At 35.9% G+C, this 72,089-nt stretch overlaps 6 protein-coding genes across 7 annotated transcripts in view; 4 read left to right on the top strand and 2 right to left on the bottom strand.

The window, feature by feature from the left end:
• Positions 1-448, top strand: part of LOC129245122 (endocuticle structural protein SgAbd-6-like) — a 6,020-nt gene extending 5,572 nt beyond the window's left edge. The window contains exon 2 of the mRNA XM_054883121.1: positions 1-448. This exon is cut by the window's left edge and continues 231 nt beyond it. Within this exon, the coding sequence (XP_054739096.1) occupies positions 1-162 (162 nt within the window). The 3' untranslated portion in view covers positions 163-448.
• A 9,198-nt stretch (positions 449-9,646) lies between these two features.
• LOC129245370 (neurofilament medium polypeptide-like) lies at positions 9,647-11,046 on the top strand. The gene is made up of 2 exons (XM_054883486.1): positions 9,647-9,794; positions 9,970-11,046. The coding sequence occupies exons 1-2, from the start codon at positions 9,783-9,785 to the stop codon at positions 10,762-10,764; spliced, it is 807 nt and encodes a 268-aa protein (XP_054739461.1). The 5' UTR covers positions 9,647-9,782; the 3' UTR covers positions 10,765-11,046.
• A 24,638-nt stretch (positions 11,047-35,684) lies between these two features.
• LOC129244567 (endocuticle structural glycoprotein SgAbd-2) lies at positions 35,685-45,160 on the top strand. 2 transcript variants are annotated; one of them, XM_054882268.1, is made up of 4 exons: positions 35,685-35,793; positions 39,288-39,460; positions 39,712-39,787; positions 44,062-45,160. In XM_054882268.1, the coding sequence occupies exons 2-4, from the start codon at positions 39,291-39,293 to the stop codon at positions 44,212-44,214; spliced, it is 399 nt and encodes a 132-aa protein (XP_054738243.1). In that variant the 5' UTR covers positions 35,685-35,793; positions 39,288-39,290; the 3' UTR covers positions 44,215-45,160. The 2 variants fall into 2 exon arrangements, with proteins under 2 accessions (XP_054738243.1, XP_054738242.1); XM_054882267.1 differs by having other exon boundaries at positions 35,734-35,860.
• On the bottom strand, positions 45,015-46,555 carry LOC129244566 (uncharacterized). Its single transcript, XM_054882265.1, has 2 exons — positions 46,442-46,555; positions 45,015-46,344 (listed from the first exon to the last, which is right to left on the bottom strand). The coding sequence occupies exons 1-2, from the start codon at positions 46,478-46,480 to the stop codon at positions 45,322-45,324; spliced, it is 1,062 nt and encodes a 353-aa protein (XP_054738240.1). The 5' UTR covers positions 46,481-46,555; the 3' UTR covers positions 45,015-45,321.
• Positions 46,556-48,183: 1,628 nt separating this feature from the next.
• Positions 48,184-48,837, bottom strand: LOC129244216 (shematrin-like protein 2). The gene has a single exon (XM_054881830.1). The coding sequence runs from the start codon at positions 48,835-48,837 to the stop codon at positions 48,184-48,186; it is 654 nt and encodes a 217-aa protein (XP_054737805.1).
• A 19,920-nt stretch (positions 48,838-68,757) lies between these two features.
• On the top strand, positions 68,758-69,364 carry LOC129245817 (uncharacterized). The gene has a single exon (XM_054884216.1). It carries the CDS (start codon positions 68,820-68,822, stop codon positions 69,162-69,164), a length of 345 nt encoding a protein of 114 aa, XP_054740191.1. The 5' UTR covers positions 68,758-68,819; the 3' UTR covers positions 69,165-69,364.
• The last annotated feature ends 2,725 nt before the right edge of the window (positions 69,365-72,089 follow it).

Here is a 72,089-nt window from a genome sequence, read left to right as displayed (position 1 = left end):
ATCAACTCCGAAGGTGAGGAGGTGGAGGTATTCTACACTGCTGGCAAAAATGGTTTTGTGCCCTATGGTTCCATTATCAACCCAGAAATTTCAGCCGTTGCTGAAGCTGCCAAGGACTTGCCCAAGGAGGAAGTGGAGGAGCCAAAAAAGAAATCGCTCTAAAAATAAAAAACTGGAACACTATTGAATCGAAAATAAAAAACATGTAAAGGGAGAAAGAAAGAACGGGTGATGGTTCTAGTACTTAGTCATTTAAGTGATAATGCGAACGGCAAATTATTTGAAAAATTCACACTTTTTGTGCAAGAACTAAAATAAGTTTATGCTATGTGTATCAATAAGTATTAATATTAATGAGAATGAGTGTAATTTCTAAGCATAAGTACTTAATGTTATAATGTAACCCCAAATTTTTCACGCTGCGACACCCGAAGAAAACGTAAAATAGAAAGAACTAAAACAAAAAAACATTTATTGACTTCTTATTGGTAGCAAAAGAAGGAGCGAATAATGAATAAAATTTAAAAGAAGACTATGCAAAGTGTCGACTCAAGAACAACAAACTGATTTAAAATTGCATAACTATTTTAAAAGAAATGTGGCATAGTAATGAGATCGATGAGTTGAAAGGCTTTCAAATGAAACTCGTTCAAAGCTGATTTGCATAAAGGCAGTTCTAGTATTATCGTATTTTGAATCTGCTCTCTACATATTAATAAACAAGTTTTTGTTCTGACATAAAAAAGACACACTCACAACTGCTTCATACAACTACATACCTACATATTTAGTTGGCTATTCACCTTTAAGCAAACCTCAACATTAAGATATCTGACTGAACTAACCGGTTAATGAAGGTGGCGGATCGATTGATTTATACTAAATATGCTGAGCAAGTTTTAAAACTGCAGGTACCGTTAGAGTATTATGCTTCATTAAGCTATAAATAGGGAGAAAGGCATGAATTTTATCGCTCAAATCATAGCAATAAATATAAAGCCCTGCTTGGTCGCCATATCATAAAACCAATTTGCCATTCGGAGGCGTCATAAAAGGCTGTAAGCCCCACCATTTGTAGGTCAGCCAACATTAAAACGTACAGAAGGCAGAGAGTTTAAATGCTGAAGTTCTACAAGGTGTAAAAGCTATTTGAATGCCGTAATGAAATTAATCTTTTTATTTTTATTTGTTTAATTACTGCATAATATCTCAAGAATAAAAGCAAAATTGGCAAAGCTATGAACATTTGAGCATTTGTAGCTCCAGCCTGGATTTCGACACCTGCTCGCCTTTAAAGCGACGGAACTGGTTTTTCTTTTTTTGTTCTCTTTTGTTTTTTAATAATTATTACTCTTACAATAAAAACCGACTTTTTCCAGCGAAAATAATTTTCTTGGCTCCTAAGTATTACAAAAAATGCTAAACTATAAAAATCCGCTCAGGGGTAATACACTGCCACTCGCTCAAGTTTCAATTATTGAAATGAAATTGAAGAAAAATATTGCTCATATGCTCCAACAATATTTGCAACTCCAAAAAAATTCTTAAAAACATACCTTTTTTCACCGAATTAACTTTATCGCGCGAGCCGAATGTTTTGCACGTGACTACTATTTAGTAAAACATGGGTTCGAAACCCCCTTTCGATCCTCGAAAGGCAATGATGACAAATCTTCTAGATTAGTATTTTGGTCATGAAAAGGCTTCTCATACCATCTGCCATTCGGAGTCGGCTTAAAATTGTAGATCTTTCCATTTTTCGACTAACATCAAGACGCACTCCATATTTTACGCAATAATACATGATAATATTTTCACCTAACTAATTTACTGCAAAATAGGTTACAAAAATAATTTACATTGCCTTGATATGTGAATGGGAACAATAAAATTAAGTTCCTCCTAAAAGTCAGTCGACTTAAAAGTGTAACCATAAAAGTTATTCCTAGAATTTTTCTACGATTGGCAATCATAGAGTGAGTTCCAGCAAAAATCTTTGAAACCGATATGCAAAAAATACTTGAAAAGTTAGATTCTATCCTATCTATATAAATTTATTTGTCGATTCAAGTAGATAGAAAAAAGTGACCCAATTTCTTTTCACAACCTTTACCAAAAGTCAATTTTTATCTAAATAAAATTGTTTGACAGGTTTGCATCGTATGGGAGATTACTTATGTAAATTCCCTTAGTGAAACTTTCCATGGCATTTTGGGATAATTGGCGCTCAATCTTAGCAATTCCACGCCCGTTATTACTTATAAAATATTCATTTGTTAATAAACCATATATTCAGGTAATTTTATCTTTCCTGTGTACATAGAAATTGGCCGTAAATCGACCGACCTTCGCTTCCACATTGTTGCTGAGTATCAGGAGAACGGAATATTATATGATACATATATACATATATATAAATGGCGCGTACACTTCTGTTAGGTGTTTGGCCGAACTCCTCCTCCTATTTGTGGTGTGCGTCTTGATGTTGTTCCACAAAATGGAGGGGCCTACAGATTCAGGCCGATTCTGAACGGCAGAAATACACTCGGAGGTTTGCCATTGCCTACCGAGGGGCGACCTCTATTTGAAAAAACTTTTTCTTAATTTTGGTGTTTCACCGAGATTCGAACCTTCGTTCTCTCTGTGAATTCCGAATGGTAGTCACGAAATAAACGAAAATGTCAGACAAGGCATACTTAAGGCATTACGACTAGATAACATATCGTCCTCTTAGTATTAAAATAGCCTATAAATTTTTTGATGTTTTGAGAAAATGAATTTCAAACTTTTTGTCAAAAGTAGCTCTCACTCAAATCTCGTTATGTCTGTAAATATTTATTATTTTTTGACTGACGTTTTGACCCACTTTGTGGAACTAGAATTTGAAAAAATTTTGACCACATATAAAATCGACGATGGAGAATGCAAAAATTCAATAAAAAAATAATAGCCTGTGAGCACATAGGCTATTGTTATACCAAGGGGACGATATATACATCTTTAACTTCATAGTGCAAAGCGTTGAATTCATATAAAAATCTATTAATTGGCTCATTTTGTAAAATTCAAAAAAAATAGATAATAAAAATAAATAATAGGCGCGTACACTTCTGTTAGGTGTTTGGCCGAGCTCCTCCTCCTATTTGTGGTGTGCGTCTTGATGTTGTTCCACAAATGGAGGGACCTACAGTTTCAAGCCGACTCCGAACGGCAGATATTTTTATGAGGAGCTTTTTCATGGCAGAAATACACTGGGAGGTTTGCCATTGCCTGCCGAGGGGCGACCGCTATTAGAAACATGTTTTTATTAATTTTGGTTTCACCGAGATTCGAACCAACGACCTCTCTGTGAATCCCGAATGGTAATCACGCACCAACCCATTCGGCTACGGCGGCGATAATCACGTAAATATTTTATTAGATCATTAAATTTTACGAGTTTTAGTCAGGATACCATAGATGAACGTGAATCCCGTTATCGTCCTTCTACCAGCAAGACATTGTAAATCGGTCAATCACGACGGGAAATATTTGATGAAATGGGCAAGTCAATTTTCATTGGGGACCAAACGAATCTCATGAAAATGTGTGTCATAATACAGATTTCAAATGAAAGAGGCGTATTTAAATTTCGAGCTCGCAAAAGCATTAAAATGAAGATTTTTTTGTGAAGGTCTTTACATTCAAAACTTTTCCGCAGTGAAGAGTATACCTTGGGAATAATATATACAATTTAAATGTTCAGTAAAAGAGAAACATATTAAAAAGGATGTACATTTGTTTGCTAGTGTGTTCCTTGTAGACTCTTAAACCTATAAACTCCACTGTACTGAATTATGTTTTAAGCGCAAATCCTCATTCTTACTGCTGTAGCAAAAATTCAAATGAGGTAAGTTCAGTCTTGGAGCATGTCGACCTAAGAGACAGTGGTGTTTAATCAACGCAACTAACAAAGAGACGTTTTTCCTTGACCTATTAAGTAGCGCTTTTGAGCGCCTGACGCCCCATTTTGGCCAAATTCTTTTTGTAGCGTTATATCTCAGACTATCAATCTGACAATACTACTTGTTCTAGTAGCCCATAAAAAGAGTGTTGTTAAATTAACAAGGAAAATTTCTTATACGCATTTTTCGTCTTTTATGAAAACTAAATAATAGGAAATTCTATATAATGCAAGAAAAACGATCGTATATCCATTTCTTCATTTTACAAGACTTAGTTATCTGAAACCATACAGTAAATACAAACCAACATACATATGAAAAAACTGATTGATGCTATTATGAATGCGGATGAAATCGTGATTTACCCTGTCGAATTTTTATGATTCCTTTCACTCAAAGTTGCTATGCCAGTAATTCTTCGCTGCAATTGTCGAAGCACAAATTCTCAATGGCAAAATTAAAATAAAGAATATTTCATTCTAAGATTCCACATTCGCGTCTCTCTTGCATTCTGTGTAACAAAAACAAATCACATGAGTGATCACTTCAATTTATGGCTCAAATCTCGAAAATCCGAATAAAAAATATGATGCATGCTAAGTCGGTAGAATAAAATACTGCACCTTAAAACTAACGAATTTAAGAAATAATACTTCCTATAGTGTTAGGAAAAATTTTATATGGCAAAATTCAAGAGAGCATATATAAGCCTATATGTAAGCTTAAAAACAAAAATAGAGCGAAAAATTGCCAAAGTATTAGTAACTGTATAATTCCAAAATTTAGGCAAACCAAAATAACTAAGGCGTTAATTGCCCACCATAAACGTCTGTGCACATCTTTCAACACAACATAGGCCATAACTAAATACTTGTGTATGTAATTTTCTGCGATCAAATTTCCTTTGTGTTATTTTTAAATGTTATCTAATACAACTAATCAACAGTAATTAATTTTCTTTCAATTGTATGAGTTTATAAACAACATTATGCTATTCACAGAATATATTTTTTGCTATTAATACCTTTCAACTTCATAATTTGAATGCCTAACTTCTTAACACATTTCCACAATCATAAAAATAAACAAACAAATGTAATCACAACAAAAGTTTAACTCATCATCAAATAATAAGTATTTGGCCGTTGTGAAAAATGAACGATGTATGTATGTATATGTGAGATATAGATAAGTAATGGTGTGAAGCTATTAATCTCCGCTGAAAACGTATACATATGTACATAATTAATAAGCTTAGAATAATATATAATAATAAACTTAGAACATAATATTACTTTTGTTAAACGAAAAACATAGATAAAAATAGATACAATAAATAAGGAAGGCAAAATTCGGTCCGAAACGAACTTTATATACCCGCGCACACTTTAGTAAAATGTAATATATTTTTAAAATCAGACGGACTGATGGAAATTTAGTCTTAACAAGTAAAGAGTGGGAGTGGTTTTAACACGGCCCCGATAATATGTTTGTCAGATCGAAATAAGATGGAGAGCAATATGTGTACCAAGTTTGCGCGAGTTTTATCAATTGGTTATCGATATACACGCATTTATCCAGAGAAGGATATGACACGAAGCATTTTTGAAAATTCTACTTGCATCGTATTTCTTTTTTAGCGTCCTCCTTTGTACCGAGTTTGAGTAATTTTGTCATCATTTATAACCGAAATTCCACGTTTCTTGCTATTTGAAAATTGAAGTGATATAATAGGTTGGCGTAGTTATTGACCGATTTCGCCCATTTTCAATACCCAATTACCTTGGATAAAGGGTAAATGAATAGCAAGATTCATTGAAATTATGGATGGGTAAACGTAGCTAAATCGACTCCTCTTTTCATTCTGAGCATTTTGGTATACATATGACTCGGAATCTTTTTTGCTGTTATGTGAATAAAATTCTAATACGCTTGCGTACTAGTGCGCGGGTATAAAAATTGTTCTATGTAAGTATTATATAACAACTTGCAGTTCACGCATATATGTATAAGTATATTCTATGTAAAAAAGCCTGGCATATACTAAAACTTCTTACAGAAAACTGTTTATTTTTTAATATATTTTGTGATTTTTTTTGTTGTACTAAATGTACACTTGTACACTGCGTTAAATACCTATAGCGCTAGCACTTGACAATATTTTGACATTTTATTTTTTTGTTTTTTGGATTTTACTAATTTTGTTATGAAAATATAGCTCATTTGTCTATAAAAACCATCTAAATACAAATTTTAAACTTTGCGGAAATTAAAGGAAAAATTCAAGAAATTTCTATCAAAATTTCAAACTTTTTATTCAGAATTTTTAGAAAAACTTTGGCTATAATTTTGGGCTAATATAAGGAAAATTTCAAGTGCCTCAAAAATAGCGTTTATTTTTGCACAATTTTGTAGCATATAATAAATAGTAATCGGCATTTCTTATGTAAGAAAAACACCCAACACCTACAGCAAAAAAAAAAAAATTATCAGAAATCAACGCGATTTGGAGGTGTCAAACAAAGTATAAATCATAAACAATTTTTACTACGTATGTGGTGAACTAACTTTCAAAAGTCAGCGTGGAAATTTCACTGAATTGGTGAAACATTGGTATCGTGCCTATTTTAGATGCGTTAAGGATCTTAGAGGTTGGGCAAAAGGAAATTCTCATTTTACAATTGTCAGGAAAGTGCAAGCTTATGTAGAACACCACCGCTTTTCTCTTTTGATCATAAACTCTATATCTTGTACAATACAGTCACAAAATATGTATGTACGATAGTAAATATACACGAAATGTTTTAGTTGCACAGGGTGTTTTTTGTAATTCGAAGCTAATGGCTTCAACTAAAGATTCAAAATGCCGGCCCCATAATGCTATGAATAGCAAAAAGGAAATCTGATGTGGAATAATGCGTTTTCTCAAAATAATAATTCTACACTGATTCAATACTTAGAAATCGATTAAGATGTAAATATACGAGTATATATCGCTTAGATAGGTAAACTACAAGTTTGGACTTTTAAAAAGGAATCATCATACCGCGATAGAAGCGTAAGGCGATGTAGTTTTATACCTTGGAATAGTACCTGCACCCGGATACAGGGCAAAAATAACCTCACTAATTATGATGTCTGGCGGTGCACATTTTCCGCTGAATGAAGGCATATATGTATGTGTATGTAAGTAAATAGAACTTACTTTAGACTACACTAGACTAAAGTGTAAGACCTATAATGTTAATAGGTTCTGTAACAAATCTTCGAGTGGTATTCTGTACACGAAGAGCCTTTTATAAAGTTCATTCCACGGAACATCATCATGAGCCTCATCAGGCTACAGTTTACTTGAAAATTTTATGTATATAAAATATTTACTTTGCAGAAGGAAAAAGTGGGTCTGGCCCTTAATAGACTTTATCACCATACTTTACAGAAATTTCCCTAATACTCCAATTATAATATTTTTTCATTTTTACACTTTATATTCAATAAAATTTGCTCATCTTTAAATTGTCGCTTAGTGATATAGCTTGAGTATTCCAATTGCATAACATAGTGGAATTTCAAGGTAGGCAGTTCTACATAGGTAAGAAAACACGTTTTGAACACATTATTTTACTAATTTTATTGCTTTTACCTTTAAAAGAATAATAAAGTTTTATTAGCAATTGATTAGGTGAAGAAAGTTTTTTCTAAGTATAAATTGTTGGTAACCGTCGTTTTTTAGTCGACTTGGCAATGAAAACAGGAAACTTTTAAAACAGCTTACGCAAATATATGTTGTTCCTGAAAATTTTAAGATAATCAGATTTGGTTTACCTGTAAACATTTCAATTGTTGGCGTTTCGGCTTGCGTCCGAGCGGCATTTGTGAATTTATTTCAAAAGATTCAACTTTCGTTTAGTGGCTCCGTGAATGAAACACATTTTTTATTCCAAGCATTTAAGCCGCATGTGACTCAACGACTTTACCAAAAAACGAAAAATTCCTTAAGGAGGAATTCTAGATATGAAACTTTTAATTGAATTGTATGGGGCATCTTATTTAACAACACTCACTTTACAATGTTTTTCTGTCTGCAGAGGGTGCCTCGTGTTTTCTTAATCATATGTTATTTTGATAGTTAAAGCGGACCGAAATGGATCGCTTAACTTTTAAAAAATGTAGGGAAATATTGCAAACTTATTTTCAAAGTCGATGTTGTGTACCATGGGGAATGAATTTATTGAAAAGTGCCTGCTTTTCGCAAGTTTGTCCAAAAAATTCGCGAGACCGGCGTGCGGGTGGACAACACTCACGGTTTCCGCTGTCGCACGGTGCACTCTGGCGAGAATAGTGTGCGTCTTAGTAATGGAATATCGACTTTTTGTTGATCTCAACAACTCAATTTTTCACAACCAAGCCTGATATGAATTTTGCACAAAGCTCTCATTTCGTTCGCTACAAGGTCCAATTGACTCAGCAATTGACGGCACACGACCAACCGTTTTATCATTTCTCAGTTAGGACCTTAGAGTAGCTCGAAAAAGATATCGATTTTGCTCGGAAAATCATCTTTTCTGAAGAGACACATTTTCATCTCAGTTCAGTGGCATCATTGGCCGAATGCTGCTGGAAACGACACTTCGGTCAACGGTGTGTGCTAGAGAGGCGTGATAAATGATTTTCCTCCAGAAATTAAACACATAGACTTGGACAATCGATCTTTTGGGCATGAAGTTCGCTAATCGCGTTATCAGCCACTTTGACGATGTCGATTGTACACCTCGGAGATGCGATGTGATGCCGTTTCATGTCTTTTGTGATGTGCTCCGAAGGACCGATATTATGCGTAAAATCTTTAAAGAACGTGACCAAATTTAAAATTTCGTGAATTCTGGAGCTCCATTGTTGTGAACTCTATAGATTAGTGATGGCTTGGCCTCACAAAACTTGTCATAGATCCGCTCTTGTTAAAACAATCAGCACTTCATATTTCGAAATAAAAATAATAATAAAAATAATTAAACCACAATGAAACACGTTTTAGCCGGTGGATCATCATCACTTCATTATGTTAAGTGAATATTCGTACTACGTCAACCAGAGATAGGATACTAAAAATACTTGAACAAGCAAACAACTTCAACAAGCGACATATACTTTCCGCTCGGTTAATTAAAAACTTTTCGGTTGGTACTTACTTGCCAATTATTGTAGAATAGCATTAAAAAATTTCAAAAAACGAAAAATAATAAAGTCAGGAGTAAAATTTTGTTAAGCAAACGTTTGGGTTGAGCAAAAACTAGAATCCATTATGGAGTATATTCACACACTCTTACTTGAAGGCTTTTGAGAGAGTAGTAACAGCGCCTTCAGAATACTTATCAGCGAGTTCTCCTTAGAATTTGACGTATACCATTTACTCTCACAGCCGCTTAGTCAAGTGTGTATGCGTGTGGTAACGCGCTTGGTGTATAAGTTATCCTCATAAATAACAGTTCGGTTTCGTGTATGCGTATATATAGAACAATATTTAAGTGTGTTGTATCAAGAATATACTATAATATTAATGAGCGGCTATTTTTTATTTTTTTTTTTCTTATTAATATTATTTCTTTGTCTGATTCATACAAGCAAATGACATTGAACACCAAATAAACAATATAAACAAACAAAAATAATATCTCTTTTTAGCTGGAAAAGAACTAAGTAAGTGTAAGTGATGCTAATGTGGTTGATTCTAAAATTTCCTTCAGTATAAAAGTGACGAAAGTTTGAAGATGAGAATAAGTTTGAAGCTGAGCTTTGTCGAGTGTTGAACGAGTGCTGATAGATTTTAAAGAACAAAATATGTATAAATTTGTAAGTCTCACAAAAGCATAAAATGTTTAATAAACAAAAGCGTAACCAAGCTTACCCATTAATCACAAATTTATAGAAATTTAGATTAACAATAATTAAAAAAAAATTCTGCTACTATAATTTTAGTTTTTTTTTTAACACAGCGAACTGTTTTTTTTTTTTCTATCTCTTGCAGGTATGTCTACTGGCTTTTGTGAGTGCAGCCTATGCGGCCAGCATTGGCAGTGCGGTTGAAACGACTACAGAGAAGCGTGAAATAATACCGTTACTTAAATTTGAAACCAATAGAAATCCTGATGGGTCATTCGATTTCGCCTACGAGGGTGGCGATAAGAGCGCACGCCAAGAGTCTGGTATTGTGGAAAATGCTGGTACCGAGGACGAAGCGCTCGAAGTGCATGGCTCTTACCGTTACATAGACGCCGACGGTCAAGAAATCGAGGTACACTACACTGCCGGAAAGAATGGGTTTGTGCCAATAGGTACCAATATTCCCGTTGCAATCTCAGAAGCCGCTAAGGCTGCAGCTGATCAACCAAATGAACCTATGGAACTGGAGAAGGGAAATCGTGCAGCACGCTCGAGTAAGGGAAAGGAAGAAAAGGATGAGGAGGATGAAGGCAAGCAAAACAAAGGGGATAAGAAAGAAAAGGATGGAAAGAAAGAGAAAGAAGTTGAGCCCAAAGAATCAGAAAAATTAGAACAGAAAAAGGAAGAGAAGGAAGATAAGCCAGCAGAGGAGCCACAAAAGGAAAGCAAAACACAAGAGGGTGATAAAAAGAAGAAAAACGAGAAAAAAGAAGTTGAAGAGGAACAGAAACCTGCTGAGGCGAAGGAAGGTGCAGCGAGGAAGGAGAATGAAAAAGTGGAGACACCCGAGGAGCCAAAGAAGGTAGAGAAAGAGGAAAAAGCAGAAAAATCAGAGGAACCTAAAAAAGCCGAAGAGGCAGAAGAGAAAAAGGAAGCCTAAGTCGAACTCTTCATAGCAAAATGATATGCTGGCATTTAACGAACGCGAAAAAGCTTAAGAAAAAAAAACATTTTCAAAGAAGTAAACTATAAAAATATTTTTGTTACCTACCTCGAGTTTGAAGAAGAAGAAACTTGCAAGGCAATGCTCACTCTTCGATGAATCAACTAATTTGTATTGTATTTGTAAAAATTTAGCTCATGTAAGTGCGCCTGACCCATTTCGAACTGGTTGCTCGAATTAATCTAAGGTTTAGGTTTAATGTGAAAATTTATTTTTAAGCCAACAATAAAAATAAGACAATAAAAACAAAAATTCAACCAGTTTTATTGAATTGTAGCTGTCCCAAAAATATCAGCCCATCATTTATTAGTGCCCGCAAAGCGAAATACGTTTTTAATTAACACACATTTTTTCTTGAGAATTATTTTTCTGCATATTTAAAATCGTGTAAACAATTGGCTGAAAAACGAAGTACCAAAAGGAAGTATCGAAATATCCAAATACCCAAATTTGTATAGTAAATAATGCAAAGAAGTCATTAATTATATCTCCAAAAAACATAGAGGCAGAAAATTCGCCAAGACGCAACAGCACACAATCCTTTCAGCCACCAACCGTCAATTAAATTCATTAAGATGCGCAACAATGCCACAAATTAGCAAATTATACCAAATTCACATGCACACACAAACACTTCGATGTAGCTTATTCATACACATAACTGCATACGTATGTATGTATATCCGCTTATAACTGGGATGAGATTTAATTCATTTGGTGATTCGCAAAACCCACTCAGCCACATTTGTATGCATTAAATGATTGTTTGGAGTACACTTGACTCGCTGTTACTTCTGGATGGGAACATATTCGAGAATATTTGTTACGAAATCATCGAACGTGTTATTGTTGATTGTTCTTCTTTTTTAATTTTTTTATAATTTTTGGCTTTATGCTTATTGCAATAAAAATTAGCTCTAAATATGCAAAGCAATCGGTATACGAATGGCGTGAGAATGCAAAAAAGTCCATTAAAGCAGTTTGTAAGCGGACAATAAAGACATTTTTCTATTAAAGTAGTAACGGCTGCAAAGGGTGGCTCAGATACAAGAATATATCTATTTTTCACATGGGAATTTCATACTAAGCCCTTTGCATAATGGCTTACAAGGTCCGATTTGACCAGCAATTCAAAGTAAACGACGAAAAAATTACTTCATTATCCCTTTTCAGTTTGGGCTTTGCAACAGTACCGATTGAGCGTCACATTTCGATAGAAGAAATTTTACCGGCGAGACGTTTTTTCGTCGCGGCACCAATGTTAACAGCGGAAATTGGGCCATCAATGCAGCTGCAGAAAGTGTAATTTTCAGATACATTGTTTCTTTAAGATGTTTCTGAAAACATCCCTGCAGTTTATGGCGAATTCAGCATTCCGAATTTACTGAAATTAATAGACTTGGCTAGATCCTCGCACTGAAGTGCGAAGGTTGGAGCGCCTTATCACATTCTTAAGCACCCCATCAAACAACCGCTCCCCAACACTTTAGGTTCGGTAGTCACGTTATTAGCCTACCTAGCTAGTTGTTTTTGTGAGATTATAATAGGTTGGGGAAAAAGAAACACATTCCTTTTTTGATAGATGACTATAGTGATCGATATCTCGTAAAGGTTCGATCAAACAATTTAAAGTTTATGCTCGTTGTCAAAGTGACATTTGAAACTAAAAAATAATGTTGCTGTTGTTTGTTTGTTCCATTCAGTTATGAGTTACAGGGTGTTACTAATGGAAGTCAACAAAGAGAAAATTCGGTAGACTTTACAGTTTTCCTTTTTAAAGCGAAGATGCAAGGACGATGAAATTGTGAACGGTGTTTATGGGGCTGATGCTGTAAAAGCTAATTTCGTGCAATTTTGGATTCGTCGATTCAGTTCCGGCATATTTGATGTTAAAGAAAATTACGATAATGTGATAATATCACAGAAATAAAGTCACAATAATGAAAGTTGACCGACATATTGGTAGTCGCAGCATCACCCAGGAGCTAGAGATCGACCACAAAACAGTTTTAAACCATTTGCGCAAAATAAAAATAAAAATAAAAATAAAGAATTTCTTTTCCCCCCAAACTAATATAATGCAGATAATCCATCAAACCTTAATTTTTCTACACATATCATTCGAATTATTTGTCAGTTAAGACAACACATCGCTGTTAGGAGAAATTTCAATGATTATTATTTTTTTTTTTTTGGCTTTTGCTAAAAAAAACAAGTTCTTAAAAATTAAAGGATTTTGAGTGAAAAGATGTCTAAACATTTATATTTTGAATTTTTACGTAGCCTTTCTCAGTACCGTGCCAAGAACTTGATTTTCTCAAACACACATTTTTCAAGTCAACCGGATTCATAACTCGAACATATCTTGACCTATTGATCTTGGAATTTAAAGGTCCGTGGTCTTCTACCGACATTTTTGTCTATCCACAGCTTCAAAGCAACTTCCAGAATATTTTTCCGATAATATTTCGCATTTACCTTGACGTCAGGCTCGATTGGAGAGCGGCCTTATGCGGTTACAACAGCCCAAACCATTACCTGTGGCAGGTGCTGCCTCCTGGTAGCCAATCAATTATTATACTTCAATTCTCGTATGAACGCTCAGTCAAATAAACCCTGTCGTTTTGAGAATTTACGAATTGCTAAATTTGAAAATTTTTTTCGTCAGAAAACAGAATGTTTGGAAATTGACCACTTTCGGCCAAGCAAAACAACCCCTTCACGCTCTCAAGTCTGACTTGTTGCTGCTTAACTTAGAAGGCTTAGCAACATTTTTTTTATTGCGGCGTCGCTTACCGCTTGTACTTTAGTTGATATGTATGATATATGCGAGTATAAGGGAATACTATGCTAAATGAATATTCTTTTAGTTATGTTGGTGAAGTAAAATGTTTTGTCGGTTTTTTGCTAGGTGTCTTCAGTGAGCCATATCTCTTCTTAATACCAGCATTATGCAAATGATGGTAAAAGGTTTCCTGCCTAATCTTCAATTCCTGGACACAATTTCCATAGTTTTAACGATTTTATTAGTGTTTAGCTTATCAGAGCGTAAACCATTTTCGGTGACCGAATTAGAAGAAAGGAATCAGAATTTTTTTTCGTCAGTCGAAATTGTATCTTAGTGGCACTAAAGTAGTCCTAAAGTAGGATGTATCGAGTTTCTATTTCTCTGTATCACGCCTTCCACCAAACTATCAAACAGTAAAGTCGTGTTAAAATCGTAGTACTATATAGTATAATCCGGTACAATGGATGCGTTGAGATATATGTATGTAAATGAAAACTCTCAGAATTTTTTGATTTACCTAATATTTTCCAAATCGGAACCATCCCCTTCATCAAGAAGAAGAAGCATATTTTCTAGATGGTATATAGGTATATATGTATAATTGGCGCGTACACCCTTTCTGGGTGTGTGGGCGAGCTCCTCTTCCTATTTGTGGCGTGCGTCTTGATGTTGTTCCACAAATAGATGAGCGTACAGTTTCAAGCTACTCCGGACGGCAGATATTTTATAAAAGGAGCTTTTTCTTGGCAGAAATACACTCGGCTATTTGTCATTACCTACCGAGTGGCAACCGCTCTTAGAAAAAAACTTTTTCTGAATTTTGGTATTTCACCGAGATTCGAACCTACGTTCTCTCTGAATTCCGAATGGTAGTCACACACCAAGCTATTCGGCTACGGCAGCCGCCTGATATACGTCATCATACTTGTATTTAGCTATTCTAAAAGTTCAGATTTTATGAATTCTTCTGTAACGGCAGTCTTTTATATCCAATTTTAATTAGCCAATCTTATCATTTCAAGCTTCTCTACTGCGTTTTTTGCTGTATAAGAATGTTTGGACTACCCAAAAAAGTTAAAAACTGCTAAAAAGGCGCATCCTTTTCGCAGTTCGGGTTGGGCCATTTGTTAGTTTTGTGAGAAATTAAAAAATGAGTTCCGCGTAATAAAAACCGTTTAAAGCAGTGTTCCTATGTACATACACAAGTAGACGGCTTCCCTAAATAAAACCTAAAAAACACCTATCCAAAGCAAAATCGGAACATCAGAGAGTTTTTTTTTTTTGACAGTTAAAGTTGAATGAAGCTGAAACAGCTTTAAGCAAAAGTGGTGCTAATGTAACCAACGTTGGATTTTATAAGCACACAACGATCCCAAGCATTGAAGCTGAAGATTTGTAGAGTGGAAATGTAGACAAACAGTTATCAAAGCAAATTCGGCTAATTTGGAGCCAATTACCTCCCAACCATGCGCAGATATGAACACGAAATATAAGGTGGGCCATGTAAAATATTTTTTCAAACTTTTTTTTTTTATTTTGAAGATTGAACATTGTCATTTATGAATGAAAATTAATATCGTTCAAATGACTGCCATGACTAGCTTTACAGTAGGCCATTCGATCAACCCAATTTTTAAGCACATTATCGATTGTTTGGGCTCCAATTTCATGAATGACAACTTCGATTTCGTGTTTTAAAGCATCAATCGTCTCTGGATAGTTTGCATAGCATTTATCCTTAACGGCTCCCCACAAAAAATAGTCCAAAGGGCTTAAATCATAGCTCTGAGGCGGTCAATTGATATCGGAATTCAAAAACGGTAGCCAAAAGTTGGAGTGTAACTTTGGCAGTGTGACAAGTAGCACCGTCCTGTTGAAACCAAATGTCGGCAATGTCATCCTCTTCAATTTTTGGAAACAAAAACTCGTTGATCATGTCACGGTAACGCTCGCTATTTACTGTAGCCGCGGAAGAAGAAGAAGACTCACCACTTTGGAAATAGGTTTTCAATATTTCCCAATTTTTTTTAAGCGTAAATGTCAAACCTCTAAGTAAATTATGAACACATTTGACATGTCATTTGTGTTACCATTCTCAAAAAAATAGGTGGTTCAAAAAGCACACACTATATGGCCCACCCTGTATAACTCTATGATGTGAAGTTAGCATTTCATTTAAAATATTGGGTACAATAAATTTTAAAAACCCATACAGAGCCGTTGGTTGGAATTGAATTGGTCAAATAGTGTCTAAGTTATGAGGGCCACGCTTCTATTAGAGATACTGCAGTTAGTTCTAGGCCCAAGTCTGCGGATATAAAAAATTAAACTAAAATTCTCACAGCGATTCACTCCATGTTGCGTATGATTCAATATTTTGCTTTCGTATCTCGGAGGGCATTCCTCGAAGCAATTGACGCCACATATCTACTTATACATATACATAAATATGGTACCGTCTGAACGCTTAGTGAATTTAGCAAATTTTAATTTGGATTCTCATAAGTAAACATGAATAATTTAGCGATTGCATCTTCAAACTGGTACTAGTAAACAAAAGTGAGTCAGAAAGATAAACCAACCAGGTATTTGATACTATCTACAATGTCGATCGGTATATGTATGATAACTGGTTTGACTTCTTGGAAAATATTTTATTATTTGAGTTTTATCTCCAAATTTGTATTTTTGAGCTTAGGCTATGCTAAAGGCTATGCTTGTTTATCGGTGATTTTTGGTAGTTAATACTAATTCATTCGCATGACCACAAGTTTGAATTAATTTTGTCAAAATATAAAATTTTTTATTGGGGGATATACTTACTTACTTACGAAACAGTGATAGTTGTGGTTGTAACAATTGCGTTCTGATAAAAAGAACGTGAAATATCAATCGCGTCGAAATGTGAGCACTTATTCCATTGATCAAAATCTGAAAAGTTAACTGGAAAAGCGTCTCGCATTATTTGCATAAAGTTGGATTCAGAAAGATGTTCGAAGTATACGTCATACGCGAATTGACGCAGAATAATGATTTGGATTGAATTGAGACCTGCAGATCTTTCCTAAAATTAACGTAGTCAAGCCTTTCTTGAGGCGGATAGTTGCAAATGAAAAATGGTTTTCATATGAGAATAGTAGCTTAAAAAGAGCGTGATAAAATAGCGGTGAGCCGCCCTTAATGATCAGAAAGCCCAGAATAATAGCCAAGAAGGTTTATGCTTGGTGGGATTGCAATAATGCAACACCAGGTCGTGCACATATTAAACTACGCGTTACAAGCTCTGGGTGTTTTAACCGGAGTTTCTATTCTCTCTGTTCTCTGTTGTTGCTTCTGAACTAGCACATAGCGGCTATCACCTTCTACAAAATCTGGAACAAAACTGGTCTCAAGAAAGACTTGTAAATATGAGATGGTAAAATTAATTACCAATATGGGCGAGGTCTTGTTCATTAGCAAAATTCTAAAATTACCTTCAAAATGGAGGCAATCTAAGATACTAAGAAGAATATTAGCAACGCCATGGTACTTTAAAAGCACGAACGTAAATAGTTATGTTCAATTGCCGATGATAGACGATTAAATTAAATACCTATAGCAAAGAAAAATATCTCCACAAATTCCAGACTCATCTGAACCCGCCTGCACTGCCCGGCCCACAAAATTGGCATATCGCGTCTACAACGAAAAGATCTCTCCGCGTTTATTGGAGATATGCAGACCAAAACAAACTTATCCGATGCGCTAATAATCATATGAACTAGATTATGCTACATTCGGTTACGCTTAAGTTTAGTTGTAAGAGATTCAGCAAACTTGTTTAAAAAAATTATGGAGAAATTTTATTATTGTTCCAAATCAGATAACCCTACTATGCTAATCCTCGAGAAAAAGCGGTGTGAATTTTTTAATGGGCTTAACATGTACACACATCTGAGCTTCTTGACTCGTACCAGAAGTCTTTGCTGAGTTTTCTTTCATAAAAAGTGCCACCATATCAGGGCGATAAGGATCTCAGATGAATTTTGAAGGAGACAGGAAAGTATGTAAGCATTTGTGTGCAGAAACCAGTTGCCATTAACTTTCTATGTACATAAATATAATATATATAAACTATGAAACACTTGAACGTTTATAAAAATTATGTTGTTTGCTTTAGTTTATAGATGGAAAAACATTAAAACATCTATTCATTTAAATGAACTTTTATATGATCATTATTCTGTGAAAATATTCTGAGGCATCAGTAGATATGTCAGAAATGTATATATTCCCATAACAGTTGTTTATAAACTTGCTACTGAACTTTATGCATAACACTTTTTTTAAATTGTCAGCCACATTCTTTATATTAAACACATGAAATCGCTTGTGTCTCCTTTTATACTATTTTCTCCTGTCCTCATGAGAAGTAATGTAATTACCATGTTAAGCATGTCCACATTGGGCAAATTGCTTTCGTTTTCAAAGACGTACATATAAGTACATATGTACTTAGTATGTAATTCTCGTATTCCTTTTGCTGTTATATAAAACTAGTGGTTTTATATTATAATTATTGGTAAGATTTTCTTTTCTTTTTGCACTAAAGTTTTATATTCTGTGACCCACATTACTTATAAACCCTGCGACACCCACTACCGACTAAAAATAATACGGTGCTTATGTGGCCCTATTTTTCTTTCTTTCTAAGCTTCCGTAAGATAGAATCTGTAATTTGGTGCTCTTGAATTCAGCCACGCGATTGCTGAACAAAAAGCTGGAAATAATGCAGGACCGCAATAGAACAAAATGTGGCGTCAATGTTTGTGATGAGATCTGTGAATATATATATTACAGTGAAAGCAAATTAAGTAAGCGGGGGCCTTTACCTTGCTTGTTCATTACCTAGCATACCATATGGCATCGTTACACCATATGACGGTTTACGATACATACTTTGTTCTGCGTGTTAACTATGATAAGATTATCCTCCAAGAAATATACTATATTTTCCAAAATCAACGTTCAATAAAAAAAAAAATTTTACTGAAGCTTCCTTTCAATGGGAACACTCAGAAATCTTTGATCTTCAAATGAATGAATACGCGTTGGATGTTATTTAAATTCATTAGATTGATGTTACATGAGTAGGTCATAGAATTATATGCAACAAAAATAAGAAGCAAGGGTTACAACTTTTCTTGGTAACTTTAAGCTTTTACGCAAATATACAAATATATATAATTGGCGCTTGCACACTTTTTTGGGTATTTGGCCAAGCTCTATACAGCTAAGCTATTATACAAATACTATTCGAAGAAATAGGTGTCGAGGGGGAAGTCTCAAAAGCGTGAGTCATTATTTTGTAAAAGTAAGGAAAGTGCATTTTAAAGCACATTGTTTACAAAAATGTATGGGAGAAGTCTCTGCGTGACATGCGGACAATGCGAAGTTTGTTTTCATATTTAAAAAAAATTTAACCCTACTTTCATTTGAAAGAAAATCGGAACATGAATCCTATAATAAGTTTTGTATGCCTTAGGTGTGCTTAAATAAATTATATTATAATTATCATGCAAAATAAAAATATGAAGAATATACGATTAAGAGCTAAGTTTAAGATAAAACAAATAAGTAAAATGAGAAAATTAAATAAATAAAAAAGTCCAAAAAATAATAAAAGAGATAAGAAAGAGCAAATTCTCGCGTTAGCAGAAAGGTTTCGATCCTCGGACCTCTGGGTTATGGGCCCACACGCCTCCACTGCGCCATTCTGCTTACATGTCTGATTTACATAGAGGGTGCTTGTTTTTTATTTTACTTTGCCTTTATATCTACGGCCCTTCCCTTTCTTTATAAATTTATGATAGCATAAGTCTACACCAAATTTTATTTAAAGCATGTGGCGTTTCATTGAATTTAATAAATTAATTTGCTGAAATTATAACTAAATTGCTAATATTTTCTAATTTTCAAAACAAAGTCATGTTATAAATAAATTTTTCTCACAGAAAAAACCATTAGAAGTTTCTAAAGTTGTCAACGGATGTAGTATTAGGATTTATAAGAACAATTAAATAATGGAAATAAACACAAACAACTAGAGAGGATCATGTTAAAGATAAATAGATAAAGAAACTTATGATACGCATATATATAACAGGTGGCGCTAAAGTAATCCTCCTATCAGAAAATGCTATAAATTTTGCGATTGGCCCCTAATGTCAGTTCTGTTTTGACATTTGTGTAGTAAACACATGCGAAATACACGTTAATAAACAATGTTACGCTACACTGCTCCAGAACGCGGCTGACTATTGCTGACTATTTATTTGACCAATAATCGGTCGGTGACTTTGACCCAACGTGAATTTCGTTGCAGATTTCCTCGACGTCCAACGCCTACTGGTGAAACACTGCGACGTTTAACCGCTCGCCTCGAAGAGACTGACACAACACGAGATGCTGCCAGGCGTGGCAGACCCCGGAGTAGCCGTTCTGCAGAGAATATTGCTGCTGTAGCCGAAGATGTCATGGAAGCGCCGTCGACATCGATCAGACGACGTGCCACGCAAATGGGTATCAGTCGACGGTGTTTACAGCGAATTTTGGTACAAGATTTGAAGATGTTTCCGTACAAAGTCCAGACGGTGCATCAGCTGTTAGCTGCTGACCGCCAATCGCGTCTAACATACGCTCAAGCCATCCTTAATCACCACCAAGAGGAAGATGATTTTTCATCAAAAATAATCATGAGTGATGAGGCCCATTTTCATCTTAGCGGGTACGTAAATAAGCAAAATTTAATTACGCTTCTGGGGCACTGAAAATGCGCGTGTAACCCACGGAGTGCCATTACACCCGCTCAAAGTCACTGTATGGTGTGCTGTTTTCGCTGGAGGAGTCATTGGACCTTTTTTCTTCGAAGACGCCGCGGCCCAAACGGTTACTGTGAATGGTGAGCGCTACAGAGCGATGATCAACGAGCCCGTTTTGCCGCAACTTGATGAATTGGGATTGGAAAACATGTGGTTCCAACAGGACGGTGCAACGGTACACACTGCACGTGCCGCAACCGATATGGTGAAGGATGCATTTCCCGGGCGCCTAATCTCCCGTTTTGGCGATTTGCACTGGCCAGCAAGATCGCCTGATTTGACCGCTCCAGACTTCTTTTTGTGGGGCTTTTTGAAGTCGCGGGTTTATGTCAACAAGCATCAGACTCTTGCAGCTCTTAAAGACAATATCCGTCAAGAATGTGAGGACTTGTCGCCGTTAGTTTTGGCCAAAGTGATGGAAAATCCCATAAAAAGGGCTGAAATTGCAATCAACTGTGGCGGCGGCCATTTACATGACATCACTTTCTCGACTTGATGTAAAAAAAATTAAAAGACCAAATAAAAATAATCCACAAGAAGAATCAAAGTTTTTCATTTTTTTTTGTAAATTACAGCCAAAAAACATCGCAAGGTTACTTTTGCGCCACCTTGTATAAACGAAAGCAAAAATTATCAAAATTATGTACATATTCGGAAAGTCACATCAAAGATCTGCAAAGCAAAGAATCCTACTACTACGCCTACTCTCGCCGGACTTTGATGTTCAGCATCTCAATTAAGACCCCGACTAGGCTTTTGACTTCATATGACTTAGTCGTGTTAGAAACTACATGAATCTTTAAGATAAACCAAGTGGGGAACGCTTCGCCGCATTGGATCGGAATTTTAACGCTATAAATAAAATACGCGTAAATATTCTTAAATGCAATGTTTTTTTAGTTTCACGGCTCTTATACCATTTTTTAGTATACTTCCGTGACCTTCGGCACTAAACTCACCAGACCTTTTTTCAACTTCACTTTCACCTTTTACAACTTTTTACTCACTCCGTCAAATTTAGCCTTGATGGCGACCTGCACATTACAGTCATATAGAGGGAAGTCACTGCTTCTAGACGCCCAATTCACATTAGCTTTTCGGTTGATTATTAGATTTTCGAATATTTTTAATATTCTCCAACTGTGCTCAAGCGAAATAAAAAAAATAATAGTTTTAAATTCTAGACGCTAGATGAGCCACTCTATCTAATTTTGAAAAGCTTAATTTTTTATATAGATATCTAAGTATTTTATACAGTTTTTTACAATAACATTAGTGCGAAATATTGGAAAGTCATTACTATTTTTTTATAAAAATACTCATATAGTTCATACTACAATAAAAACTATTGAGTTTAATTCTCATCCTGTCCTGTGAAACGCTAATGGTCTAAGCCAACATTCAGTGAAACTAAAAACATTCTTGAAAAACAATAACATAGACGCAGCTCTAATATCTAAAACACATTTCACAGATAGAAATTACACCCCATCACAGCAATGACCCTGATGACAAGGCACATGGTGGAACGGCAGTAATTATAAATAAAGAAATTAAATATAATACATCTATGTGAACCACTATAGGGAGGGCTACTTGCAAGCGACATCTATACAAATTGAGGACATAGGACATTAGTCGACATTTAACCCTTTCTGCCATATACCTACTGTCCTCCTCAACATAAAAAATCGAATACACTACATTTTGACTTTCTTAAATCTCTTGAAGGCAGTTTTATTGTAGGCGGAGATTTCAATGCAAAGAATACTTTATGGGAATCCAGAATAAAGAACACGAAAGGAAAAAATCTTTACGATGCAATAATAGAAAACAAAAGTAAATTTTTAAGCTCTGGAGAACCAACTTATTAGTCAACTGGTATGCGGAAGCGACCTGATTTAATTGACTTTTACATTACGAAAGATATTAAAAGAGAGCAACTGGAAATAACTCCAAGCTTTGAGCTCTCATCTGACCATTCTCCAATATTATTAAGCTTTGAAATCAGTCCTATGCTAAACTATAAGCATATATAGGTATAAATGTATATTATATATATATAAACTACAAAGCCTTAACACTCCGCAATTCCATACTTCAATGACAGTATAGTGTATGCAACAACAACATCCTATAATCAAAATATCCCATACAATTTTCGAAAAAATCAGAGAAAAACGAAAACTAAGGCAACAATGGCAAACGTTTACCAGATATTATTATAAAAAAAGGTTGAATATAGCAACAAAAGAAACTAAAGATATATTAAAAATGGATAAGGCTGAAAATTGTGAAAAAATACATCGCATCACAAATACTATGCATCAACCTCCTCTAAGTGCAAGGACAAATTCTTGGGCCAAAACTCCAAAAGAAAACGCAAAAATACTCGCTGATCATTTCACAAAAACATTTCCAAATCAACATTATAACCAAGACATTGCCAACTCTGAATTTCATGCTCACCTCACAAATAACATAAATACACCAATTAAAAAAATAACTTCGAAAGAAATACGAGTAGCAAGAGAGACAAAAATTGACGTGAATAAATCTGCAGGATATAATGGAATCACAGGAAGGAATCTAAAACAGTTACCTGACAAAGCTACTCTGGGGAACTGCAAGTAAAACTAACATTGCCATTATTCAACGACTTCAATCAAAAATACTCAGAACTATAACCAATGCACCTTGGTACGTCCCAAATGAAGATATCCATCGCGACCTCAACACCGATACAGTAGTAGAAATCATCCGCAAACGCAGCACAAATCATATTGTCCGTTTAATGAACCATACGAATACTGACATGCGACAACTCCCATCAGCAGTAAGGGCAAACGCCAGGCGGCTCAAACGACCAACCCCAACTCAGCTGATAACTAGAAAAATTTAAAGCTATGTATGTACATATACTTGTGAACTCACACAAATACTTAACAAAAATGTAATATTGATAATGATTAATGTTATGAAATCCAAGCTGCAGAAAGAATTACTTAGTATCATAAGACAGGTGGATTTAATAAAGGAGGCAAAAAGATTCTCATTAAAAATTTCAAACTTTAGAAAACTTCTAGGTACAGTGACATTTTAAACTGACAACGAATTCAGGTTTTTTTTATAATTTCTTTTGCTACGGCGTTTCAGTTTCATTCCATTCGTTAATTCATTTTCTTCCATGTAACGAATGCTTGAAATATTTTCAAGCGTAGTAAATGTGATTCAGCTACTTTATACATCCGCTTTCAATAGACTATAAAGTTGCATAATCGAAATTTTCTTAAAATTTTTAATTAAAAAGTTTCAAAATTTGATCAAAATTTATTGAATATTCTTAAAATTTTTATAAAGTTTGAAACTTTTCAATATGGAATTTTCACGATCCAATAAAAAAAAACAAAATAAATAATTGACGCGTACACTTCTGTTAGGTGTTTGGCCGAGCTCCTCCTCCTATTTGTGGTGTGCGTCTTGATGTTGTTCCACAAATGGAGGGACCTACAGTTTCAAGCTGACTCCGAACGGCAGATATTTTCATGAGGAGCTTTTTCATGGCAGAAATACACTCGGAGGTTTGCCATTGCCTGCCGAGGGGCGACCGCTATTAGAAAAATGTTTTTATTAATTATGCTTTCACCGAGATTCGAACCAACAACCTCACTGTGAATTCCGAATGGTAATCACGCACCAACCCATCTGACTACGGCGGCCGCCTGGATTCACGACCCAATAGACGAGCATATAATGAGATCATATTTGCCAACTTAATATATGCAAAAGACATCTCGATCGTGGGTCGCTCAGGGTTATATGGTAATGAGGTAATGTTAAGTAATGTCCCTAAAAAATATACCACTCTTCTTACAACTACTTATTATAGGAGTATTTTGAGTTTGTACGAAAACGCGTAGTCGTTAGAAATAATGGGTGCTCCTTCGCATTTTGTTTTAAATACTTTCACTACAATGAAATACCCTCAATTCGGCTCGCAATGCATTTGCGTCTTTAATTTCGATTTTTAAGGTGTGCAACACAGCTGCTGCACTCACCTAGATTCGTAAAAATTTACGCCAAGAATAAAGTTCAACCAGTTGCTGATCACCCCCATCACCGTAAACGCCTTGCGCTCAAGGCGTTTGCTCGCTATTACAAGCAAGCATTGAGCAATAGATAAGTACGAAATACAAGCAGAGGTTACAGCACATTCCAGACACACCTGCGCTGCATTTGGGACAGCGTACAGCCATACACATACAACGCAAGGCACCGGCAAGCACATTGATGGACCGTGCAACAAAACGGTGCGCCAAAACGCGCAACAACCAACAGGAGCAAAAGACCAAAAGTGTAGCGCAGAACTGGGGAACTGGGAAACGCAGCAAAGATAAAAATAAGTCAAATATAACTGAAATATATGTGCATGTACTTATACATACCGACCTAAAGCTTTATTGCTTGGCTTGTTGGCTAAATAGATGATGACTGGCTCTTGGTTTGCTTACTGGTCTATTGTTACCTTAGCCCACTCGGTCAGATAAAAATTTGATTTCTTTTCGCAGATTACTCACTCGAGTGCAGTTTTGTAAACTCTAAACTCTGCGCGCGCACCAGCAACGTTTGCCATTCATTGTTCGTCTTTAGGGGCAGGCAGAGACAGGTCAACAGCAAAGAAATGTAAGTATGTACGCGTGTACCTATTTCAATGTGCGCTTGTTCATAGCGGGCACAGAAGCGTGTAGGAAACATCAATTGTAATTTATTAGCACTATAACAACATAATGATGCGCCAACATAAGCATTGATCATGTTTCTTAATGATCATGCCACTTCGTCTACATGATCATCAGCGGCACATTTGAATCAGTCTTTTGTTGCGTTATAGTATTAGTTGTTCCATTAAATGTACCTTTAGTTATGGCAGACTATGAAAAATTAATACACTTTGCCAATATTCAAACTCGATTTAGATGGCGCGAATGCGGCATTTCCAACGATGTCCGCTGAGGAATAATTGTAAATGTTGTTGTGTTTGTGTAAGCGAGTGTGTGCATGCTAACGCGCAATTTCTGATTGGCCTTCATTGTTACCACCTGAGTTGTATGTGCTTGCTCTTGTATGTATTGACATATGTACCTGCGTAAAAGCCATGGCAACAGTTCAAGCGCACTAAGTATCCGATGATGTCTTTTGGTGGTTCACATCTCACATTTTACATACAATTAAATACTTTTTTACGATCACCATGCACCGATCACCTCAATTTTATAGTGTTAAGCCGCCGCAAACAAAGGCGATACATAAGAAGCAGAAAAATATTTGCAATCAATGCATTTTTCTAACTACTCAGCCATGAGCTTTTCAATTTAAGTGCCGACGAATTGGATGCTGTTGATGCTACTGACACAAATGCGGTAACTTTGACGATAGAATTTGTCAAAGACGTACACGACTGCTCGCTATTCTAATATTTATTTCTATTGTAATGTCCACAAACTACTATGTGAAGGAGCTTTTAAAAGCGCAACTAAAAAAACTTTACTTAGTTGTGGTCCTTAAAAAGGCATTCGCCATGCAAAAGATAATGAAATTTGTTTTTGGTATCAATTCTTTGTTACAATGCACATTAAAAAGTTGGATCACTGTGAAAATTCCAAAAAATAAATTTGTTTTTTATGACATACTTAAATATGACATACTAAATGGATTAAGATGGGAAAAATGTTTAAATACTTATATTTTGAGTCTTAGAGCAGCCCCTCTCATTGCCAAGAGTACGAAACCATATACTTGAAAGTCATTTTTCGCAAATCAATTTTAAATCGGGCGCACTCTAGAACAACATTGTTGTTTTAATTATTATTATATATTTACTCTAACATTTTGCATGGAAGCACAGCTGGATTTTTATTTTAGAACCTTCCTATACCAGGGAATTGATCTGTGTGACCGATTATCATCGTTTGCGTCTTTTTTTATAATTCAAAGTGCTTAAGCGCTCTAAAATATGCAAAAGCTACACGACACGACATACAAATCGTAACGCAAGTAAAATATGTAAACCTACCAAACACTAAAACTTGATAAATGTATAAATTTCATTTTTTGTTCCGTCATGTAGAGTTATAGACCTTAGCAGGTGGAATTTTTGAATGTACAGAATGTGTCATAATTGTAAGATGTGTAGGTTTTACATTATTTTTTATTATTTTACAGGTAGGATATTTACATGGTTCGGAAAATTACGAAAACTCTACCGGATAAGATTGTTTTGTATGAAAGCCCACACTGGAAAATCTGCATCTGCCTTATCGAGCGCTGAGCATGCCAAAAAATATAGAGAAAGAAAAAAGTCAATTAATAACAATAAAATGGAATAATCATCAAATCCCAAGTGATGTAAAAAATATCGTGAAACTTCAAAACATAATATAAAGGTTTATAGCCATTAAAAACTAATGCGTGCATTTATTTTTCGGTGGAACGTTTGATATATAGTAAGAAAGCAATGACTAAGGGAGGCATCAGAGATAGTTTTGGAAAGTCATCGATAGCTCTTCGTCAAGTGAAGATGGAGAACCCAGTGAAGTTAATAACAATAACAACTACTTAATTAAGCCAGAAAGTGAAGATTTTGATTTTGATATTGCAAATGGTGCTTTTGTTATTCATATAGAGACGTCAACGCCTTATAGAGTAAACAACGGGTATCCATTTTTTTGCCAACTGTTCAATATAATTGGCACGCTAAAGTGCTGAGTTGTTTGAGGCAATATTCAAAGGTTGTATCAATGACTTGTGCATATTGTGTACAAGAATAACCGAGCATCGCAAAATATTTAAATGGATAAAGTTAAAGGGATTTTGGAAAAACTGCGTACTAAGCCCATCACAGGCTCGAGTGTTTATATGAGCAATATAAAACCAAACGTATTCGATATACAACTTTTCACGACTCGAGTCTCACCGGTCACAATTACGCCAACTGTTAGGGAGCTCAAAGGGAAAAAAATGTTGAAAGTAAATGGAAAAAACCTGCACAACCATCCAACGTCACACATTGAGAGTTATAAAGTTTCTTGGCTTCAAAATAACAATCCAATGTATTTCTATAGATTTAGATATTGATATTGAAAGACCTAAATCTATGAATTTTAAAACACTGAAACGCATTTAATTTTTTTTTTAATCAAATCAATTAATTTTTTTGTCTATAATATTTTATGAACTAAAAGCATGCAAAATCATTTTAAATAATAACGTCGTTTGCGTGTTCGCAAAGGCTGTCGATTTTTGTAAGCCGAAAAAGCCAATCCATCAGGATCTTTGCTAATTCACTATTCTTGGTAAACTTCAGATTAGTGTGGTAGCAAATTTCGTACAAATAGTAGATGTTAGCACACATAACACCAAATAGTCTGTAAGACTGATACGGGTATTGGTGTTACATACTTTTTGCGTAGGAAATATTTTAAATATTTAAAATTATTTTATATTACTATTTATTATTGTAGGGTAAATACCATACCAACTCCAGCAGCGCCGTCAGAATTGGGAAGGATCTCTTCGAGCCGTTTGATACCAAACGAGGTTTCAGACAGGTTGACTCGCTGTCGTGTGACTTCTTTAACCTGATGTTGGAGAGCATCGTACGAGCCGCAGAACTTAATCGCTCGTGCACAATTTTTTATAAGAGCGTACAATTGTTGGCGTATTCCGATGATATCGACATCATCGGCCTTAACAACCGCGCTGTTTGTTCTGCCTTCTCCAAACTGCATAAAGAGGCAAAGCGAATGGGTTTGGTGGTGAACGAGGACAAAACGAAGTACCTCCTGCCTTCAAACAAACAGTCGGCGCACTCGTGTATCGGCACCCACGTCACTGTAGACAGTTATAATTTCGAGGCTGTAACAGACTTCGTTTATTTAGGAACCAGCATTAACACCGATAACAATGTCAGCCTGGAAATCCATCGTAGAATATGTCTAGCCAACAAGTGCTACTTTGGACTAAGTAGGCACTTGTGCTACTTTGGAGCAGTAAAGTCCTCTCTCGACGAACAAAACTAACACTCTACAAGACTCTCATCACGCCCGTCCTAACGTATGGCGCAGAAGCTTGGACGATGACAACATCCGATGAAGCGACGCTTAGAGTGTTTGAGAGTAAGGCGATCGAACAATAAGCTGTATGAGCTTTACGACGAAATAGACATAGCGCAGCGAATAAAGATCCAGCGGCTACGTTGGCTGGGTCATGTCGTCCGAATGGATACAAACGCTCCGGCTTTGAAAGTATTCGATGCCGTACCAGATGGTGGTAGCAGAGGAAGAGGAAGACCTCCTCTGCGTTGGAAAGGTCAGGTGGAGAAGAACTTGGCTTCACATGGTGTGTCCAATTGGCGCTGGTTAGCACGAGAAAGAAACGACTGGCCAAAATCGCGTAAGCGGTTATCGCGCCAATTAAGAAGAAGGAGAAGAAATACCATATTCGACATCTGAAACTCATTTTTAGGTTATATTTTAACTTCAAATGAATGAGGAACAGATACAATTGCTATTAGAGAAGAATGAGTATATTTCCGATATGAAATAACATCAAAATTGAGGATTCTGTTGAAAGAGGGAAAATAAACAGTGAAATAGAACGAGAATGTGGTTCTGACAGTAAGTTTCTCCCTTTCAGCAATTAGTTCATAGTCAATGATAATTAAACAAAATACAATCGAATTCTGAGGCGTACAATACTGCTGTGATACACCCCGACTGATATTGAAGGTAGTTTTGCTTACATTTTATTTTTATCTAACACTTTGTTTTTGTTTTTACGAATAAATACGTTTTTTATTCAAGTTTTCGTAGATCGTAAAAATATTTCATTTTTGCCCATTGAATATAATGTATTACAAGTAATAAACGAGACCGAATATATTCTTTAAATCTTTAGTTTATATGGTTTAACATGTTCCTTTCTAATACTACAGATTTTAATGATATTTTGTATATTGAAATGATGAATGTATTTTATATTGTAAGGACCTCAAGCGTCTGCCATTGCACAAAATAGGAGGTCTTAATTTCTAATATCGAAAGTGATTTTCGTATAAAGCAGCTTCAAAAAGTAGACGCATGTATATACAGTGGTCAAACAATGTATAAATACACTCTGCGTAGTACGTAAAAAACTTTAGCCTTGCGCAAAATAAAGGGCTTTCCAATAACAGGTGTTTTTTTTAAATTGGATTGCGCTATCGAGAGATGATTAATGATTTTTTATGGCCGGAATTGAATAATATTGATCTGGACAACGTTTATTTTTAACAAGACGGTGCTACGTGCCACGAAACCATTGATATTTTACGGGAAAAGTTTCCGGACCGTGTTATCTCTCGAAGAGGTGATCACAATTGGCCGCCGAGATCTTGTGATTTAACACCCTGTGACTTTTTTCTTTGGGGCCACGTGAAAGAGAAGGTTTACGCCAACAGCCCAGGGTCGAGTCAAGACCTCAAAGATTGAATTCATGAGACTATCGAGAGCATAGGGCAGCCACTTTGCAATTCGGTTATGGAAAATTTCATGAAAAGAATATTGTCCTGTAAGCGTGGTAGTGCTGGTCATTTGCCTGATGTTATTTTCCACTATTAACCGCAAACCTTCCTCTTTATAATGAAATAAACATCCGATCATTTATATTAAAAAATAGCATTTTTCTTTGAATATCAAAATAACACCTCTTTCTAGAAAAGCCTTTACTTGCTGTGACAATTTATTTCTTTTGGGTCACTCTAAGAATGTTACATTCCTAATGAACTGCAGCAAACCAAACTGCCATTACTTCAACTCACACTAGAGGGTTCCAAGGAAAGCAGAGAGATATAGTTATCACCTTAAGTTCTCTAATTCCTGAAATGAATTTGGAAGTTTTTGTTCCTTAAATACTGAATAAAAATGTTATTTTTTACGAATATATTAAAATGGTGTTCTTTTGTATAAATCGTGCTAAGTATCAGGTGTATCTGTTTATAAACTGTGAGGGTACGAATAAATTGTGTGACCCCTGTACTTTTTATAGCAAGACAATCTGGATTATTTTTGGATTAAAAAAGTGGAAACGCCATTAAATTAATACGTTTTAACATTTAAACATTTTTAATCATAATTATTAAGAAACCCAAATCCTAATACTTAATTCATATGAATTCTTATTAATCAGAAAAGTAGCAACGCAATACCGAAGTAATTGTATTTAAAGTTTTGTTCATTCTTTTGAACACATTTTGTTTTATTAAATTTTGTTATTAATTTAAGTTTTTTGTTTAAAATTAGATGTCAACACCATTTGGATTAAGTCTATCTTTACTTTAGTTTGATATATAAATTTTTAACATTTCCATATGATTCGATTGAACTGTGCAATAAAATCCTGGTGGCTACGCAATCAAAAAATCTGTTTAGAAAAATATGTTTCCTAAAACTTTTCTTTAATTAAAATACTCATTATTTTCAGGAACTATACTTAAAATTGCATCATTATTATTTGAGAAGAATTGTAGTAATAAATTATTGAGAAGAATGTAATAATAAATAGATAAATCGGTTTCAAATTTATTTTTTTTTATTTCAAGAGGAAATTAGTTCATTATAAAGAAAACAGCAGAGATGCATCGCTTTTTTATTAAAAAGAAAACAAACAGCAAATGAATTTCTCTGCTCCATTTCAAATCTTCTTCTTGATTGGCATGATAACCACTTACGCGATTTTAGCCGAATTTAAGGTAGTAGTCTGGTAACTTACACGTTTTTTGAGGTCATGTTTGGGACATTTTTTGGAAGGGAAAATAAAATTCAATTGGTTTGATTTTCTGATATGTTATTAAAGGTATCAGAAGGTGTACAAAAAAAAATTTTTTTTTTTAATGTTTTCATACTATTTTTGTACACTGCAGCAAGCGGCAAAAAAAAGAGGTACAGTGGCTGGCCGGCGTGATTTCGTCACTTGTGGTCATCTGAAACAGAAAAAACAAATTGCTTATTAATCAGTGTGCTTGTCGTTCTGGCGGGTAGTAAGATCAAATGATTTTGACAACAAATAACAAAATGGCGGACTTCGTAAAAAAATTGCCTTTTTTTAAAGTGGAAATTGATGTGCTATGTGGAACTATTGATGTGGAACTATTGTTGTGTAGAAAAACATATCTAAATTTCTGCCCAATCCGTTAGATAGAAAATTTGTTTTCACGACGGCCATCCGGAAAAATGTTGTTTTGAGAAAAACGCGTTTAAAATTTTAGCGGCTTAGCGCGCACAAGTACGAGCCGCTCTCATGTATGTGCTATAATTTCGTCAATATTTCGAATTTCGGTCTAAAATTTGTACAGTATATAATATTACCAATATATCGCACTTTCAAAATATGTAAAAAACCGAAATTCGAAATTTTCAAAATAAATTACCAGGCTACTACTTTAACAAAGCGCGCCAGTCGTTACTTTCGCGTGCCAATCGAGGTTAGTTGGAACCACCAAGTGAAGCCAAGTGCTTCACCATCTGATCTTTCCAACGCAAAGGAGGCCTTCCTCTGCTACCACCAGCTGGTGCCGCATCGAATACTTTCAGAGCCGGAGCGCTTGTATCGCGGAAAAATTTTGCCAAAGTTACTCAAAAATCAAAATGAAGTTAAAAATATTCTTTTATAATGGTTCTGTGATGCACTATGAGTTAGGTTTGACAGCCGCATCGCACATAGAGACAACGATGCCACTTAGACCACGGATCCGTTGTGAGCCGCGGGGCTGGGCTACATTTCCCTCTTCATATTGAACCATCTTGAGCTTTTTACAAAACGTAAAAGGTTGTTGATACCTAAAGTGTATAGATTATCTATATTCGATAAGAAGTAGGATTTTAAAAATCGGTTCCTGCTTCTGGCTAGAGCTGGGCATATGCAAAAAAAGTGTTGAATTGTTTCCAATTCCTTCTCATTTCTGCAGCTACGACAGAAATCATGCGTGTAAACGCCTAATCTCTTTGCATGATTTCCTATGAGACAATGTCCACTGAGGGCCGCTACTAAGGCCCTGATTTGAAGTCTATTCAGTTTTATAATACTCTTGGACAGACGTAAATTTAGCATTGGCCATGTTTGCCTAGCAATTTCACAGGTGTTAACGCTAATCCATCTTTGATTTGCAGAACTGATTAGTGCGTCCTTAATGAGAAGCTTACAAGTTGCTAGAGGTATCTCCATAAATTTACTTATGTCTGGCATACAGGTACCTTCTCTTGCAAGTTGGTCTGCCCTACAGTTCCCTGGTATATTTCTGTGGCCTGGAACCCAGCATAAGATTATATGATATTGCTTGGCCATATCATTTAGAGATTGGCGACCACGTAAAACACTCCTTGATGTTGTTGGGAATGCATCCAGGGCTCGTAGGGCGGCTAGGCTGTCCATTGATGATATTCTGTTTATCTTCAACCATTTTAAGGCTCCATGAATAGCGTTTATTTCCGCTTGAAAAACACTACAGTGATAAAGTAGTTTAAAGGATTCACTAATAGAAAGCTCTTCGCAAAATAACCCTGATCCTACACCGGTGTCCATTTTAGATCCGTTCGTGTAGATCTTAAAGGGTGTGTTGGGTGTTGGATCTTCTTCAAGCCATCCCAGTCTAAAAGGGATTTTCATTAAGAAATTCCTTTCGAAGCAAAGAATGGGAGGGTGATAATCACAGTCACTGGGTATATCCGTGTACGAGTTTAAGATGATTGAATGTCCATGTGTGACAGTCCTTCATTGTGAGCTCGCTTTGAGCCTTAAAGCGGAGCAGGCCGCTGAGTATTTGCAGAAGAGATCTAGGTGTGGCAAATGTAGCATGATGTCCAAAGCCATGAATGGCGTGTTTTTCATGACGCCACATATTGCTAATTCCGCTGATCTCTGCAGCTTATTCAATAAATTATTATAGAATAGGTTTTTTTATGCATAGCACACCACCAGACAACATTTGGGTGTGACGACAGCAGTGTAAAGCCAATGAGCAACCTTAGGTTTAATTCCCAAGGTCTTACGTAAAGCTCTCTTACAGGCATAAAAAACCAGGTTCACTTTGCTAACTCTTTCTAAGATGTTTGACTTCTTAGTCAGTTTCCTATCGATGTTTAGTCCGAAATACTTGGTTTCTTCTGAAACTGTTGTTAATCCGCTAAATCTGTTGTTTATTATTCAAATGTCAAATCTTGAATATGAACGAATTATGGATATAATTCAATGGCGTAAATTTTCAAGCAAATTTACGACAATGTCCAAAATACTTGGATTACTCGACATGCCATTGACCTCCTATAAATTATAGGAGGAATCAATAAACTTTTGGAAGTTGATATGCAAAAAAAATAAACAGCTTTCAATATGATCGTAAAAAATGGTTCTCCCGGAGTTTAGTTTGCTTCATATTTGGTGGATATGAAAAATTTTACATATATACAATACACAAAATTTTATTTTTTAAACTGTTTTCTTACAATTTAAAACATAGTTCGAAAAAACAAAGTATTTTATTATTTTGTGAAAAGTGTTAAGTTTAAATTGAACCAGCAATAACTACATTAAATAGCAATAAAATAGCAATACGTTCGAAGTTCCCAGGGCATAATTTGTATGGCTGGTCAACTAAATTATTGGCAGTTAAAAAGTACACAAAATTCAAAGCGCGACTTAAAAGTGTTGGTCCCATAATTATCTTCTTAAGTTTTGCAAACAGCCGCGTCACATCACTCCAATACAAATCACTAACGAGTTGAACATTTTCCAATTAATATTACGTCTATCCAAGAAAAATCAGAAAAAATTATTAAAAGGTAAAAAGGTAAAAACAACACAAACTAAATGGACAATGTCTATGTACATATGTCCGTTATGAAAAAATAATCTAACAGCAACACCCACCAAGAGTAAAAAGCAACGCTCTGCATGAAAACCACTTCGAAAAACAAAAAAGTATAATAATAACAATAATGAATTTGAAAAAATGAGATTTCTTGCCCAAATGCTTGCCCATGCGCACCGCCAATGCACTCCGCGCCATCGATATACAACTACAAGCGCATCTCAACTCATCTGCAACTATATCACTGAAAAGTACTTGTAATAACTTGTAAGTTAATGCAATAAAACGATCGCATTGCCAATTCACATAAATTACTTGTGTGTAGATTATTCAGCGATTGCTGGTGAACAGAAGAGACGGCGCTGTGAGTGTATATATGTGTGTATGTAGATGACACTCCAATAGCTGCCACTGCCACTGCCGCCGCATTGCCTCACCTTGCCATTCATTCGATTGGTTGGTGGGCTGCAGCCGCTGGCGCTGATAATGCTAATAAAGCTGCTGGTGTACGACCATGCCGCTTCGTCTACTGCAGCAGTTGCTGTGCGATGATGCTTCAGTTGACGTTGGCTGCATGCCACTTGTTCTTGCCACAGTATCAAACAAGTAGTTTTTATTTTCACAGCGGAACTGCTTCGATCAGTGCGCATGCATGTATGTATGTACGTGGGTATGTGCTTGTTTAACAGCACGACTGCATTCTGCATAAAACACACACACAACTGCAACTCACCTGAGAGGTGTGTTGCTATTTTTATTATCATGTTGCTGTCTTGTTTTTCCATATACATACATACATTTCTTATTGATGGGCGCATGCGCAACGCCCATTTGCATTTCCATAATGAAATGTTGCGCATACGACACGCTGCACCAAAGCGATGCCTCCTCGGTCGCCGGTACACCGAACGTAGCGCTGCGCTGCAATCGCAGCCCCACACACAACTAGTCCACAGAATTTACTCTTTCTGCATTCTCTCGCTATTAACAATAACAATGTAACCGGCAGCAACTGTAATAGCGTGGCAGTTTTAGCTTCAATCTGGATGCTGTTTATACCTCTCGTTATTTTTATTGTTGCTCGCATCACTATTGCTGTTGCGGATGCTCTTAGCGGCTCTAGCACATTTATGCATTCCGCTGCATTTATCTTTGTTGCTGTTCTGTTTTTTTTTCTGCTGAGTGTTTGTTGTGCTATGTTGACTTGCCGCTGTTCATCTCTCACCATTGCCGGTATTGTTTGTATTGTTGTTTCGTTTAGCACAGCGCAGTTTGCTGCAAATGCAATTGACAATTGGCAAGTAGTGTTGCTCCAATCGCACGCTACAACAGTATAAAAGCATATGATTTTATTTGGTTAGCCGCAAAAGTTTTTTGACGAGCCATCAAGCGAAGACGATCTCAAGTTTTAAGCGCGAGTAAGTGACGGATACGGTTTGAAAAGCAAATTTGTTACAGTATAAAATCTTTAGAACGCTCCTTGAAGTAATTAATGTTTACATATTTTAAAATATTTATGTGATTTTTAAATTTACTGTGAAAATGCTTCGTGTTGTTTGCTTAGTGAAGCTGTTAATGAGAAAAAAGGATTTGTGTTTCTTGGATTTTTGGTTCATAAAAATGATAAGAAAAAATAATGTAATGTAATCTAACACAGATTACTTATTTTGTGTATATGAATCCAAAATTGTAGTTCCAGAAGATTTTTATAAATTATACCTACATGCATACATGCATATATACATACATTTCACTGGACTGATTATCTATTGTTTTGCTGAAATTATGTGTGGTTAAAATCGTTCCTATCCTAGGTGGCCACCACAACCGAGTGGTTTTGTGCATGAAACCTATTCGGTAGGGCCCGGGCTTAATGCCCCCATTAGGCATGTAACACCAAATGAGCACGCAATGGCAAATCTCCGAGTGCATATCTGTCATGAAAAAGCTTTTCGTAAAAATCCATGTGTCATTCAAGGCGGCATAAATCTGTGGGGAGACGGAGCTCAGCTAAATACCTCACAAAGGATGGGCGCGCCAATTATAATCTTATGAATATACATAAAATATATGAGTTCCTTAAGAGGAGACCAAAAAATATAAAATTGTGAACCTCTTATTTTTAGAAGCAGACCTAGTCCACTGAAAATTTAGATCATGCAAACTTATTTCATTTATACACACAAATTTGTTACTTAAAATTTTTTTTTTTTTACAGTAGTTCTTGTTTTCTCATAAACTTTCAAGTCACTTGCTACTAAGAACATCTTTCACTAAGAACTAAATATTTCACAAATATGTATGTAAGGTTCATATCTATCACTAATTATCGAAACTCCCTCATCTGAGATCACCGCATTTACAACACAGGATGCCACATTTTAAAAACAGTGCGAAAAAAACCCGCTGCAAAACTGTGAAAAGAGCATTAACAGAAAACATAAAAAAATTAGTATTTAGTGGCAATAACCTGGCTCATGGTTTGGGTAATTACCATGACAGTACAACAACAAAAAGTATACATTTGCGATCAGAATTTGTGTATGCCATGAGGCTATTCCAGTACTTTTCATTTTTACTAAATTTCTCAAAAACTGCAGGATAAACTTGAATTAAATATAAGACATAAGATGTCAGGTAGCCTGCAAGTTGTCGCTAAAATCAAGATACGTATATATAAGGTGGGCCATGTAAAATTTACTTTTTGAATCGGCTATAAAAAAAAAACTAATCAATATTTTTTCAAACTTTTTTTTTTATTTTGAAGATTAAACTTTGTCATTTATGAATGAAAAATAATATCTAACGGGCAATTCGTTGAACATGTCACGGTAACGCTCGCCATTTACTCTAACCGCGGCTCCTCGCTCATTTTCGAAAAAAAATGGCCCAACGATGCCTCCAGACCAAAAACCGCAGCAAACAGTGTCTCGTTGTGGATCCATTTGCATTTCTACAGTAACGTGTGGATTTTCTGAGCCCCAAATCCGACAATTTTGCTTATTGACGTAGCCACAGATGTGAAAATCAGAAAAGAAGAAGAAGACTCACCACTTTGGAAATAGGTTTTCAATATTTTCCTATTTTGTTCAAGCATATAGCGTACCATTTCGTAAATGTCAAACCTTTAAGTAAATTATGAACACATTTGACATGCCATTTGTGTTACCATTCTCAAAAAAATAGGTGGTTCAAAAAGCAAACGCTATATGGCCCACCCTGTAAAAACATCGTTTTGGTCCAGTCTGGTCCATATTCAGAATATTTAGTGGTTAAATGAAAATGAATGAAGATTGGTGGACCCCAGTGTATGCAAATAAAATTATAGCTAATGTATGATAGTATGACATGCAGATCGAGTTTTGAGCAGCAGTTAGTGAATTATATAATTCAAATAAATAAAGCTTGATCGGAAAATTTAAATTTCATTCATTCACATGTCGTGATTATATTTTACTTGTAGAACAAAACAAAAAAATCAATTACAACGCAAGTTTTTAATTGTTTATGGCTTAAAATCTTGAATATAAATCTGTATTTGAAAATGACATTCGTAGCTGATGAGTGATTTGGACAATTACCGTTTACCAAACAAGATTCTGAGGATTTTCGCGAACCAATAAGATATTCATAAATATAAGGCCAGTTGTTTCACAAAAGCCCAATAAACTTATTAAGAATAAATGAAAAATCAGTAAGTGTATCGATAAAATTTCAATTCGGTATTCGGTCGGTAAGTCGGTAAACTCCTACTAACATTTTCAATACCAGTGCATTGCCCATAACTCATTGAAGAAAGCGCCACTAAGAAAGGCAATCCAACCTTCAAACTGTGTAAAATATTTATAAAAATTCGGAACTTAAAAATTTTTGATCTGAATAAAAACAAAAATGTGTACGGAGTTTTATAGCCCAATAAAATTTAGTATAGTGTTACACATTTGCTCAATAGAAAAGAAAATGTCATGCATTCGTTATATGGAGAAAATACACAACTTCGTCAAAAGAAAAAATTATCGAAAATCAACGAGAAATTTGAATTCAAACTCAAATTAGAACTGTACATACCGATTTTTTTTTGTATTCTGATTAAAAAGTTGCAATTTTTGATGAAGATTTGTCGAATTTGTACAAATATTTTAATATGGTCTTTGTTATATGCAAATAAATATAGCTTTATTATTCTATTACTCAATTCAAAAGTATCTAGAGGATACTGGTCAGACATTTTTTGCTTCTTACAATACAAAAATCTTTTTATTACTTATATAATACTAATATAGTGCACTCTCTCCTGAGCAGACAACCCTCGCATAACATATTATTAACATTTTTTACAATTTTCTCATAAGCAGGAACCTCCCATGATCTGACAAAGTTTTCAGTCCCGTAGGCGATTTATGCATATTTAGCAACTTAACATAAGTACTAGAAAATTTATCCATTTTTGCATACCGAACTTTTCTACGACTTACTAAAAATTAGCATTACCTCAGTATATGTTAATTATTGTATAAATAATGCATTTTCACGCAATAAATATGTTAAATTATTTTCCAAATTGCTCTTCCAAGCACGCTTCAGGCAATCAATATGCCAACACACGCCCACGGCTCAATCACACTACACTCGTTTAACCCTGCTGACAGCCATATCCGCACATACCTGTACATATGTACAAGCGGTTGCGTGGTAAGCAACAACTTGCTATTTGTAGAAATCGCGAAAATTCGTGCAAAACCCAAAAAGCACGAAAATGCAAAAGAATTCAAAAGCACTATAAATTATTTTAACAGCGTTACCAGTACTTGCAAATAAGCCAATTATAGGCACAAATTAAATAATTTATAGTTTCTATTTGCATATACACTCGTATACACACTTATGTACATGTATTTTGCCCCCTTTTCAGATCATGAAGGCATCATTTCTGTTATTAGCTGCTGCAGTTGTGGCCACGCTCTCTTGCATTGGTGGCGTGGATGCGCAACGTGGCTTGCCGCCTCAAGCGCGCGGTTATGAGGCAAACGCAGTGATATTAAAGCAGGGATTCGATCTGAATCCAGATGGTTCGTACACATACAAGTAAGTAAGTCATTAAAGAGCTAGTAAATGTGTCATGAAAAAGTCATTAAGTAACTAATGAATACTCGATCAACGTAAAAGTGCTTCGGAATAATTAATTTAAATTTACTATCGAACGTTAGGACATTTCAATTGATATTGTTGCTGCAAATGATTTTCAGCATCTAGAAAAATTACTTTTTTTTCAAAAGCTTTTTTTAATAGATATTTGACTATTCAGCTTGGTATTTATACTTATTTCTGCATTGCAGCTATGAAACCAGCAATGGCATACGCGCCGATGAAGCGGGCTACTTGAAGAATCCGGGTACACAAGTAGAGGCGCAGGTGAGTTATTGTAGTATTGATTAACTTTTTAATTTGCATAATAAAGCTATAAATTGGTGGCGGATGCGCAGTAAATACTTAAGCAGTGACTTAACTAAATGTAGTGTAGAGATTTTTTTCGGCTTTTAGGCGTGTTACTCCTAGTTATGGTGGTTTGTAGCTGGCGAGAAGATTATGTTGAACGGGAGGTATACATTTAGGCGCATGATGAAATAAGTATGGTAGAGTTTATTTTTACAAGAATTATTACTTTCACATATCTTTGACATTTGATGACATAACAAATACATGCCTAGAGAATTCTGCTGCTCGTCAAGCGAAAAATTTGTATGTAAAAGCGACAATAATTTAGCGCTGATCAAACGACTTAGCTCACAAGAGATCTACTTAGGAAATATAAGAATAGACATTTTTAACAACAACAGTTTGAGCAACATATTGTGAAGAGCAGGACGCTTTTCCTATGATGGGATCGAACCATTTCGCATACTTTCAGGCGGGTCGTAATCACATGCAGTGTTGGAGTCAAGGAACCTTTTGGTTTCAGCCACTACTCGCTAGGCGTTGGTGCATCGAAAGTAGTAAAAAAGGAATTACTCGTAACAAATCGTTCATGAGCACTTTTTTAATTACAAAACCTCTTTTAGTCTTTAAGTAATAACTTCTCAGGACATATGCAACAATTGATTTCTATAATAATTCCAGAAATTAGATTTAAATATGAGTTAATTTTAACATTCCTCAACAAAAAAAAACACAAACACAAAACAAAAACGGCTGCGCCCAAAATTCTTCTGACAACCACGACTTGGTACTATTTTCCTCAAGAACTCTCTTTCTTCAACTTCGTTTTCATTTTCTACCTTAGTTAGTTAGTAGAAGTCGTTAGCAATTTTTGTAGGCTTAGGCTTGGATCAAAATGATTAGTCTGGAAATTAAAATACATTTTTACAAAAATGAGGTTTTAATTCGAATTGCAGTCTTTTAAAGTATTTTAGATCGAATTTGCTAATTTTTTACCAGCTCTCGCCGTGTATAAATATCGTGCCAAAAACCAGTTCATCTTTTGAGATGACTTAAGAAAGAATCGGTTCCACTTTCTAGTCGGAGTGAACTTTATTTCTGAAAAAGCACTCCGCGTTAACCGAAACAAATGAAAATAAGAAGGCGCCAATGCCACAAAACTTCCCAAAATGGACAAAATGAGGCCGAGCTGTTATGTTGGAAATAAGGTACTCGCTATCAGAAAACAGAAAAAATATACATTTGTTTTCCTTTAACTCCTTGTGGCCGTCAACAAACAGAAAAATAAAAACCTAATCGATAAAGTAAATTTTGAACAGACTTCTTTCATAGAAAAAATACATATTGTAAATCGAGGGTATTTCCAGATATTTTAAAGCCGGATGGCTCACGATTAAATTCTGATAGAAATAAAACGACTGGCTATTTTTACGATCCAAGCGGAAGTGACTTCCATTTTATTCTTTCTTCCATTTGTCATTTAGGGTTGCCTTATTTTACTTAATACTACATCTCTTCTTAGCATTACTCTACGTTTACATTATTGGGTGTATCTTATACTATGCCTACACTTACATTAACATACATTCCATCAATAGGCGACCTTAAGGGTTTTACAACTCGGCCAAACCTGATAAGTGATCGCCCTCGATCATTCGCGGTTCATCAAACTCAGAATAATCTCCTAGGGGATCACTTTCCAACTCTATGCATTCATCGGGTTGCTGAACCCACCTTTTTATGCGGTGAGCCTCGATAACCCCATCATACGGAAGCTGGGTGAGCTGACAATCGCCAATGTCGCGGACAACATACCTGTCGTTTCCTAAACTTTTGTGAATGACATAAGGACCTCGATATCGGGGTATAAATTTCTTGTTACTACCAGCCGTGGTGTCTACATTCCTTATGACCACATAATCACCTGGGATGTATTGGGTACTAGGGCTACCCTTTGAAGCCCGCTTAACGTCATACTCCTGCCTAGCTGTAATAGCCTTAGATGCTCTGTCTCGTATCTGGGTAAGATCTCGTTCGTAATCAGGACACAACATATCCTGAAAGTATTCGGTAAACTCATCCACTATTACTCCCCTTTGTTCCACGCCAAACAAGAGTCGACTGGGAGTATCCCTACAGGTACTGTGAATTGAGTTATTCATGGCATATTCCACCTCAAGTAATTTACTAACCCAGTCGTCATGCTTAATTTCATCCGTCAGTTTACCCAGCATCGTCTTTAGAACTCTATTTACTCTTTCTACCTGACCATTTGCCTGTGGAGAAGCTACAGCAACTTTTATATGACTTACATTTCGTTTCGTTAAAAATGAACTAAATTCTAAAGAGGTGAAAACGTCGGCAGTAGCAGTGGCATCAACAGCGGCAGTACCAGCAGTAGCGGCAGAATTTAAATTATCGTCATTTCTTGAAATTTCCGTGCTCCGAGTGGCTCCTACCACATCCCGCAGCAATCGGCGCAATTGGGTTGTCGTTGCTGTAGTTGGAAATTCCACACCAGCCTCAGTCAGCACGTTAGTTAGTTCTTGGCGAATATTTGCCATTATCTCGCAAAATATTAAAGTTATCTTTAAAATGTGTAGTTTATTGGGTTGCGTTTGCACAACTCCACACCTGAGTTGTAAATCGAGGGTATTTCCAGATATTTTAAAGCCGGATGGCTCACGATTAAATTCTGATAGAAATAAAACGACTGGCTATTTTTACGATCCAAGCGGAAGTGACTTCCATTTTATTCTTTCTTCCATTTGTCATTTAGGGTTGCCTTATTTTACTTAATACTACATCTCTTCTTAGCATTACTCTACGTTTACATTATTGGGTGTATCTTATACTATGCCTACACTTACATTAACATACATTCCATCAATAGGCGACCTTAAGGGTTTTACAATATTTAGCTCAGAATATCTAATTTTTTTTTATCTGGGTCAAAGAGGTATAGGTCGATGTATGAGAGAAATAATATTCTCAATTTACGGAGATAATTTTCTGGACCATTTTAACCTCCTCTCACTTACTTTTTACGAACCAAATTGACCCCTTTTTAATATAACTCAAAAATGAGGACTAAAATGTTCTACGAAAATATTTTTCCAAAAATTTCAGTGGGAGTTACCGAAGGCACAAAAGCCGTTAATATTATATAAAGAGAAATAAACGAGTTGAGTTAATCAGTTAAACTGAAATCTCATCTTGTTGTCAAAGTTCCCGTTTGTCAATTCAATTGTGTATATTTATTTAGCTTTTGACTTTGCACCTGGAACTTGCTAGTTAAGTACTTCCGCAATGAGAAAAACTTGCAAAACCCATCAAGAAATTGATACTGTCTTCTTCTTCAAATGCTTATATATACATTTTCGAATGCGCTATGGTACAGAGATATGTACACTGTAGAATATTTACTTTAAAATAAATAATAAATTATTTTCATACCTTTAAAAATATAGGGGTTTTCAGTAAGAGCGCTTCAACTTTTGAACTTTTTTGAATAAAACACAAACGGTTTGACTTTTTAACTAATTTTTTTCTTTGTTATATACATTTAAGTATGAAATTCGATTTCTTTTGCATGACCACCGCGTGCACGTTTTACGAAGTCCAATCGTTGAACCCAATTTTCGACCACACTTTTGCATAAATCGGCCGAAATTCCAGCAATTTCGCGTTCAATATTTGCTCTGAGCTCACAAATCGTCGCCGGCTTGTTACTGTAGACCAATGACTTCACATAACCCCAAAACGGGACGGCTTGTTAAATGGACCGCAAAATGGCCGTAATGCTCTTAAAATAGCAGCAACAGAACGATTATTTTCATAAAAAATTTGCAAGATTTGTAATTGTTGCTCAAGTGTGTAGCGTTTCATGATGAAATGTATACTAATGAAGTTTACAAATGACAAGCGAAAAATAAAAAATATCGTTCGCCCTCCCTATCGGAAAAAAATTGAAGCGCACCTATTGAATAACCCTATACAATACTTTGCTTGTCTACGCCAGCAAATTTTTAACATAACACCATTTTGCTGGCTTTTACAAAAAAATAGATTTATTAGATTTAGATGTTAGATTTATTGCTGGTGCATATGTTCATCTACATACTTGTACTATTTTTTTTATTATATATTTAGCAAATCTTCTTATATTGTTTTAGCAAATCTTCCTCGTATTACTGATTGATTTTTCTCTCATCCATATTAAGAGGTTTCCTGTTGTCTTCCTGTTTCAGGTCATGCAAGGCTCTTACTCTTACACTGGGCCCGATGGTGTTCTCTATACAATCACTTATGTTGCCGATGAAAACGGTTATCGTGCCGAAGGCGCTCATATACCAACTCCGCCACCAGCACGCGCTGGAGGACCTGGCAGGTTCTTCAAATAAGATCCAAAATTAGAACCAACTAATAACACCTTTTCATTATTACATACATACGAGTTTCATACAAGTAAAACGTGATCAATGCTAATTAACGTGATATTTTGCAACAACCATAAAACATACAAACTAAAAAATAGAAAAAACAAGAACAATGATACAACTAACAGCTATTTGCATATAATTCAAATTAGAAGCAACAACAACACAACGTACATACATATGAAAATCGAAACGGAAACGAGCTACATTCGAGGCTAAACAAACATACTTACATGCATACATATTCATTACGTATAATAGGACTTTCAAATGCTAGCCTGCACACTTTCTACTTTCCAACACATACACACACTTATCCAAATGCATTCTCATACATACTATACTACATATATAGGAATATGTATCAATGCTCACCATGCCATTTTCTTCACTGGTTTATGATTATTACTCTAATGACTAACAGGCGTCTATTTGAGATTACGTCTTCTTGCTTCTACTTTTAAGTTTTTCTATTCTATTCTCTCGAAGTTTTCTTTTCTCAAAACACAAAAAAACACCTTGTCCATATTTCGTCCTTTCGCGCGCTACCAACTTCCGTTGCATCAGCATTGTTGGGGATTTTCCACTTTTCCACTATTTTCTCACTAACAAACATATTCTCCCTCCACTGAAGCCACGGTGCTGTTGCTTCTGTATAGTTAAAAATACATATGTACCTTATTTCTACTTTAATTACAGTTATTTACACCTACATACATAAATATATGATTGTAATTTAAAATGCTATTTTATACACATATATATATATTTCGTTGTATGTAGTAGCTAAGCAATTTATGTATTTTGAATATTTACGAATATTTGCTAAAATGTGAGTGATTACAAAAGATTTTAGATTTCTTGTAAGTACAGCAATCAGGCAATAAATAATTGCGTAAAAACTCATTAACTTGATCTTTTACTGTCTGCAGCCTCACCACATTTTCTCTGACTATAGACATACACACAATACGTAAACACTAGTCACTCGCAAACCAGCATACCATACACACACACATATGTACACACTCGCGTGGAAACTGTTCGCCAGCTACCCACATGTTTTTACCGCTACTTCTTCATTAGCACACTTGAGGCAAGTCGGGTAAGGTTACGCGGTATTTGCGTTGGTTGCCGTGGGCTGGGCGCTTTCATTTTGGGCGGACTGCTGGAGCGTGAGACACTGCGACGCATTGATAGCCTACTATAGCTTTTCTTCTTGGCTATAACTGGTAACGCCAGTGGTGGTGCAGTTTTTGTCGGACTTGGTCGGCGTCGCCGTAGCAGTTCTTCATAGACAGGATCTTCTTCAAATATCACCATCAAATGTAGTTTGCGCGAATAGTTGTTGGTGAAACGCATCATCTTCGCTATTGTCTCAGTTTTATATTCAGGTTTCATTTTGGAGTTTAACTCTTGCAGACGATACAACCGTCCGGTACAGTGTCCCGTGCTGCTCACAAGGCCGTCTATGAAATTCAGCTTTGATGAAACTTTCATGACAAGTGTCGTAGTGCCATCAGGTGAAATCAACTCCTCGGGTTGTATGATATGTTGCACATGCAACCGTTGAAGCTCATACTTGAGCACACGCATATTACGATTCATAAAGGCGGCAGCACGCTTCTCGGGCACAAAGGCCGCTGCGAGTGGATCAAGCGATTTCTCCAGTGATTGTTCATATCTACGATAGGCGAATATTGTAGTGACCAATAAGGTGCCTAATGCCATAATACCCATCAACGAATAGAGTATTTGCCAGAGTAAAGCATTAGTGGCTGCTTCGGTGGCATAGCGGGGGGCTCGCGCCACATAATCGTTAACGATGTCCAAGAAGAGCGCATGGCAATCGCTTACCGATAACCGATTCGGATGTATGCTGATTGGAATCTTTTGGTTAAGTAATGATGTTTGAAGATTGGGAAAGATGAAATTTTTAAGTGTCGTCCAGAAAGCTGTACCGCGCTTCTTTTGCAAAATCAAATCGGTACAGTGTTCAGTGGCTTGACGAAACCAGCTGACACACGTTGAGCTCAGATCTAAGTCCGGATGTAGTGCTCTGCAAAAGTGTTCCATTAATGAGACTGGCGACAACTGTGGATTCGTGGGGAGGTAAAGGCAGTGTGAAAAGTATGAACCAAATATAGTTATTTATCAGTCAGCACCTGACCATCTGTATTTATGTACTTACTTTTTCGTTATGATGATTTATGTTTGTTTTTCTATGCATTGCCCATTTGACAAGTTTTTAAAAAATACAATATTAATGAATGCCACTTTAGACTCAACTTAGAGACAAACGAGTCTTCAGTTGCCACAAAAATTATTTCTCGATTTTAAACAAGTTGTATTTTTTCATCATAAAATATAAAAATAAATTTATACATGAATGAAATAAGAATTTCATATTAAGTGCGCGTTATTTGAGCGCTATACTAAGCTATTGGATTATTTTGTAAAGGAGACTTATATAAGTATATATAATTGGCGCGTACACCCTTTTTGTGTGTTTGGCCGAAGCTCCTCCTCCTATTTGTGCTGTGCGTCTTGATGTTGTTCCACAAATGGAGGGACCTACAGTTTCAAGCCGATTCCGAACGGCAGATATTTTTATGAGGAGCTTTTTCATGGCAGAAATACACTCGGAGGTTTGCCATTGCCTGCCGAGAGGCGACCGCTATTAGAAAAAACTCTTCCTGCATTTTGGTCTTTCACCGAGATTCGAACCAACGTTCTCTCTCTGAAATCCGAATGGTAGTCACGCACCAACCCATTCGGCTACGGCGGCCGCCGTAGACTTAGTCATTTTAATTATATTGGCTTGTGAAAATCTATCTTCGCTGGAATATTTTACTAGAGGCAATGCCAGCTCAAAGTGTGCTTCTATTCACAATAGTACCAGCTGTATAGCGAACGAAATATCTCACGAAGAAGTGAGGTCATAAGGTCACCGATATCCTGCGATTTCACACCATTGGACTTCTTTCTCTGGGACTGAATAACAAAATCAAACGCGTTATAAATAAAATGTAGTCCAAACTTTGCCAAAAAATTATGAAAATTTTGACGTGCGCGTATATTGTGTTTCATACATATGTAAATAACATATGTAGATTAAAAAACATGACGAGATGAAAAAAAAAAACAAATGACGAAATCACCGGTTTTATCGAATCACCCTGCATTACAAGTAGAAACAAAAACATAGAGTTCTGGACTAGAGTAAGCCGAAAATACTTCTACACTAGTAGATTACGACCGTCGTTTTCCCCGATAGTACCAAAATACAGATATAATTTAACAAAAATGGAAGCGCAAAAATTTATATATATCAATGGAGATTTGACAAAAACACTTTGCTTAAAAGATTCTGATTCGGCAGTAAATTTCTTTTAATTTATTGAACTTTTATTAAGATAATTACTTAAGCTATGGCTGTGAATGATTTATTGACTAAAAATTTCGAGGGAAGTAAGTACTTTAGTACATCGCCGAAAAAGGTCTTAGTCGATTTAAGTTGTTTTATCACAAAAAAAAAAAAAAACACACCCATACATTAATTTTGATTAAGTGAGATATTTAGAACTACCTAGAGAAACGCGAGCACTCTCTCTCTATTATTAAAAACTTGGCAATATTTGTTTCTTTATTTAATTTCAGATATTCGAGGAGCAAATATTTTTTATATTATTTATTAAGTTATTCTATATAAAACTAATAGCAGACAGCAACACTATAAATTTCCGTATTAGTATGAGCGTTTTTCATTGTATTTAAAAAAAAAAACTTTAAACTAAAAAAGTAATAGTCTTGCTTTTCAATGTGAACAAATCGCACGCTTATCTTAAATTTTCTTGCAGCTTTAGTCTTCACTGATTCTCATTTACAATTTCTTCAAATTCAAATATAAGTAAAATTAAAATTTACAGCATCTCAACCCAACAGCCCCAATAGACTCGCCAGCCCACCCGCACCACCAGCGCCACTGACTCCGCTAGCGCCACCGCCGGCCGCTAGTAATGGACGTAAACTAGCGCCCAACGCTTGTCCAAGCTGATTGGCGAGTTGCGCTTGACTGGTTGTTGAGGCCGCACCCGCACCGCTGCCTAATGTTGATGCTATTCCGCCTGATGATGAAGATGGTCTCAAACCATTTAGCCCACCACCATATGAGCCATAAGATGGACGTTGATAACCCGCATAGGGATTGTAGCCACCATAAAGAGGGTAATAGGGGGGTGGACGGTAGGCGTATGGACCGTAACCGCCAAAAATGCCTGGATAACCGCCATAAATTGGGATCCCACCATAACCGCCATAAATACCACCGTAACTGGGGTAGCCACCATCGTAGAGAGGATCTGACTGCAGCGCACCACTGCCAAGGCTGCCAAGTGGTAGCGGACGCCCACGAACTAAACCACCGATAAGTGGCCTGATTAAACCTAAGGTCCTTCCTTGACCGACATCACTGGCTGCTGTTGTGCGACTTCGGCCTCTATTCTCGATGTTATTCTGGCGTGTCGACTGACACGAGGTGAATGTAAGAAAGGAAGCCACCAGTACGGCTTTGTATAAAATGCGCATTTTATCGTTTCTTATTTAATTTAATTTTAATTTATTTCTCAGTTTGTTGATTTAAGTTCAGCACATCCCAAGAAACTATTTTAAACTCAATCAGTCTTATTCAATTCTATAGTGTTTCGTTGAAATAAGCTTATATATTTTTACTTTTTAAATATCACAATATAAAAAATTTTACAAAAATTTCGTTTAAACGCACATTTTACGGAAATAAATTTATTCGTTCACACAGCGCCGGTTGTTACCAAACTAAAGTTATAAGCGCAGCTGCACAAGTATATTTTAACATAAAACATTTTTAGAGCCTTCAAATAGTGGAGTAGAATATCATGTAGTTGAAACTATAAATATTTGTTTGCAAATTTAAGTTTGGTCGGAAATATGAGAAATTTCCATAATTGCAAGTTGCAGGCCTTCACGCTGTTTGGATAGCATTTTTGACGAGAAAAAAATGATATGGAAGTAGCAGCTAAAAAAATAAAATATACTAACATGCGAAAACCAAATACAAAAAAACTATTGGAGCCACCTTTAGATGATCACTACAACCGCAACTGATCGTCATTACGTCATCAACTAGTTTCATCACCGGCAGACAACTCAGTCAACACAGTCACCCAATCTGGCACCCGCACCTTTGAGACGAGTTTATGGTAAAGTCAAATTGCATATACACATATGTACATATGTATGTAACTATACATATTCTTATATAAACACATACATACGTATATACAGAATAAACCCTGCAGGGAAAGCCTGAATTACTGAAATATTTCTGGTTTTGCCTGATTTGCTTCGGAGATCGTTGAACGTAATTTAGAACGTATAATGTACGAGGGGTGCCTTTTATATGTCGGGATTAGAGAACAAAAACAAATTTTAATCATCGAAAATCACTTTATTGTTTTTCAAAATATTCTCCATGAAGATCTATACACTTTTGCATGCGTTTGAACCAATTGTCGAAGCACTTTTGCCACTCTGAATGAGGTACCTCCAAAATGTGCATTCTGAATGCCACAACCGCTTCTTCAGGTGTCGAAAAACGTTGACCTCTCAGTTTGTTTTTTACGTACGGGAATAAAAAGAAGTCATTCGGTGCCAAGCCAGGACTATACGGCGGATGACCCATTGATTCGATGTTTTGGGTGCTCAAAAATGCAGTTGTTTGAGCCGATGTGTGAGAGCTCGCATTGTCCTGGTGAAGAGTGATCCGTCTTTGGCGATTGGTTTTCCTAATTTCTTGGAAGACAACTGGCAAACAAATGGTTGTGTCCCACTCAGAATTTACTGTTCTGCGTTGTTCTAGTGGTACGGTTGTGACATGTCCAGTTTTTCCGAACAAACAGGCGATCATTTGCTTGGAAGTGGTTCGTGCGCGAACAACTTTTGTTGGATTTGGCTCATCTTGAAACACCCATACAGTCGACTGCTGTTTACTTTCGGGCTCATACGCGCAAATCCATGATTCATCACGTGTCACGATGTCATAGACGTGTTTCGAAGCCTGCGATCGTATTTTTTGAGCATTTCCTTCGACCAATCGACACGAGCCTTTTTTTTGAGCGACTGACAAATTGTGTGGGATCCAACGCGAACAATTTTTTTTTACAGTCAAATGTTTATGCAATATTGAATGTATGCTGGTCCCACTAATGCCTAAGATTGTCTCAATCTCACAATAAATACCACAATAATAATACGCACACAAATCCTATGATGAGAAGACTCCAAATAAAGAAAAATCTATCCAAAGTCGGCTTAACCGTCAAACACCAACAGATCTTGCAAAATCCATGTAATCAATTGTCAACTAATCGTATATGTCATTGTTTGTTTAAATAATATGTATACTTCTTCTATATGAGCTTGGGCATTGGCCCTTCAATATCACTCTCATTCCATCTTTTTGTAAATCAAATTACTTATTGTCTAACGACAGGTGTAATATTTTATGGAAGAAATAAAAAAAATAAAAATAAAAAAAATTTTAGACCGAGATGAATCTTTTAAGTTACTGTAAACAACACAAATAGCGCTGGTATTTCAAAACGTTCTGAGTACGTAAAAGCCAAAAAATGTCAAACTTTGCGATACAGCTGTCAGTTGCCAGATTGCAACACCAGGGTTGCCAAATCCCGAAATATAAAAGGCACCCCTCGTATACTTCAGAATAATCAACTGTGAAATTTTAAAAATCGATTTTAGTTTTTTGGTTTTTCCTTAAAAACTGTAATACCGAAAAATTGCAAACTTAAAATATTGCGAGAGGAAAAATATTTTAATACTTCTATGTTGTACTTATAAATAACTAAACATCCAGCTTCGCTTTTGAATAACTGTTTTACTAAATAAAAACGAAATGATTTTGAGTGATGGAAATATTTGTTTTGATGTTTAATCGCTTCATCATTTGCCTGTTTATATAGTTTACAGGTGTTAAATATGACTAATTGTTTAGTTCCAGTGGATATTCCTTCAGGGTACGTACTCGATATTTTCACACTCTTGAAGTGACTCTGGTGAGACCAGCGCTTCGTCAGTGCTGTTGCCACTGACATTGACATTGCCATACATAGTAAAACGACATTTAATATACAGTTAGTAGTTAATGTAGAGATTCGCAAAAATCTTTATTAAAGGGTTTTAGTTTTAATCAATATTATAAATTTGTATGGATTTAATTTCTGTTTACTTCCGCGGCTTGCCAAATTTATCACTCACAATTCGTGGGTGTGGGCCGCGGTTTTCGCGAACTCTCATTATCTTTTTTATAAAAATCAAAATGTTTTATTTTTTATTTTTGCTGTCGCAGTCCATTTCCACGTCGTAGGAGAACATTTGAGATGATAATTTATTATTTGTTTTTCTGTATTCTTTATTGGGTTATTGACCCTAACTAACATTTACAAAAATGTCAAAAAATGTCAGGTGATGGTCTTCGCTTGAACTTATGCTTGAGTGAATATTTTTAATTAACAATTCTAATTTATGGTCATGCCTATTGTTATATACTTAAATACATTGGGCCAAAATAACAAAGATTTTGTTGACAATGTGCTAGACGTGGCCTTCATTGATATTGTGCACATGTTGGTATACACATACATATATTTGTACATCTACATATACAAATAAACTTTCCTGCTAACTCGTTGCGGGTATTAGATTACTCACCTTTGTTTATTTCGAAGCAAATAAAGGTGTATGCTAATTATACTTCTTGTTTCTACTTCACTTATATTTTAGCTTAAATTTAATAAACATATTTGTCCGATTGTGAAACAATCAAATTTGTAATTCAAATGATCTGATTATTGGTTAAGTAGGTGATCTGACTATTAAAACAGTTATTTCGGAAATACCATGCATTTTTTATAAAAACTGAAACTCAACAGCAAATAAAACGACAAATCTATGCTTTTATAATCACTAAATTTTAGATATTTCCTCCTGAAAACTCGATACGAAATAGAGTTTTTCTTAAAAACCGTTTTCTAAGAAAATAGATAGATATTTATACCCACTTTATACCGATAACAATGTCAGCCTTGAAATCCAACGTAGAATCTCTCTTGCCAACAAGTGCTACTTTGGACTAAGTAGGCAACTGGGCAGTAAAGTCCTCTCTCCACGAACAAAACTAACACTCTACAAGACTCTCATCATGCCCGTCCTAACGTATGGCGCAGAAGCTTGGACGATGACAACATCCGATGAAGCGACGCTTGGAGTGTTTGAGAGTAAGATTTTTGGACCTTTGTACGTTGGCAACGGCGAATATCGAAGGCGATTGAACGATGAGCTGTATGAGCTTCACGACGGCATAGACATAGCGCAGCGAATAAAGAAGCGGCTACGTTGGCTGGGTCATGTCGCCCGAATGGATACAAATGCTCCGCTGGTGATAGCAGAGGAAGAGGAACGCCTCCACTGCGTTCGAAAGATCAGGTGGAGAAGGTCTTGGATTCACTTGGTGTGTCCAATTGGCGCCGGTTAGCACGAGAAAGAAACGACTGGCGCGTCTTGTTAAACTCGGCCAAAATCGCGTAAGCGGTTATCGCGCAAATTAAGAAGAAGAAGATTTATACCCACTTTTTCTCAAATGTTAGTTCCGGGGTAAAATTTTTTTCTGGTTTTAGTTAAAGGGTATGCCAATTAATAAAATCTGAAACAAGCCATGACAGTTAAGTACGGCCGCTTGATAAAACTTTTAATTAACGATTTTCACTAGTCCTTCCCACGTCACGTCCACGAGAAGAGAAGGAATATTTTTAGTGGAACGTAGTAACGACGGTTACTATATGGTGCGAAGGCATTTTTAACCCAACCTCCCCCGAAAAACAATTTTTTAATATTTTAAGGAAAATATTCTGCAAATTATTTAACGTGTAGTTCTTTCAAACAATTTCAGAAGGTATAATATTCTAAGAATATACTCAAAAGGTAGTCCAACATAAAGAAACCATAGATTACAATGCCTGTTTCGAACCTGGCATAATTTAGACAATAGGCAAAGGTTGTGCGAACCAATTTAGATTTCTCATTGAAACAGAACGGTTCTAGGTGAAAGCGACATTTTTTGAGAACAAAGTTGTTATATATAGGGCGTCTTACCAATATTCTTCCGTCAACTTTCTATAATAGAATTTCTCGACGATAAATAAGGAAATATTTATTTCCACGCTGTATTTTGCATATTAGACAAATAAACATAAATTCTAACTTGAAGTAAATACAGTAATTTTTTTTCATTATACTACATACCCGATATAATATTATATATGGATATGCTACTATCAGGTCAGTCCATAAGTTCGTGCGTTTTTTAAAGGTGATTTTAAAATTAATAAAAAGATGTTTAAAGTGTTTAATAATCAATAATATAAAGGGTTTTTCAATTGGCGCGGGTCGATTTTGGCACCCTGTGGCAGCCATTTTGTTTTGGTGACATCTGTCAAATTTTTTGTTTATTATTCAGTTGTTTATGCCAAATCATCATGGCAAGTTACACGATTGAACAGTACGTTCAAATGATAAAACTTTATTATCAAAATGAGTGTTCATTAACGCAAACGTTGCGCGCATTGCGCCCATTTTTCGGTAGACGTAGTGGCCCTTCCAATTTCTTATGGCCCATATTGAACCATATGGACCTAGACGACATGTGGTTCCAGCAGGACGGCGTTACGTGCCACACAGCAAACGCCATTTTATTCCATTTCAACATCTACCCGCCCTTATTGAAAAACTCTTTATTTCCTTTCATTATTTACAATGTCTTCCCAACGTTAAGGCAAATTTTTAATTCCCTGCTCAAAAAATTGTTTGCCCTTGGAGCCAAAATACGCTTCGATATCCCTTTTTATAGCTTCTTTTGAGGAGTAGTTCTTGTTACTCATATGGGATTGAAGTCCACGGAAAAGGTAGTAATCACAAGGTGCAATATCCGGAGAGTATGGTGGATGCGGCATTAGCTCCCATCCGAGCTCGTTCAGTTTGCGTAATGTTTGCCTGTGTAATTATAAATTACAAATTAATCACGTTTTGGCAAGTTGCCCACCTTTCGAATGATTTAGCAAGATCAAAACATACGTTAACCGCAACGGTAAAATCCCCAATAACAAATTTATTGCCTAAATGTTTATATGTAAATGAACATATTTGTTTATATATTAATGCATAGATACATACATATGTATGTATACGACGGTTTTAAGAAATAATAATAACCCAACAACCAAACGAAGTCAATGCTACATACCACCTCAAAATAGCAATAATAACAAAAACACAAATCATCGCTACAAATACCGCAAAACGAATTCTCACTGACAAAAAAAACGTCGGTTAAAACAAAATGCAAAACAAAACCGCGAAATATTCTTCACAGTATAAACAAGACGGCTATGTCGAGCCAAGACTCTTTTAAGTATAATACCAGAAAAAAAAGGAATTCGCGTACCATACCTACATGATAAACCTGATCTGGTAACGCTATGCACCAAAATGGTCTCTGCATGGCTTCGGCCAGCCTGTATAACCTAACCTAACAATGTCTACATAGTATATTTTTTTATTAAATTACAATTTACAATTAATAGGTTATGTTACTCCGGTTTAAAGAACAACAACAAAAAAATAAAGCCGCCCAAATGTTTTTAAATTTAAATATCGAGTTGAATGGGTTGAGGCCATTCTAATACATACTTACTATACTAAAATACTAAATACTATCATTTGGTAGCTGCCGTAGCCGAATGTAAAAGTTTTTTCTGAGAGAGGTGACCTCTCGCCAGAAAATGACAAACCTTCGAGTGTATTTCTGTCATGAAAAACCTCCTCTTGCCATTCGCGGCGGCATAAAACTGTAGGTCTCTCCATTTGTGGAACAAGTTCAAAACCCTCTCCACCAAAACAAGAATGAGCTCAACCAAAACAACCAACAATGGATATAAGCGTCTTAAGTCTTTACGCTTTCAGATGAGAAATAGGGATGAGAGCATTTATTAAACAACAAAACGCATGTACAAAACAAAAATTTCTAGTATCAAATTATTTTACCCATAATTTCACTTTTGTACGATTTTTGCAAACAAAAAATTATTCGCGGAATATAACGGAATATCCCTACTAATATTATAAATGTGAATGTAAGTTTGTTTGTTACGCTTTCACGCCAAAACTACTTAACCAATTATTTTGAAACTTTGTGCACATGTTTTTGGAGGTGTTAGAAGTAACATAGGATACTTCTTATTAAAAGAAAAATATTTTTTTTGAATGATAAAAAAATTGTTTGTCAAAAAATCTCAAAATTTCAACAATAAATATGTTTTTTTATTAAACAGTTTTATTTAGCTTGCCCAGTTTATTTATTTGTTTGTTCTGGTCAAATTTAGTATACCTCAAAAAAAGAGTGGCATCGTCGTGTTCAAGGTACACCTGTTGAAAATCAACCTGGGGTTAAAGCATCGGATGCTCTTGGTCGTGTCTATACTGTACATATTACAAATTTCGAATGCTTTTGTCTGCGTATGTTATTGCATCATGTTAGAGATCCAACTAGCTTCACAGAACTTAAAATTTTCAATGGTCAGGAATGTCAAACATACAGAGAAGCATGTGAATCTCGGCGATTGTTAGAAAATGATAATCATTGGGACGAAACTATGGAGGAAGCGGTACAATGTCGATCACCAGATAAAATCAAGGAACTTTACGCTACACTTTTATCTTCTTGCGGTCTTTCTAATCCTCAAACTCTTTGGGATAAGTACAAAGAATAGATACATGGCCGAAGATATTTTACATCAACTGCAGCGAGTACATACAGATATGACTTTCAATGAAGATATCTACAACGAAACGCTAATTATAATCGAAAATAAGGTTTTTACAATGGTTGGAAAAAAATTAAATGATTTTGGAATGCAAAGCCCTCGACGAAACAATACAGATGACTTTAATAATGAAATTGCTCGAGAGCTAGATTATGATTTTATAGCACTGCAACATCAAGTAACAGAATTAGTCCCTCAATTAATTCCAGAGCAAAATCATGTTTTCCACCAAGTTTTACGTAAAATAGACTCCGGTAATGGCGGAAAGACGTTCTTGCTTAACCTATTATTAATGTCCGTCAGAAAAGACAAACAAATAGCAGTTGCTGTAGCTTCTTCGGGTATTGCCGCTACGCTATTAAACGGCGGCCGTACAGCACATTCTGTTTTAAAATTACCATTAAATCTGGCACAGGAAGATCTGTAATTTCAGTAAAAATAGTTCGCGAGGTAGGAGGCTGCGAGAATGTAAGCTTTTAGTGTGGGATGAAAGTACAATGTCTCACAAGAAGGCTATAGAAGCTTTAAACTGGACTCTCCAGGACTTGCGAGATAATTCAGATATAATGGGAGAAATGTTAGTTTTATTGGCTGGTGATTTCCGACAAACCCTCCCAGTCATTCAGAGAGGGACACCAGCAGATGAAATTCAAGCATGTATTAAATCATCATGCTTATGGTCGAAAGTTGAAAAACTCAGCCTGAAAACGAATATGAGAGTTCATCTTCATAATGACGTGGACTCGGGACTTTATGCAGAAATGTTGTTGAAAATTGGTGATGGTTGTATAGACGTTGACAAAGAAGATTATATATCACTATCAAGAGAATTTTGCAATTTAGTAGAAAATGATGTGGATCTCATCGCTCATGTTTTTCCGGAATTGCAACAAAATTTGAGTTGTGATCAGTGGTTGTGCGCAAGAGCAATATTAAATGAAATAGTTTCTATTGAATTAATTGAAGTAGTTTCTAGGATCAACACTGACATTTTTAAAGAGATGCAAAGAGAAATGGAGGAATATTTGTCAATGGATACGATTACGGATACGGAACTAAGTACTTCATATCCTATGGAATTTTTAAACTCACTTGAACTGTCGGGTGTACCGTCACATAAAATTCAATTAAAATTGATTTTACCACTGATGCTTATGCGAAATCTAAATGCTCCTCTGCTATGTAATGGAACAAGACTTCGGATAACAAAATTGGGGCAAAATATACTTGGTGCTACTATTTGAACAGGTATGGGTAAGGGAAAAAGTGTCGCATTCCAATTATTCCCACTGACCTTCCATTCCAATTCAAAAGGGTCCAGTTTCCCGTCAAGCTTAGCTTTGCTGTTACCATAAACAAAGCACAAGGGCAGACATTGCAGGTAGCGGGAGTACATTTAGAAAAGCCATGATTCTCTCACGGTCAACTATATATAGCATGTTCGCGAGTGCAAAAGACGGAAAAACTTATAATATAGTCTACAAAAATATCCTAGATTAATACTATCCATTATACCTTTTTGAATTATAAGAATTTAAAATTATTTATTTTTGTTTCAGTGAAATATATTTTAACATTTGTTGTTGTAATTAAATAAAGCATATTTTAAGTTTTTGAAACTGATTGTATGTAATAATTTTTAAATACAAAATCACATTGATTCAGTCCTATTGAAATGTAATAATCTTTGATATTTATTTAAGGGCTTCAACGCGAGCGAAGCCGCGGGTAACAGCTAGTAACTATTTATTTATATTTTCTTTGATATTGGTAGTCGAAAAAGTATTTTCGTATTCCTAATCAAACTTCAACTCATTTTTTTTATATTTATAATGAACTTTGTTAAACCAAATATGTACCATTTTGGTCGACCACCCCTTGCCATTTTTCTTCTAGAGACATTATTCCATCAGTGTAAAACTTTTGCGGTTTGCGACAAGTAATTTTCACGGGCTTCTCTTCAAGCCAACTTTACTCCATTAAGGGAGTTCTGCATTGACCGAAACGAATGGTAGTCCGATGGTGCAAGGTCAGGGCTATATGGTGGATGCATCAAAACTTTCCAGCCAAGCTTTCCCAGTTTTTGCCGAGTCATCAAAGATGTGTGTGGCCTAGCGTTGTCCTGATGGAAGACGACGCCCTTTCTGCTGATCAGTTCTGGCCGTTTTTTTCGATTGCTTGCTTCAATCTCATTAGTTGTTGACAGTAAAGTGTAGAATCAATCGTTCGAATGAGCTGGAGGAGCTCATAGTGGATGATTCCTTTCCAATCGCACCAAACACACAGCATAACCTTTCGAGGCGTCAATCCTGGCTTTGCGACCATTTGTTGAGGTTCACCACCCTTGCACCATGATCTTTTTCGCACATTATTGTCGTATTTGATCCACTTTTCGTCTCCTGTTACCATTCGCTTCAGAAATGATTCGATTTCATTTCGTTTCAGCAAAGAATCGCAGATGTTAATTCGATCCATTAAATTTTTCACAGACAATTCATGTGGTACTCGTACCCAAACATCGAGCTTCTTTTTGTAACCAGCCTTTTTTAAATGGTTCAAAACCGTTTGATGATGAATGTTTAGTGTCTTGGCGATGTCATGACAGCTTATGTGATCAATCTTTTCCATAATTTCATCGACTTTTTCAACGATAGGTCGACCGGAGCGAGATGCATCTTTCACATGGAAATTTCCAGAACAGAAGCGAGCGAACTATTGTTGTGCTACACGAACTGATACAGCATCGTCTCCGTAAACTTCACAAATTTCATTGGTGGCTTTCGTGGCATTCTTTCCTTTTTTATACAAAAATTTCAAAATATATTGAATTTCTTCATTATTTTCACTCATTTTTGAACAGCTATAACTTTTTTTGAACTTCTCCGAATTTAATTCTTTTTAATTACATGAAGCTTAAAATGTCACCTTTCTAACACCATATGATATGACGCAATGTGATTGGTAGCATGATAGATGATAGATGACTCCAACTATTATACATCTATTGACAAAATACGAAAAGACTTTTTCGACTACCCAATATATTGTGCATTCAATAAGTGATTTTAATCGCGGATAGAAGCACGTGTTGATAAAAAATAAAATGGAATCTTCGAACGCGTATAAGAGGCATATTTTGTATTTTTTTTTATTAAAGTGGTAAAAATGCAACAACTACTGCTGCAGAAATAAACACTGTCCACGAAGAGGATACCGTGAGTGTAAAGACTGTGCAAAAGTGGTTTTCAAAATTCCGAAGTAGTAACTGCGACGTGGAGGATGCCCCGCGCCCTGGTCTTCCTGAAGTCTTTAACCCCGACGCCTTGCACGAACTCGTGGAAGCTGAGCCAAATTTGACAGTCGATATGATAGCTCAGAGGTTAAGTTCATCGCATGGAATAGTTCTCAGGCACCTGGTTCAATTGGGAAAGGTTTCAAAGCTGGGAAAATGGGTTCCGCATAGACTTTCCGTCGCCAACCTTCAGCAGAGAGTGAATGCGTTTTCTCAGCTGCTGCAACGACTTGAAAATGAAAGTTTTTTGAACCATGTCGTTACTAGTGATAAAAAATACGTCCTTTACAATAATCCTGTTCGGAAACGCCAATGGTTAGATAAAGATCAAACACCATAACCGACCCCTAGAGGTGGCCTTCACCCCAAGAAGATTCTCTTGTCTATTTAGTGGGATATGGCCGGTATTGTTTATTATGAACTTCTGGAACCAAACCAGATGATAACTGCTGATTATTACTCCCATCAACTATCAAACCTGAATGAGGCACTTAACAAAAATCGACCGTCTTTAGTGAATAGACGCAAAGTTTTGTTTCACCACGACAATGCAAGAACTCATACCGCAAGGTAAACATGAGGCAAGCTGAACGAGCCCGGATGGGAGTTAATGCCACATCCACCATACTCTTCGGATATTGCACCTTGCGTTTATCACCTTTACTGTGGACTTCAATTCGATATGAGTAACAAGAACTACTCCTCAAAAGAAGCTATAAAAAGGGATATCGAAGCGTATTTTGGCTCCAAGGACAAACAATTTTTTGAGCGGGGAATTACAAATTTGTCTAAACGTTGGGAAGACATTGTAAATAATGAAGGAAAATATATTATTGATTAATAAATACTTTAAACATCTTTTTTATTAATTTTAAAACCACCTTTAAAAAACGCACGAACTTATGGACTGACCTGATATTTTGGATTCTTTATTATCTACAACGAGAATGCTAGTAAGTGGCGAAATTACATGAGATTTTTTAAGAGCTTCAAAATTTTGTTACATTTGACCAATACTATCCCAACGCCGCTCCCTTGCTTAGGTTCATATTAAATTTTTTTAAGTAGAATAGCAAAAATAAAAAAACAAAAATACATTTTAGATAGCTACACTACGTAGTAATAAAACGATTAATAATAATTAAGTGATAATAAAGATGCATATTTAAACAATAAAACCGGATAGTGAAGCAAAACCACTTATTACATGTCGCTTTAACGAACAAGCCCAGAGGCAGCTTACGTTTTGACCGATCATTACTTTTGCTTATTTCGTTAAAAAATTATAGAGGTTCATTGACAATAAAACACAAAACAGAGATGTCAAAATGCGCGTAAAAATTAGTACAAGAAATATCTGAAAATCTCAATATGAATAACTTGAAATGAAAGTTGAAGAAATTCTATTCAAATTTAATTAGCAAAACAATGAAGTCACGACAATTTTAAATTCGTAAATAATAAGTCGCAGTAATTCGATAACGTTTTGCAAGACGATGTCGGTTTATCGAATTTGTTGGGGTATGAATTTCTGCGGTATAGAACTTTTGAAAGGCAGTCTCTTGTAATCGGTCAAAATTTGAAAAGTATGTAATTGGCATATCAGACTATATGTAATTGGCATATCAGACTGTAAGTTCGGATTACTGGGATTCCACTGTGATTGCTAGTTGAAATTACGGCGGCTGCCGTAGCCGAATGGGTTGATGCGTGACTACCATTCGGATAACGTAGGTTAGAATCTACGTGAAACATCAAAATGAAGAAAACGTTCTTTCTAATAGTGGTCGCCCCAACTCCTCATAAAAATATCTGCCACTCGGAGTAGTGTTAAGCCTTAGGTTTCTTCTTTTGTGGAACAACATGAAGACGCACGCAACAAATAGAAGGAAGAGCTCGGCCAAGCACACAAGCAGGGTGTAAGCGCCAATTAAATAAATATATTGAGTTGGAGAATAAGTTCATAGCATTTTTATATTTTCTTTTATTTTACAAAGATTTGTTTGCTGTTTGGCAAATAGTGAGTATTCAAATCACTTTTTAGGACAACTGTCATCAAACGAGTTGTAATTTGGCGGAAAAAATTAACTGCGAGCATAAAGGTACCCCACGAGCTCAAAGAAAAAAAAAACGAAAGTCGCATTCAAGTAGCTTCTCAGCATCTCGCCAGCCATCGAGCAACACGCGGTCATAAACAACGCTTTCTTTACCGAATCGTCACGGAAGATGAGAAATGATGCCTATTCGACTGAAAAGACCACATTCCTTCACGACAACGCCAGCCCCCATGTTGCAGAACTCGTCAAAGCCGCACTTCAAGAGCTCGAATGGGAGGTCCTTCAGCACCCGCCGTATTCTTCTGGTCTTGCACCGGCCGATTACTATCTTTTCCGCTCCCTGTCAAACCATATGAAGGGCGTTACCTTCGATAACAAAGAGGTCCTTAAAAACTGACTCAACCACTTCTTTAACACCAGGCCAGGTGATTTTTGGCGGAACGGCATCAACAAATTGGTCGAGAGGTGGGAAGAGGAGTTAAAAGCAATGGCAAATATATAATTGATTAACTCATTGATATATGTAATTATTGTTTTTTGTTTAAATAAAAATCTTCGGTAAAAACGCTACCAACTTATTCCCCAACCTAATATACATATATATATATACATCATTTGAACAACACATAAAATCTACTATTGAAAACAAGTCATGTTTCCATATTAAATTCAGATTTGTAACATTTAATTATTACACTCCCCAGAATTTATTGAAAAAAGTGACTGAAATTTATTTGAAAATCATTGTTGCTGGATTTATATTTACTTTTCACTTCTATTAGCGAATTGAAAGTTTTTAATAAAAAATATAAAATCGATGAAAAAAGAAAACCAGATTTCGTTTATACGGCGAATACAATATTTCTGAAATACAAACACACAAACGTGTATGAAATATGTTAAAAAACTGACATCGCTAGTCCGTATACACACATACATATGCATACGTGTGTGGAATAAGACTGGCTGTTGTTTGATTTATGCTTTCTATACCAGTTACGAGTAAATGTAAATCAGATACTTATAAATAAATTAACAATACTTATTATTAAATAAAGAAAGCAACAAAAGTGGCATGGGATTTGTTTACGAATTTGAGCAAAGCGCAGACAAGTTTAAAAATGCCGGCAAAAATATTTTAAATCGTATATATTTACTGATATACATATTTTATACAGCATATAAATAAAAATATAACAAAAAAATTTTGCTTTATAGCCAGTCGTCTAGCCATTCCCAGTTGAAGTGAATCCCCTAATCGAAATAGGTACTTGGCATACCACCAAGCGGCATTAAACACTTCCCTGTAGGAAAATCTTTTAGATATGAACTGGTGCGCTTCAAATGAATTTAAAACCATGATTAATTTTTGTTTCTTCTCCCTCAAAATTATAATACCCAAAAATTTTTGGGCTCAAACTGAATGGGGTTTATCCACTTCAGATGGATATTTTTTTAGCACATTTTATTATTCATTCCCAAGCTATCCGAAAATACTTGAGGAGAACAAGAATACAAACTTTTGGTGCTCTACCGCTACATATATATTTTGGGACAAACTGGAACCAATAGTGAATTTGGTAAAGGATATTTAGTAGGTTGTAACTCCCCATTCCATTTCCGGTAAAGAAATGGGTAACAAATTGCAGTTATATCTGACTTCAAAGTTGAATATTCTTATGTCGCAACTGGCAAACTGAAATTTATATTCAATTAACCAACTTATTAACTACTAGTTGCTTACATTTGAATATAAGCTCAATAATATTTTTACAATAAAAAAGTGCAAACACGGCAAGGCTCCAAACCAGGAATGCAAGGGTTGCTTCTTAAATTTTGAGATATTGCAACACCATTGTAAATTTGTTAAATCTAGCATTGTCATTATAAAACATGGAGTGTTTTGTGGAAATCGCATACAGATATGTTTTTCATGCGAGTGTTATTTGTGTTGTTTTTAGGTGCTTGAAATATTCAATTTAGTCACAAAAAAAACGGAATTAAATCTTGAACATTTTCACGCTATATTTTTCTATGACGAAGAACTAAACCAATAAAAGAGCTTAAACTCTTAGGGATGAAGCACAATTTCAATATATTTATTATCTATTGCAGTTCTTCATGAAACCGAATATGAATGAAAGTTTGCACCTTCCCCAACCAAATCTCAAACTAATATCTTATTATACGATAATATATATACGAATTCATTTCTGGTAGCTATTTTTACTTAAAACTTACGCTGTCATATAATTCTATGCAAAAAAATTTATTTTTATTGTTTTTAAGGCTAAGAAATCCATTTCTATTTATATCGCATTATAAAACTTGTGCCAGATGATGGTATGAAGATCATTTTATTTTGTTTGATGTAAAAAGAAATGGCATTGCCATTAGGAAAACTTTTTATGTCACATGTGTTTTGAGCAAAAATATGATTTTTATGAAAACATGATAATGTGGTATATGGAGCGAAAAGCAGAAATTTGTTTCACTATTTCAAAATTTCCCTGCAAGGTATTTTATTGAATTAGAGCTAATGCCAGAGCTGGCATATAGCCTATCACCAAACTGGCTCTCCAACGTCAATGCAGCATTTACCATTTTCAGAAGCGGGAATGGGCGAGGCGTAAATTTATTTAATTATTAGCTAAATGTGCCATCTGATGAATTACGACAAAAAACTAAATTCATAGGCATAATGATTGGGTAAACGTACTTTGGAATTGAGAAAGTCTTGTAAGAAACCGAAGATGAATAAAAAAATATGTTTTGAAAAAAATCGAAAAAGAGGATTTTGTAAAAAACTGATTTGCACAAAATATTTATACCCGCGCACTTGTGCACAAGGTTATTATGATTTTGTTCACATGACGGTTGTATGTAATAGCATGAAGTAATCAAGACAGTTATAGATATATACACATTTAGCACAATGCTCAGGACGTCAGACCATGAAACTTGGTTGGTGTTAAAAATGGGCTATTGGTCGAAAAAGAATGAAAAAGAGGCATGTCTATTGGAAATGAAGTAAAATTATTCACTTTATTTATTGGTAAAGTGATTAGCTCCAAAAAGAAATGCGAGGTGAGAAAAATTTTAGAAAATATACCAAACTTAGTATACGTATGTACCCCTTTTCTGTGAATCGGACATAAATTGTATGTAGTGGGGATAGAACCACGTCCACTTTAAATGTACAAACTTGTAGATCTATAATTGGCGCTTACGCACTTTGTTGGGAGTTTGACCGAGCTCTTCCTCCTGCTGGTTGTCAGACAGTTTTTTATGAAGTGCTTTTTTGTGGCAGAAGTGCACTCGAAAGTTTACCATTTCATTACGTGAATTTGTTAGATTCCCAAAGTTAGCAGTCACCACAATTTTATTTCTACTAAATTGTGCGCGGTTGCCCCGACTGAATTTAGCACTTTCTATAAATTTTTGCAATATGTTGAACATTTAAAAGTGCGTAACTTTGGTAGATTCCATGTAATAATAAAAATGTTATTTTCAAAAACTACTCAACATCAAACTAATACAAGCTATTTTGGAGCTCTTCTACAAACTTAGCATTAAAAAAACTGCTGCATTTTTTGCATGGCTCTAACAAACTCTGCAAACAGTGTGAATATTTTTCAGATCCCACTGCAGAGCAAATGACAGTGATTGGGTGCAAGAAACACAACGCAACTAAAAACTTCTTCTTGAAAAAAAGGGGAAAACATCAGAATTCAATATTCATTGGTACAAATGTCTGCAAAGGTTGCATATGAAGATATTTCTGGCTGTAGTGCCACAGAACATGATAATAAAATTCAATCAACACGGTGTAAAAATCCAGGATGTAAGGAAGGATGTATTTCATGTACGGTTATGAAATGAAAAATGTTTCGTGTTTTCATAAAGAATTATATAAACGTAGATTTTCTTTAGACGAATATTTGTAATAAGGAAAGACGAATTTGTCATTTTTGTTATTGTAACAGTACAAATATTCCTCATAAGTATATGTGGAATGCTGCCGGAGTGTAATTCCTTGGTCGGATATAAGCCCGGGTCGTTTCGACAACGTAGAACAGACTGTCATGCGCACGCTAGTAATTCTTGGTAGACTTGGTACTTAAAAGGAAACATTTTTGTCTTTATGAATTTCGATTTTAGCCCGAAATAGGTAACTTGTTCCACTTTAACTACTAATCCAATCCCATTACTGAATTCTTTTTTCTCTATAATGAAACAATGTTGTGCCGCGCTTCTTCCAATGGCTCTGGTAGCGAAAGAGAAAACATACGGTGGCACAAATATTTTTATTGATGAAGATTTCAGTAATAAACTACTACTAATGACGTCCATGGAAATATAAGAAGTAAGAATTATTAACTTAACTTCATATTACAGGCATATATGTACATACATACATGCGTACATTCATACATAGTCAATCGTACATTTCTCAAGCTTTTGTCTGACCTAGAGTATACATCATTCTTCTATTCTTACAGAAGTATGTATCACACAAGTCTACACATTTATTATTTTGTTTTCTGCATTTAATGATTAATTGGGATTTTCGTCATGAAAAGTAACAAACATTTTATTTCTTTATTTATCACAATCCAGTAAATATTACAAATATTGAGCACTAGCTCTTTATTTTTTCTGATATATTTTGTATATTCATGTGCTTAAATTAAAATATGATTCTGATTCTGATTCCTTTATTTATAGAGTTTTACTTTATTTTCTTTTCTTGTTGCTTTTTTTGTCTACTTGAATTGACTGACTTTTCAGTTAATTATTTGTCCAAAATAAATTTCCGACTGTGAAGTAGCTATTAAATCTCTGAAATCAAATAATACTTCTTCGAAGGTAACAATAACTAAACTCTTCTTCTTCTATTTCCTTACATTTCTTTTTCTTATCTTTATTTTTCCCCCAATAAATAAGTCGAATTCTATGTAATCAAAAATACTCGAGAGTAGCAATTGAATATGGAACGAGTTAGCCATGATATGCATGTGCCGTTGTTTGGGTTCATGGCCCATGGGCTGTATCTGGTAAACTGAGCTGGGGACCAAGCATGTTTAAAGACCCTTTGGCAACAAACTTTTGACGAAACCAGGTAAATCAGGCTTATCACTGATATTCCTACCCCTTAAAGTACCTCGAACTTAAATTCTTACGATGATTGGAGTAATAACTGAACGAACATTGTCTATACGGGATATATACATATAAGGAGAGTGGATTTTGCATAATGATTTTTGATGCTACTATAGAGACGAGACGGAAGTGTGGGCTATAGAACACTACCTTTGTCACTGTCCTGCTTTAGGCAAGATGCGACACAGTTGTCTGCACAATTACCTACTTTCTCGAATGCCTAGCGGACTTGAGCTTGGCATTTATTCGCTTCATTACGCTCACTCAGTTGCTCAATTGTATATTAAGGTACAGAGAGAGTCCAATTCGAAGTTAAATGTGAGGAACGACCCTGCTGTGTGCAGAAAGAAATAAAATGTAATAATAGGACTATGAATAAGTTCGTGCGGTTTTACAACAGATGGCGTAACTTGATTATTATTCCATCGATCCACATTTCCAAACATTCATTGGAGAGCTACTGTCGTAAGGCACAAACGTCAGTATAAGTTTTTTATTTGAAGCGTAAACAACGATATTTTTACCACACTTGAAAATGTCGAATTTCGTGCCAAATAATGTGTTTTTGCGGGGAATTCTTCTTCATTATTTTAATATGAAGAAAAAAGCAGCCGAAAGTCATCGTATCTTGGTGGAAGTTTATGGTGAGCATGCTCTAGCTGAGCGAACGTGCCAGAAGTGGTTTGCACGCTTTAAAAGTGGTGATTTTGGCTTGGAAGACGAAGAACGCGAGGGTGCGCCGCCAAAGTTCATGGATACCGAATTGGAGGAATTGCTCGATCAATATCCGGCTCAAACGCAAGAAGAGGTTGCAAAAACTTTGGGAGTTGATCAATCAACCATTTCCAAACGTTTAAAAGCCATGGGAATGATCCGAAAGGTAGGCCATTGGGTGCCGTATGAATTGAAGCCAAGAGACGTTGAACGCCGTTTTATGGCATGCGAACAACTGCTTCAACGGCACAAAAGAAAGGGTTTTTTGCATCGAATTGTGACTGGCGATGAAAAGTGGGTCCATTACGACAATCCAAAACGTCGGGCAACGTATGGATACCCTGGCCATGCTTCAACATCGACGTCGGCGCAGAATATTCATGGCCTGAAGGTTATGCTGTGTATCTGGTGGGACCAGCTGGGTGTTGTGTATTATGAGCTACTGAAACCGAATGAAACGATTACGGGGGATGTCTACCGACGACAATTGATGCGTTTGAGCCGAGCACTGCGAGAAAAACGGCCGCAATACGCCGATAGACACGACAAAGTTATTTTGCAACATGACAATGCTCGGCCACATGTTGCACAAGTGGTCAAAACATACTTAGAAACGCTCAAATGGGATGTCCTACCCCACCCGCCGTATAGTCCAGACCTTGCGCCATCCCATTACTATCTCTTCCGATCGATGCAACATGGCCTGGCTGACCAGTACTTCCGTAATTACGATGAAGTCAAAAAATGGATCGATTCGTGGATTGCGGCAAAACCGACCGAATTTTTCACAAAGGGAATCCGTGAATTGCCAGAAAGATGGGAAAAAGTAGTAGCAAGCGATGGACAATACTTTGAATATTAAATTTGTAACCATTTTACGTCAATAAAGTTTCAAATTTCGAAAAAAAACCGCACGAACTTATTCATATATAAAATTTTCGTTGGCCAGTGTCGGCATTGGCTTGTAATGAGTTTGCTTAATTTTCTATTAAAAATTCAACTATTGTTTTTAATTTTTTAATTCTCAAACATAGCAGTCTGGGTGTTGAACAAAACTTTCGGGGATCTTTTAATATGTACATATGTATGTAGCTCCACTTCAGATCCCCGCAAAATCTGTTGAGCAATTTTTTAAGTATACTTACCATTAATTATAACTCAATTCAATAGCATACACACTCACAAATCAACAAACACATTCACTTACGCTGTTTTATGAGTTAGCAATCTTTTTCGAATGATTAATTGCTCGCCCAGGGGAAACTATGAGCTGAAAGTTCTATGAGCACCATGGAAGAAATTAGTATAAATTCGAAGATATGCAACTTAGAGGGATCAAAGTAGATTTGTATTTGCTTCGTCTACAACTAAGAATTTTTCGCATATCACCATTATTGAAATTTACTACCGAGAATGAAGTTGGTTCTAGCAATCCTTTTGGCATTCTTTGCTTTGGCTTATGCCTATCCCAGTCCAGGTGCTGATCAGCAAGAAACGTTAGATACGGTGAACGTGCCATTGCTTGCGGATGCGGACTCCGATCATGTACGAGAAGCGCGTGGTTCTGGTCCTGGTTGTTGTGGTGGCGGCGGCCGTGGTGGAGGTGGTTACGGAGGTTATAATGGTGGTGGTGGCAACAGAGGCTATAATGGCGGTGGCGGTGGCGGTGGCGGCTATGGTGGTTATTCCAGTGCTAGTGCTAGTGCCAGCGCCCAAGCTTCAGCCAGTTCTGGTGGCTACAACAAATACGGCAAATAAAGTGTATAAAAGTGATGAGCTGCTTTCAAGATATAAGTAATGTTATGTTTTATATTACGACAAAAAAAATATGATGTAACAAGCATGGAATTCATCGGCATGTGTGCATTGGAATGTATAAAAGAAAACTGGATTGTACAAAGTAGATTTATTGAGCGGATTTTAATAATATATTTCAAACGCTTTGGGTACAATTTTAATTTGTTGCTGACATTTTAATGAGAGAAATTAGTGCTCAGGCTACGTTTTTTTTAAAGCACCCTTATCTGAACATTTTTTAATTCTGCATTATTTGCAAATCGATCATAACCATCGTGCATATACGAGTGCGTACGGTATTCGAGGACATTTGAGAGTAATACACCCTTTTTATGTGCTTGGTCGAGTTCTTTCTCCAATTTGTGGCGTGCACCTGGATGTTGCTCTACAAATAGAGAGACCTACAGTTTCAAGCCGACTCTGAAAGGAGGATCTTTTTATGAGGAGCTTTTTCATGGCAGAAACACACTCGGAGGTTTGCCATTGCCTGCCGAGAGGCGACCGCTATTGGAAAGAGCTTTTTCTTAATTTTGTTGTTTCACGGAGATTCGAACCAACGATCTCCGAATTCCGAATGGTAGTCACGGACCAACCCATTCGGCTACGGCGGCCGCCCGGAGTAGGTTTACCAGCTTTTATTTTGAACTGAATTTAATGAAATTTGAATTTAATGAAATTTCACGAATTTTGTACACAACATTAACTTATTATATTATATATCTAAAATTCATTTAATAAAATATCCATTAGCTGCATTGACCTCCTCAAGCCGTGCCCGAATCAAATTCTCTTAATCATATTATTAATAACGGTATTAATTGAAGCCTTCAGAGAAGTAATGATATTATGAGGGAGCTTATTGGTTTTACGCTAATTACGTCTCATACGTAGTAATCTATGGGATTAAGGTCCGGGGTGTTAGGCGGCCATAAGCTCGGTAATTTTGTTCGAAGCCGATTTGATATTTTGATCACATAACTCTCTGTTTGCTCCGACATGAACTGTCTTCTGCGCACAACGTAGGATTTCAGATCAGAAACATTAAGCTCATTCGCAAGGGCCCTAATTGATTTTGAAGGGTCCTCGTCAATGATCGCTTGCACTTGTTCAATAAATTCTGTATATAGGACAGTGTCACAATATTCGTCGGATTTTTTGCGTTCCGGAACAGATTCTGCATCACGACATAACTACTTATTAACACATTAACAGGGAGGGTTATTATATACATATTTTACTATTACTTTGTTGGATGTTTGGTCGGGCTCATCCCCCGATTTATGATATGTGTCTTCCATTTTATGAGGAACTTTTCCAAATTAGCCATTGCCTACCCAGTTGCGGGCACCATTCTGGGGTTTTATGCAGAACCCAAGCAGTACAAGGATATAAGGAACCCTGTGTTTTATTTCGAGCTAACCCCCCTTTTATAAGCTTTCTATTTCCGACTATACATTGGTTGATTTTAGAGTTTAAAAGGGGTTCTACAAGCATTGTAGATCATAAAACAAGCAGTACGTAGTGGACGTAGAAAAATACAGCAAGACCATAAATCATTAAGCAAGAGTATGATATAGTTTGTGACTAAGCGTGAAACTTCTGACACTATAGGCATCTCAGATGAACGAATGCTCTATATCGTATAGATAAAAATTTAGCCGTTTTTTCGCGTATGTTCAAGCTCACAGGATAAGTTCGTCTTTAGCCAATTAGAAGGAAATCGTAGGATTTTTCGTTGGAGGAGCGGTGGTCGAGATATATCTAAAAATCGTATTTATAGCCCGATTTGGCTCAAATTCGAAAAATATATTAATTACGCGAAGAGAAATATTTTATCCCCAAATTGATTGAGCCGCAGTGAATGGTGGCCATGTTTACTAATATACCTTTATACGAAAAACTTCATATGGAAAAGCTCTTTGGAAATTTGGTGCCGCATTTAACAACTATTCTTAAAAAAATATTACATTTTGGTGAGTTTCCGCAAGAAGATTGGAGGGACGATATACAATTATTGGACGATCAATGGAATAAGTATATTAAAAATAAAAAATAGTTTAAAAAAACTAAAAAACACGCTTTTATTGCTAATCGAACTAAAAAGTAGAAAATAAATTTAAATGACAAAAAGACCTATAATGAAGTAATAGCAAATGGAACGATCAGCCATAGTCAACTACCTCAGAACAGAATTATAACAAAAATTAAGATATAAATAGAGTAATTCAAATTAGAGTTAAAAGCGTGGGATGACGCTGAGGCATAATTGAGGTCTATGCCGTTAATGTGCCGAATTATCTAAGCCTTTAGCTCTTGAATTATTGCTAGCTTATCGACGTACACCTTTTCTTTCAAATAACCCCTAAGAAAGAAGTCCAACGGTGTCAAATCACATGATATTGGCGGCTAATTGACATCGCCGCGACGTGAGAATATTCGGCAATCAAATTTTTCGCGCAAGAGCCATGTGTGACAAGTGTCACCGTCCTGTTGAAACCGCATATCGTCCACATCCATACCTTCCAATTCAGGCCATAAAAAGTTCGTTATCCTCTCACGATAGCGAACACTATTCACAGTAACTGCCTGACCGGCCTCATTTAGGAAAAAATACGGCCCAATGATGCCGCTGGCCCATAAACCGCACCAAACAGTCATTCTTTGTGGGTGCATTGGTTTTTCGGCAATCACTCTTGGATTATGATTCGCCCAAATGCGGCAATTCTCCTTATTGACGAATCCACTGAGGTGAAAATGTGTGATGAGATGATTTTCTTCGAAAATTGGTCATTCACTGTTGCCATTTCCTGCCACCATTCTGACCATTGTTGACGCTTGAAATGGTCAAGAGGCTTTGGTTCTTGAGTCAATTGCACTTTGTAAGCG

Source organism: Anastrepha obliqua, chromosome 4 (assembly GCF_027943255.1).
Source record: "Anastrepha obliqua isolate idAnaObli1 chromosome 4, idAnaObli1_1.0, whole genome shotgun sequence".
NCBI lineage: Eukaryota > Metazoa > Arthropoda > Insecta > Diptera > Tephritidae > Anastrepha > Anastrepha obliqua.
Note: the sequence above shows the minus strand (reverse complement) of the source record. Positions and strands in the feature narration are given on the sequence as shown.

Bases quoted from the DNA above. Each gene is read 5' to 3' on its own strand.
- LOC129244567 (XM_054882268.1), top strand. From the start codon at position 39,291: ATGAAGGCATCATTTCTGTTATTAGCTGCTGCAGTTGTGGCCACGCTC. The intron at 39,461-39,711 runs GTAAGTAAGTCA...TCTGCATTGCAG, and splicing joins GATGGTTCGTACACATACAA to CTATGAAACCAGCAATGGCA. The intron at 39,788-44,061 runs GTGAGTTATTGT...TTCCTGTTTCAG, and splicing joins GTACACAAGTAGAGGCGCAG to GTCATGCAAGGCTCTTACTC.
- LOC129244566 (XM_054882265.1), bottom strand. From the start codon at position 46,480: ATGCATAGAAAAACAAACATAAATCATCATAACGAAAAA. The intron at 46,345-46,441 runs GTAAGTACATAA...ACGAATCCACAG, and splicing joins TAAATCATCATAACGAAAAA to TTGTCGCCAGTCTCATTAAT.
- LOC129244216 (XM_054881830.1), bottom strand. From the start codon at position 48,837: ATGCGCATTTTATACAAAGCCGTACTGGTGGCTTCCTTTCTTACATTC.
- LOC129245817 (XM_054884216.1), top strand. From the start codon at position 68,820: ATGAAGTTGGTTCTAGCAATCCTTTTGGCATTCTTTGCTTTGGCTTAT.